Raw genomic sequence first — 71,545 nt, forward strand, 5'->3', positions numbered from 1 at the left:
GTGCAAAGGCCCAGAGGCTGGAAAGAATTTGGAAAGTCAGAACAACTAAACAAAATGAATGAGGGGCTGATGAGGCCAATTAGCTTGGCAGTAAATTCAAGGAATAAAATCATGGGGGTGTGTGTGTGTGTTTGTGGTTCGTTTGTGTTTTTGTTGATATCATTGTTGTTTTGAACCAGAGTCTCACTCTGTTGCCCAGGCTGGAGTGCAGTGGCATGATCTCAGCTCACTGCAACCTTTGCCTCCTGGGTTCAAGTGATTCTCCTACCTCAGACTCCTGAGTAATTGGGATTGCAGACACATGCCACCATGCCCAGCTAATTTTTGTATTTTTGGTAGAGACGGAGTTTCACCCTGTTGGCTGGACTGGTCTCAAACTCCTGACCTCAATTGATCTGCCTGCCTCAGTTTCCCAAAGTGTGAGATTACAGGTGTGAGCCACCGTGCCCAACCAAAACCATGTTGTACATGAAAGAAGAGGACTATAATGTAATACAAACAGTAGATCCCCCCCACCTATGAGGGATATGTTCAGACACCCCCAGTGGATGCCTAAAAACTAGTACCAAATCATATATATACTGTTTTTTCCTGTATATACATACCTGTAATAAAGTGTAATTTATAAATGAGGCCTAGTAAGAGATTAATAACAACTAATAAAAATAGATCAATTATAACAATATACTGTAATAAAAATTATGTGAATGTGCTCTCTCTCAAAACATCTTCTGTTGTACTTTATTTACCCTTGTTGTGATCATGGGAGATGGCACAATGCTTATTGATGCAGTGATCATGGGAGATGGCACAATGCTTATTGATGCAGTGAGGTGATGTAGGCATTGTGATGTAGCGATGGGCTACTGTTGACCTGTATTCCTGAGTTGATGTAATGGTTTCGTGCCACTCATTTCAAGGGATTCCTTGCTTAAGTATTTGCATGGGCTCAGTGCTTTCTGGAGTGACATATGGCTGTTATCACAGATGTTTTTTGCTCATATCTTCCACCCATAAATGTAATGCCTTTTCCATCTTAACTAAGCACTTATCATGCACCGTGGCTGTAGCTTTTGCAGTTTGTGGTGTGACAGCAAAACTAGCATGAATTTCTTCTTCCTCCTCCAAAATTTCACAGATTTGTTCTTACCGTAAATCTTAGCAACATCAGCGTACGATTTTTAAAATTTCCTTCCATATTACTTTCACCTTTTCACTTGAAATGAGGACTTTACAGTTTCCCATTAGCATATCTGAATTGCCAGCATCACTACTCTTGTGTTTTGGGACCACTATTAAGTAAAATAAGGGTTACTTGGACACAAGCACTGAGATACCAGGCAGGTACTGCAGAGAGTGTGGAGACATAGGACAAAGGGATGATTCACATTCGAGGCAGGACAGAGCAGGATAGCATGATGTCTCATTATGGCACTGAGAGGTGCTTGCAATTTAAACCTCATGAATTACTTCTGGAATTTTCAATTTCATATTTTTGGGGCAGGTTTGGCCTCTGGTAACTATAACGGTGGAAAATGAAACCACAGATATGGGGAAACTGCTGTATTATGCTTAAGAAGGCCCTAATGAGAGCACAGGAAAATGGCTAAAACTATATACTCTGAATTTTAAAACTCAGTAGATGGAAAGTGCATGGCAGAGCAAGACATTTAAATGGGAAGGGGGCCTATTTAACATATTTTTAATACACTAATTGATTAATACAGTTGAATAGGGATACAGGAATATCTGAAGCATTTTTGAGAAAATAACTGTTGAGAGAGGAGTCTTTTTCCTGCCAGATGTTAGAACGTTACAAAGCTACTGTAATAAAAATACATAGCATTGCTATGAGAAAGAATAAATACATAAGAGAAATGGAATAGACATTCCAGAAATAGATGTAAGCATATTTGGGAACTTAACATAGGCTTATATAATCTTAGGGAAAGCCTTCTTCGTAAAAACAGGAAACACAGGAACCTAAGGAAAAATGTTCAGATTGAACTGAGTTAATATATACATATTTAATATTATGAACAAAGTTTTTTTTAAAAGCCTGGGAAAACAAACTTGGGAAAAAATATTTAAACACATATCCCTAATGTACAAAAACCAAATAAAGTGACAAATAACAGAAAAATGGTTAAAAAATTAATATATATCGAGCAATTCACAGGAAAAGAAATATCAGTGGCCCCAAACATGAAAACGATTCACCTTTCCCTATAGATAAAAAAAAAAAAAATAGCAATGAGTGAGATACCACTTCTCATCTCTTGGATTGGTAAATATGGAAAGATCAGTGCTACCAAGAATGTGGAGAAATAGATACTTTCATAACTGCTGGTTACAGTCTGAATTATTATAATTTGTATGGGAAGCAATTTGACAATATCTGTTAAAAGTTGTATTTGCAAATCCTTTGACCTACCAGCAGTCACACTATAAAAAGAAAAAAGAAGGCCGGGCACAGTGGCTCACACCTGTAATTCCAGCACTTTGGGAGGTCAAGGTGGGTGGATCACCTGATGTCTGGAGTTTAAGACCAGCCTGGCCAACGTGGCAAAACCTCATTTCTATTAAAAATACAAAAATTAGCTTGCTGTGGTGGTGGGCACCTGTAATCCCAGCTACTCAGGAGGCTGAGGCAGGAGAGTCACTTCAACCTAGCGGGTGGAGGTTGCAGTGAGCTGAGATGATGCCACCATACTCCAGCTTGGGTGACTGTCTAAAAAATAATAAATAAGTAAATAAAAGGCAACCCTATTTCATATGTAATTGAAAACAACCTAAAGTTCTGTTAATAGCTTAAGATGATATTCTATGAAATAGAAGAGAGGAGGGAATAAAATTTAAAACTATATGTATTTGTTGATCTATACCAAGGACAAAATATATAAGGGTATATATTAAATGGTTAACATCGATCACTAGAAGAGAACTTTGAAGTTTTCTTTATGTATTTTTGTATTTATATTTTTAGGAGTATATGGTTTTTAAAGTAGTTTTAAGAAATGAGTTATAACAATTACTGAGAATAAGTTGCTGTTTCAAAGATACCTGAGAACTGAGTACATATAGTGATTGATAGTTTTAGGAATCCACAGTATAAATCATGATCAGTGTACTTTTGGGGAAGGATAATTGAGATGTTGACGTTTGATATCATTTTACAGGCTCGGTTTTTAGAAACCATATGAGCATCGACACTGACACAAATACCAACATTGTTAAAGAAAGAATAACTGCTTTCATTAGATGCCAGAGTCATGTACTGTACGAGCTAAAAGACTGCCTCTTTGGAAAATGCTTCCAGAATTTGGGGAAAGAAGAGATTATTGGCTTTGTAACTTGATGCCCACTACTTTTTTCTCTAAAGGTTGAAAAGTAATTTTGCTTGGAAACACCAACAACCATTAGCCTAGATGTTTTTGTAGAACAGCATTCATCTTTCTAGAGTCTACCTGAAAAGAAAAGATCTGAGTGACCTTCATACACAGCATCCATCAGTCTTCTTTCACCTTTCTTAGGCTTTTTCTCTGGCTTTGCCATTTTATTTTTTATCAAAGTGATAAGTGCATGCAGTTTTTATTTAAACAACTTTATTGAAGTATAATTCACATACTATAAAATTTGCCTGTTTTTAAGGATACAGTTCAATGATATAGTGAATTTACAGAATTATGCAGCTGTCCCTACTGTGCAATTTTAGAACATTTGCATCACCCCCTAAAGATTCCTTGTGCCCATTTGTAGTCACTCCCATTCCCACACCCAACCTCACAAGTCTACTTTTGTCTCAATAGTGTTGCCTTTCTTGGGCCTTTCACATAAATGAAATCACAATATTTAATCTTTTTGCATCTGGCTGTTTTTTTAAAAACATGTTTTGAGACAATACCATGATACCATGTGCTTCATTCCCTTTAATGCTGATTAATATTCTATTAATATGGATATACCATATTTTCTTCATCTGTTCATGGACACTTGAGTTATTTTCAGTTTTTGTTGTTGTTGTTGTTGATATTATGATAGAAATATGAGCATTTGCATGTAAGTCTTTGTGTGGACGTAGTTTTTTGTTTCTCTTGGATAGACACCTAGGAATGGAATCTCTGAATCAGATCATACAAACCATTCTAATGGATATGAACTGTTGGTTTCTTATTTTAATTTATGTTTTCCTAATGTAACTAATGATGTTTGATTAGCATTTTTATGTCCATTTATATATCCTTGGTGATATGTATTCAAATATTTTGCCCATTTTTAAATTGATTGTTTTTTAATTAGATAAGAAGTCATTGTACATTCTAGATACAGATTCTGTATCAGATATATGATTTGCAAATATTTTTTTCTAGTCTGTGGCTCACCATCTCATTGTCTTGTTTGGCAGTGTTTTTTGAAGTGCAAAAGTTTTAAATTTTGGTCAAGTTCAATTTATCAGTTTTTCCTTACCTAGGTTGTTTTGGTGTCACATTTCAGGAATCTGCCTAATCCAAGCTCATTAAGTTTTTATTTGATGTTGTTTTCTAAAATGTATAATTTAAACTTTCACATGTGAAAGGCCATTTTGTAAAATGGTCTTTGATCCATTTTGAGTTAATTTTTATGTGGTGTGAGGTAAAAGTCTTAGTGTATCTCCTTGTGTGTAGATATTTACTTGTCCTTGCACCATTAGTTGAAAATACTATTCTTTTCCTATTAAAATGCCTTTGTGCCTTTGTTTTTATGCCAGTACCACACCATTTTCATGCTGTGGCTTTATTGCATGTTTTTAAATTGAGGAGTGCAAGCCCTCCAGCTCTGTTCTTTTTCAAGAGTGATTTTGCTCTTCTGGGTCTTTTGCATTTGATATAAATTTTGGGATCAGGGCCAGCATCAGCAAAATGGCAGAGTTTCATCTTCAAACACCCATTTCTCCACAGAGTCATCAAAAAACAAATAGGAACTGTCAGAATGAACTTTGTCAGAACTCTGGAAAGCACAGGTTTACGTCAGTCAGGTAAATAGCAAACCAAGAAAAAGGCAAATTAAAAATGGTAGGAAAGCTCTGTGGTGTTTTTACTTGTCCTTGCCCATCCCCTTTCCAGGTCAACAGCAATCTTGAAGAAAGTAACCTGCATTGCCAATGTGGGACCCTAGTCTCTGGTTCTAAAGGGAGCAGAGCAGACCTTATTTGCAAATTATTGTGGTTTTTCTATTTTAACCTCTCTGTGGGTACCTGAAGGGCTGGCACACAGTGCTCATCTGTGTTTTATCTAACTCAGAATTCAACTAGGATGGAAAAGTGGTGAGCATTGCTTAGAAACATTATAATGAGAACAGAAAAACCACAATTGCTTGGAGCAAAAGATGACATGCAGTTGAGGCATATAATAATCTAAAGCCAGGGAGGAAGAACAGTGGAGAGTTTATTTGAGAAATTTGGTCATTCAAAATTATATATTAGGGAATATAGAAAGCCATAAACATGTTCAAGGCAGGACACATGCCCAGAAAAGTCCAGAGAAGATCCTAAGATCTCACCTTTGGCTCATCTCTAGGTTTAGCTCAAGAAGAGAAGGCTGAGGCAGAGTTGGAATCCCTCAGCTCAGAGGTGTGTGTGTGTGTATGTGTGTGTGTGTAATCCTAGGAATTAAGGGTGTGTGCGTGTGCGTGCGTGTAATCCTAGGAATTAAGGGAATCTCTGTCAAAGCACTGGCTGAACACAATCTAAAGGAACAGAGACTTCAGTAACTAATATAAGGTATACAGTTTTTGCAAAAAAAAACAAGATAAGTTTGAAAAAATCAGTAACATAATCTTAGCCTTCAACAATCAAGAACAGCAAGCCCTGGGAAAAAGAAAAACAGATTTACAGAGTTTCCACTTTATAATCAAATGCTCATATTTAGTAACAGCAACAAATTACAAAGAAACAGGAAATTATGGTCTCAGAGGAAGAAAAAAAAAAAAGACTAAAGCCATCCCTGAAAAGATGATACATCAGACTTACTAGACAAGGACTTTAAATCACCTGTCTCAGATATGCTCAAAGAGCTTAAGGAAACCTGAAAAATGTATGAACAAAAGAATATTCATGAAGAGAAATGATAAAAAGGAACCAAATAGAAATTCTGTAGCTGAAAAGTATAGTGACTAAAATGAAAAATTTACAGGGGAATTCAACAGAAGATTTGAGCAAGCAGAAAGAAGAATCAGTGAACTTGAAGACAGGATAACTGAAATTATTCAGTCTGAGGAGCAGAAAGGAAAAGGAAGAAAAGTGAACACAGCCTAAGGGACCTGTGTGTGGGACCACTATCAAGTGGACCAACATACATTATGAGAGTCCCAGAAAGAGACAGACTATTTGAAGAAATAATCAAAAACTTCCAAAGATTGATGAAAGGAATGAATCTACAAATCCAAGAGGCTTAATCCATTCAAAGCTGGATAAACACAAAAGAAATCTATACTGAGACACATAATCAAACTGTCAAAAGACAAAGATGGAGCATCTTGAAAGCATCAAGAGAGAAGTTATTCATCATGTACAAGGGATCCTCAGTAACATTAAAAGCTGATTTCTTACAAAAATTGTACAGGTCAGGACAAAAAATGAGATAATATTTACTTAAAGTACTAAAAAAACTAAGAATATCTGGCAAAATTATTTTTCAAATATGAAGAAGAAATTAAGACATAACTAGATAAACAAAAGTGGAGGAAGAATATTACCCAAAGGCCTTTCCCTTTAAAAAGTGCTACATGTCCAGATGCAGTGGCTCACACCTGTAATTCCAGCATTTTGGGAGGCCAAGGTATGCAGATCACTTGAGGCCAGGAGTTCAAGACCAGCTGGCCAACATGGTGAAACCTCATCTCTACCAAAAATACAAACAAATTAGCCAGGCATGGTGGCAGGCGCTTGTAATCCCAGGTACTAGGGTGGCTGAGGCAGGAGAATCACTTGAACCCGGGAGGCAGAGGTTGCATTGAGCCAGGATTGCACCACTACACTCCAGCCGGGGTGACAGAGTGAGATTCTGTCTCAAAAAGTGAAACAAAATAAACATATTCTTAAAAAAAAAAAAATGGGAGTGGGGCTGGGCACTGTGGCTCATGCCTATAATCCCAGCCCTTCGGGAGGCCGAGGTGGGTGAAGTGCTTGAGACCAGGAGCTGGACACCAGCCTGGCCAACACGGCAAAACCTCATCTGTACTAAAAATTAAAAAATTAGCCAGGCATGGTGGCATGTATCTGTAATTTCAGCTACTCTGGAAGCTGAGGTGGCAGAATCACTTTTACTGGGTAGGCGGAGGTTGCAGTGAGCTAAGATTGTACTCCAGTCTGGGTGACAAAGGAAGAATGTCTCAAAAAACGCTCGAAAAAACAAAAAAAGTGCTACAGGGAGTCTCCCAGTTTGAAATGAAACTAGCCAGTAACTTCAAGCTGAATGAAGAAATAAAGATCTCCAGTAAAGATAAAAGCCAGTATTAATATTTCTGGTTTGCAAGTCCACTTTTTCTTTTCTACAAGATTTAAAAGACAAATGCATAAAAAATAATAAAAATTTATGCTATTGGGTACACTGCATTAAAATGTAATTTGTGGCAATGACAAGGTCAGGAAAGAGCTGCATAGGAGCAAAGATTTTGTACATTATTGAAGCTAAGTTAGTATCAATTAAGATAATACTGTTACAAATTCAGGATGTGAATTGTAATCTTCATGGTAATCATTAAGAAAATACATAAAATATATGCATCAAAGGGAATGATAAGGAAATTAAATAGAACCCTACAAAAAAAATCAGCTAAGGACAAAAGAAGGCAGTAATGAAGGAAATTAGGTATAAGAGATAATCCAACTATATGCTATTCTACAAGCAACTCTCTTTAAAGATACAAATAGGTTGAAAGTGAAGGGGTGGAAAAAGTTATTCCACAAATAGGCTTTACATTTAAAACTGTTACAAGAGACAAGGGAATTATCTATTGATAAAAGGGTCAATTCATCCAGAAGATGTAACACTTATAAACATATTCATACTCAGCAAACAACAGAGCCCCGGCAAAATAAATGAAGCAAACACTGACAAAATGGAATGGAGAAATGATTCCATAATAATAGAAACCTCAATACCCCAGAGAACATGCAATGGGAATGAATATTAACGGCGTGGAATAATGGTAGAAGGAAAATAAAGTTGGATTGGGGTAAATGTATTGATATAAGCCCACTAAACACTGAAGGTTGTGGCTCAGAGAAAGGGCTCTTACTATTTGGCTGGCTCAAAAGATGGCCCACTGTGAGTGAATTGGAAATGCTCAACCTGACCTGCCTTGATATGTAGATAAAGTGAGTCAAAGGCTTAGAGAGATTGGAATGTTAGAGTGGATTTGTCATTTAAGACCTACTCACCCACACTGGATGGGTCCAGAAGACATCTTTCACTGATCCTTTGAAAAATTGTGAGAGGAACCCCACCATCCTTGATGAGCTGGTGATTGTTCTCTGTTGGCCAGAACTTACAGTGGGAACCATAGCCACTCAATGGAAAACCTAAACGCAATGGGGATATTTGGATCCCTAGGTAGCAGAGGCCAAGTAGTGGCCCTCAGCTGCCAAAGGCAAGGTGGGTGTAGTCGCCATAATGGACAGCAGAGTCAAAACAGCATGTGGAATAGTCTGACTCACAAAGACCTACAGTGCTGGCTAGTTATGGTGTGCCTAGAAGTGAAATAGATAGGAAATCTACGAAATTCTTCCTTGATCTCTTTAAGCAGCAAAGTTCTAAGTCAAATGAACAAAAATCTTAACATAAATTATACAAACAGAGTCATGGCCCAATTATCAATTCCAGACTTAAGTCATTTTACAGAACCAGACCTCTTGAATGAAGGAGAGACCAGGTACCCTCAAGAAAGGATCCTGGTACACTACCAATTTATACTCTTCTATTTCTCCCTGCCTTCCCTAAAAGGATCTACGAGCTTTTCCCAAGGTAACTGCATTGTCTAAAAGAAAATAATTACACTTTTGGGGGACTACTGAACACCAGCTCTCAACTAACACTGACTCTGTGTGTTCCTTGCCACTCCATTCAGGCCTGTGGGGAAAGCCTGCAGACCCCTTCCCATGGGTGAAGCCGGAGTTCCTCATTCCCTATGACTTCTGGTAGCATACTCACCGTGCTGACCAGGGCTGAGACTGGAAGCTCCACAGGTAGATTCTGCAACATGCCACCAGCCACACCCCAAGAGCAGGACAAAGAGGCTTCAGCAGCTTCCAGCTTTCCAACTGCAGAGGGATGCTGAGATGGAGCTTGAGAAGCAGCAGCAGCAGCAGCACCATCACTCCCATTCCTTCACACTCCCATCCCTTTAGTCTCTGAAAACCTCAAGTAGGTGTCTGCCAACAGCGGTGCTCAAGACTCAAACCAGCTGCCTTGGTTTCCTGTTTTGGTTCCCTTCCATACAGAGGGATCACTGCCAAACATTGGGATTATCTCTCTGTCCAGAGGTCTTCAGCAGGAAGATGCCAGCTGGCATTGCTGCACTGTGATGGGGGCCCTTTCCTTCTGCACTGTGATGGGGGGCCCTTTCCTTCTGCACTGTGATGGGGGGGCCCTTTCCTTCTGCACTGTGATGGGGGGCCCTTTCCTTCTGCACTGTGATGGGGGGCCCTTTCCTTCTGCACTGTGATGGGGGGGCCCTTTCCTTCTGCACTGTGATGGGGGGCCCTTTCCTTCTGCACTGTGATGGGGGGCCCTTTCCTTCTGCACTGTGATGGGGGGCCCTTTGTGCTGACTTTGCTGCCTCTCTGGGCCTCCCCTCAGTGATGAGACCAAGAGATGGGGGACAGGCCTGGTGCTGCTGCTGCTGCTTCTCCAGTGAAACCCTGGGACACTTTTGTTCTGCCTGGTTTCCTGGGCTGGGCTCAGGAAACCTGCCCAGTTCAATCCTGTGATGGGTTCAAGCTGCCCCTGTGCTGCTTCTGTCAAGCCACGTGTGGACACTCCAAGTTCATAAGCGTGAACAAAAGGCAACAGAACTGACTCCAGTTGAGTGTGTAGGTTTTTGCTAAACTGTTTATTCATCCCTTCTGGCTGTGGTTTGCATAAATGGCACTAGTTACCCCAGGTGTGGGGAATGAGAGTGCATTGCTTGATAGAGTCTGATGAATTGGGAGCGACCATCATTGCAATTGGGGATTGTTTTGCCGGGAAAGAATGTTTTTATTTGGGGGACCAGCAAAATCTCTAGTGTGAAATTTCAAATAGTTGTTTTATCTTTGGTTTGGTTTACCCAAAAAAGACAGGAAAAAAGTTAAAAAAAAAAAAAAGAATTTTGGAGCAAGGCCCTGCCAACATCCTTGGATAGCTTCTCTCTTTTTGACAGACAGCTCTTGGCCTACTACTGGACTTTAGCAGAGACTGAATGCTTGACCATGGACCACCAAATTGCCATGCACCCCTAGCTGCCCGTCACGAACTGATGTTATCTGACCCACCAAGTCGTAAGTTGGGTGTGCATAGCAGCACAACATCCCATTCTCAAATAGAAGTGGTATGTATGTGATTAGGCACTAACAGGTCCTGAAGGCACAAGTAAGTTACGTGAAGTGTCCCCACTCCTTCATCACTGCCTTCTCTTCCTCAGCCCGCACTTGTGGCTTCATGGGGAGTTTTCTATTATCAGCTGACACAGAAAAGGAAGACCGGGCCTAGTTTGCAGACGGTTCCACGTGATACACAGCACCACCTGAAAGTGGACAGCCACAGCACCACAGTCCCTCGCTGGGGCGCCCCTGAAGGACAGTGGTAAAGAGAAATCCTCCCAGTGGGGCATAACTCTGCATAGCAGACTTGGCTACGCACTCTGCTTAGAAGGAGAAATGGCCAGTAGTGCAATTAAATATTAATTCATGGCCTGTAGCCAGTGCTTTGGCTGGATGGCCCAACATGATTGGAAATTTAGTGACAAATTTGGAGAAGAGGGGCCAGGCGTGATGGCTCTTGCCTGTAATCCTAGCACTTTGGGAGGCTGAGGCAGGCAGATCACTGGAGCTCAGGAGTTCAAGACCAGCCTGGGCAACATGGCAAAACCCTGTCTCTATTATATTTTTGGGTTTTTTTTGAGACGGAATCTCACTCTGTCACCCAAGCTGAAGTGCAGTGGTGTAATCTTAGCTCACTGCAAACTCCGCCTCCTGGGTTCAAGCGATTCTCCTGCTTCAGCCTCCCAAGTAGCTAGGAGTACAGGTGCCCGCCACCACACCTGGATAAGTTTTGTATTTTAGTAGAAACAGGGTTTCACCATGTTGGCTAGGTTGGTCTCAAACTCCTGACCTCAAGTGATCCGCCTGCCTCAGCCTCCTAAAGTGCTGGGATTATAGGCATGAGCCACTGCGCCCAGCCCCTCTATTATACTTTTAAAAAAAGAAAAAGAAATTTGGGTAACAGGTATTTGGATAGATATCTCTGAATGGGCAAAAAACACAAAGATATTTGTGTCCCATGTGAAGGTTCATTGAAGGGGACCTCAAGAGAGGATTTTGTTAATTAATTTTTTTTCTGGGTCAAGATAGTATTTGTCGCCAGGCTGGAATGCAATCATCCCACCTCAGCCTCCTGAATAACTTGGACTACGGGTGCATGCCTGGCTTATTTATTTATTTTGTAGAGATGAGGTTTTAACATATTGACCAGACTGATCTCAAACTCCAGGGCTCAAGCAATTCTTCCTACCTCAGGCTCCCAAAGTGCTGGGATTGCAGGCATGTGCCACTGCACCCAGCCAACAGAGAAGGATTTTAATAATAAAATGGATAGGCTGATCCATTCTGTAGATACCAGTCAGATTCTTTCCCCAGCCACCACTATCATTACCCAAGGAGCTCATGAATAAAATAGCCATGGTGGCAAGGATGGAGTTTATACATGGGCTCAGCAACATGAACTTCAACTTGCCAAGGCCAGCCTGGCCCCCAGTACGGCACCATTCCCTGGAGTGATCAGTTAGCTACCTGGGGGCAGGTGGGTTACATGGGATTGCTTCCATCATAGAAGGGGCAGCAGTTTGTCCTTACTAAAACAGACACTTACTCTGGATGTGGATTTGTCTTCCCTGAATGCAGTATTTCTGCAGAAACTCCTATGTGTGGACTTACAGAAAGCCTTTTCCACCATCGTGCTGTTCCACACAGCATTGCGTTCTGATTAAAGAATTCAACATTACAGCCAAAGAAGTGCAGCAAGGGGCTTATGCTCATGCTCACGGAATTTTTGGGTCTCACTGTGTTCCCCACTGTATCCGGAAGCAGCTGGCTTGACAGAGCCATGGAATCGCCTTTTGTGGAATCAGTTGTGGTACCAGCTAGGGGGTGATACCTTGCAGCGCTTTCAGGAAGCTTCTCCAGAAGGCTGGAAATGCTCTGAATCAGTGTCCAATATACGGTGCTCGCTCTCCCACAGCTGGGATTCACAGATCCAGGAATCAAGAGGTAGACATGGGAGTAGTGTGACTATTACCCTTAGTAACCCATTAGCAAAATGTTTGCTTACTGTTCCCAGGACTTTGTGCTCTGCTGGCCCAGAGATCTTAGTTCCAGAGGGAGGAACGCTCCCGCTAGGAGACACAGTGATCCGTTGAACTGGACTTAAGACTGCTGCCCAGCCATTGTGGTCTCCTCGTGCCTCTGAGTCAACAAGCTAAGAAGGAAGTTAGTTGCTGGTTGGGGCGGTTGATTTGCATTACCAAGGGGAAACTGGACCACTCCCCAAAGGAGGACTGTCTGGAGTACAGGTCACTTAGGATGCCTCAGCATTACCACGCCTTGTGATTAAGGTTAGGGTAAAACTACAACAACGCAATCCAGGCAGGACTGCTAACCACCAGATCCTTCAGGAATGGAGGTTTAGGCCGCTCCACCAGGTAAAGAACCATGACTGCTGACTTGTGTGTTGAGGTCAAAAGGAATACAGAATGGATAGTAGCAGGCGGCCATTATAAAAACGGGGATAAGGGCTGTAGTCACCATATGGCCTCTTTTTTTGAGACAGAGTTGCCCAGGCCGGACTGCAGTGGCATGATCTCGGCTCGCTGTAGCCTCTGCCTCTTGGGTTCCAGTGATTCTCCTGCCTCAGCCTCCCAGGTAGCTGGGATTATGGGCACATACCACCATGACTGGCTAATTTTTGTATTTTTAGTAGAGATGCGGTTTCACCATGTTGGCCAGGCTGGTCTCAAACTCCTGACCTCGTGATCTGTCCGCCTTGGTCTCCCAAAGTGCTGGGATTACAGGCGTGAGCCACCGTGCTTGGCTGGAACTCTGCATTCTTGGGAGAAGTTTATGAATTATGTGGTGTTATTTGGGGGTGAGTGAAGAGGGGATGAGTGCTGGGGAACTGGGGGAGGACAGAGGTCCCCAGAAGCAAAATGTAAGGTTCTTGTCTTTGGGATCCTTTCCTCTCCTTAGAGAAGACCTGTTAGCTTTCTGCCTGAGGAGCTGATGCCTAGCTGTCAGGCTTTCTTCTTGCCAAGACAGGGGTGTTAACTCCTGCAGACGAACTTTGAGTTAATACTTTTTACCAGCCCCACATCTCACTACAGCCCCATGCTATACCTGGGTTTCTCCATCCACAGCCCCTTTAGGGTCCCTAGTGCCAGTCTTCTTTCCAATTGGCCGTGACCCCCAGGTTCTTTTTTATTTTTCCCAGCAGTGGTGCAATGATTGTGCAGATGCAGTGATTCTTACCTGAGCCTCCGTATAACCACTGGCCTATGTGTAAGATGGTTTGCCAGCATCAGCAGCAAGACTGGGAGTGGGGCTAAAAACCAAGTTCTCTTAAGGCTAGATCGTGATTCCCTGCTCTAAGCTGACCAACGTAATCTGAAAAGAATTTGCCGCATGTAAATATTTTAGGATTGTAGTCATCTGTATATACACTTCCATTAAAAGTAGTTCTGCTCCCATTAACTTAGTCTAAAAGAGTCACCTAAGAATGCCAGACGTTATTTTGTTCGAATGCCATGGTTATTTTAGGTTAGAAGCATTTCTTTCAAAGCCGCTTCTCTCTTCACAACAGTAGAGCTCTGGCAGTGAATTAAGTGGTCGAGGATTCAGCGAAACTGTGGCTAATTTCTGGTTCCAATCTGGAATAGAAAACAAATTAAGGATTTATTTTAAGACTCCTCACTCGTAATTTTTAACACACTGTCCTTTTAGCAATTGTGCACAATAACAAAATAACTTTCAGGGTTTAAGACAAATGAATGCATTTAAAATGTTGGAAAAGGACTTGGTCAAAAGGTTGCTTTTTAGGTTCAGTCTCTGATTAAGAGGCATATTATTGAATTATGCCTCTTTAAATTGAATATACAGAAAATGTTTTTGGCAGGTATGATAGATATTACAATAAACAGAAAATATGCCTGACATGGTGGCTCAAGCTTGTAATCCCAGCACTTTGGGAGGCCAAGGCAGGTGGATCATTTGAGGTCAGGAGTTCAAGACCAGCTTGGCCAACATGGTGAAACCCCATCTCTACTAAAAATACAAAATTAGCCAGGCATGGTGGCAGGCTCCTTTAATCCCAGTTACTCAGGAGGTTGAGGCAGGAGAATTGCTTGAACCGGGAGGCACAGGTTGCAGTGAGCCAAGGTCGCACCATTGCACTCTAGCCTGGGCAACAAGAATGAAACTTCATCTCAAAAAAAAAGAAAAAGAAATCAATGAAGTTCATCCATTCTTCTTACAATAACACAAACCAGAAACCTAGGAGTCACCCTTGACTACTGTCTGCCCAACCAAATCCAATTAATTATCACTCTCTATCTCTCCCACATCCACTGCCACGCCCCCGCCCAAGCCACCTGGACTCACCTGAAACACTGATATCCTTTCACCTTGCCTAGACTCCTGCTGTCATCCAATCTCCAGACAACAGCCAAAGAACACACTTTAAACCTTATCTTTCTTCAACTGGGAGTCCATTTCACCATCTGCTTTGCTATCAGAAGCAACAGAGTGACAAGTACATTGCCCAAGGCCACACAGCCAGGAAATGGCAGAGGCAGCACTCAAAATCTACAGGCCTTACTTGAGAGTTCCCATATCTTATCCACCCACCATTCTGCCATCCCTAAATTCATACCTATTGGCGTTCCTTTGTATTTTATAACCTCTAATCTATAATCACTAACAGTTTTGCTTATCTAAAAATAAGGATTCCAAGAGGACTTTAATACAATTATTGCTCAAGGAACCAAAGACTAGTGTTTCAATAGCATTGTAACAAAACTTTTTTTTTGAGACGGAGTCTTACTCTGTCACCCAGGCTGGAGTGCAGTGGTGCCATCTTGGCTCACTGCAACCTCTGCCTTTCATGTTCAAGAGATTCTCCTGCCTCAGCCAAGTAGCTGGGATTACAGGTGCCCACCACCAGCACCCCTGGCTAATTTTTGTATTTTTAGTAGAGATGGGGTTTTGCCATGTTGGCCAGGCTAGTCTGGAACTCCTGACCTCAACTGATCTGCCCACCTTGGCCTCCTAAAGTGCTAGGAGGGACCTAATAATATAATAAATTTTTGTTGCAATGTAACAGAGTAATTCTCAGTGGTACACTGATATTGCCATCTCAGAAAGATTAATTTGCCTAAGTATACATAGCTTATGAGAGGTGCGGTCCACATTTAACACAGAACAGACTCCGACATCATCAATCTTTCTAGTCTGTTCTAGTCTACTTCCTCAGTGCCTCAAGAGTATCTGAAGAAATAAACATTTCTGGATATTAAGAATGGACATTTCACTAACCCAAGGGGTATGACTAGAAGTGAAATCCTTGAGGATTTTTCAGATTGAATCAAGTGTGATTCTCTCTGTAGTTAGCAACAACACGACTTCCCAAGTTTTACGCAAAGGAGTCCAGTAGCAACGCCTCAGCCTCCCAAAGTGCTGGGATTACAGGCGTGAGCACCGCACCTGGCCACTGATTTTTATCCTTTCTGCAGTTGAGAATATTGAGAGTCAGAGAGCCTAAGGACCATGCTGTCGGTAAGGACATATGTTTTATCTTGGAAAAATGAGTTATTTGAATTATTTGGCACCAGGGTAAGTAATACAAGGGTAACTTCCTTCTGAGGGTCCATCTCATCTCTAAGTATGCTGTGTTCTGGAAATAGAGTAGTTTATAAGTGTGAGGAATTCCACTCTGCAACTGTTCGTGATCCTTGTAGGACGTACAATGGGGTTGAATCATACACAATTTAACCAGGTGAACTCAACAGTAAATGTGAGAACAGTGGGTGTTATCAACTCTGAAATGTGCTACACAGATCAGGGATGCTGTGGAAAGAACGTGTGAAAGGATTACCATCTGACAAAATGCAATTATCGTTTGTGTGGATTTGTGGTGGGGACTCCTTTGAAAGTCATTGTTGAAAAATAATATGAAGAATTAGTTGATAACCACAGAGGAACTTCAATCACCTTGCTGAGAATTCCAGGTATTTCAAATACTTTGATGATTTAGTATAATCACTCTTCAACCATCAAGAAATTTTGTTTGTTTTTGTTTGTTTTGAGATGGAGTTTCCTTCACCCTGTCGCCCAGGCTGGAATGCAGAAGTGCCATCTCGGCTCACTGCAACCCCCTTCTCCTGGGGTTCAAACACTTCTCCTGCCTCAGCCTCCAGAGTAGCTGGGACTATAGGCATGAGCCACCATGCCTATCTAATTTGCGTGTGCGTGTGTGTGTGTTTCGGTAGAGATGGGGTTTCACCATGTTGGCCAGACTGGTCTCAAACTTCTGACCTCAAGTGATCTACCCACCTCAGCTTCCCAAAGTGCTAGGATTACAGGTGTGAGCCACTGCACCTGGCCAGTCTAAGAGATTTTTCAAGGATAACTTTGATCACGTGTGATTTTTACCTTGTGCACTGATTTTAGAACTTAACTGTATTAGTCTTTTACGGATATTTATTATGGCATATGTTTATTCTTGATCAATAATACTAACAGAAACTAACATTTTTGAAGGTATAGTAATATTACATACAGGCACAATGCTTAAATTCTTTTTTTTTTTTTTTTTTTTGAGGCGGAGTTTCGCTCTTGTTACCCAAGCTGGAGTGCAATGGCGCGATCTCGGCTCACCGCAACCTCTGCCTCCTGGGTTCAGGCAATTCTTCTGCCTCAGCCTCCCGAGTAGCTGAGATTACAGGCACACGCCACCGTGCCCAGCTAATTTTTTGTATTTTTAGTAGAGATGTCGTTTCACCGTATTGACCAGGATGGTCTCGATCTCTTGACCTCGTGATCCACCCGCCTCGGCCTCCCAAAGTGCTGGGATTACAGGCATGAGCCACCGCACCCGGCCAAATTCTTTTTTTTTTTTTTTTTCCAATCTGACAGGGCAGCTTTTTTTTTTTTTGAAGCAGAGTCTCACTCTGTCACCAGGCTGGAGTGCAGTGGGTGTGATAGCCCACTGCATTCTGTACCTCCCGAGTTCAAGTGATTCTCCTGCCTCAGCCTCCCGAGTAGCTGGGATTACAGATGTGTGCCACCACACCCAGCTAATTTTTGTATTTTTAGTAGATATACATTTCACCATATTGGCCTGGATGGTCTGGATCTCCTGACCTCGTGATCCACCTGCCTCGGCCTCCCAAACTGCTGGGATTACAGGCATGAGCCACCACACCCAGCCACTTAAATTCTTTATATGGATATTTCAATTCTATTAGGTAGGTACTATTTTTATCCTTTTTGCAGATGAGAATATTGAGAGTCAGCGAGCCTAAGAACCATGCCGTTGGTAAAGACACATATTTTATCTTGGAGAAAGGAGTTATTTGCATTAGTTGGCACCGGGGTGATACAGGGGTAACTTTCTTCGGAGGGTCCATCTCAGCCTCCCAGGCTATGCATTCTCTGGGAACAGAGCCTTCTCCTGTGTCCACTGTGTCTTGCACATAGTCAGTGCCCAACAAATGCTTCCTAAGGAAATCAGTGAAATTATATGTGCCGAGAAATAATTTTAACTAAGGAAGAATTTCTTAAGCAATAGCCATGATCTATCATGGTCTATGTTTAATCAGACACCTCAGAGAACTGAACATGAAATGCACATCCTTGCTCATCCAGACATATCTTCTGCCCTGACAATCTGATCAAACACTGGCCAGATGGTTAGGATAACAGCCTATACTTTGATAAACAATTTAATATTCTTTCTCTTATTCTGTGAAAAACTCTTCCCCAAGAAATCCCTGTCAAGCCTCTTGCAGACCAGCCCTTTGCCTGCCTATTGTTGTTTCTACAATTATTGTCACCTAAGCATCTCTCAAATGTATCTAAATCTACTGCTGACACCCGCCATCTGTTTCCTAAATCACTGGTTCTCAAACTTGGCTGCACTATGGAGTTACCTGGGGAGTTTTAAAAAACTGCTGATGCCTAGGACTGCCACCGTGCCGCTTTGCATCCAGGTACCCTGATTTAACTGGTATTAGGTATAGCCTATTTGTCCAGATTTTAAACCTCTGAGGAATGGAGCCAAAATTAAGAATCTGTAACCTGGCTGGGTGCGGTGGCTCATGCCTATAACCCTAGCACTTCGGGAGGCTGAGGCGGGTGGTTTGCTTGAGTCCAGAAGTTCGAGACCAGCCTGGGCAACATAGTGAGACCCTGTCTCTACAAAAAAATACAAAAATTAGCTGGGTGTGGTGGCACATGCCTGTAGTCCCAGAGATTGGGGGGCTGAGGTGGGAGGGTCACTCAAGCCTGGGCTGTCAAGGCTGCGGTGAGCCGAGCTTGCACCGCTGCTCTCCAGCCTTGCCAATGAGTGTGAGACCCTGTCTCAAAAAAATAAAAAAATCTTTAACCTAACCACCGCGATTGTCTCCTGACTCTCCACATCCAATCTTTGCCCCATGCTGCCCCCATCCTCCTCCTCCTTTTCTTCTCCACAGTTAGAGTAACATTTTCAAAACGATTTTTAAAAAAATGTTTGATTTCCATAAGTTTTGGGGGGACCAGATGGTGTTTGGTTACGTGGTAAGTTGTTTAGTGGTGATTTGTGAGATTCTGGTGCACCCATCCCGCAATCAGTGTACGCTGAACCCAATTTGTAGTCTTTCATCCCTCACAAAATGAAATTGTGATCTTTACTCCTGCCCTCCTTAAAGCTTTTCAACCGTTTCCCATTAGTCTCAGGCTAGAGGCCAAAACCTGAATGTGGCCTGTGAAGTCTTTCTTACTCTGCCATCTCTTCAGCCACATCCTGCTCCAAGATCCCTCCTGATTTCTGTGCTCCAGCACACTGTTATTTTTGTTAGTCCCTCAAATGTGTCGTGCTCCTTCCTGCCACGGGGCCTTTGCATATGTTGTGCTCTGTGTACCAGTTTGCCTGCTCTTTGCCCAGTTAACTTTTAGCTTATGCTTCAGCTCTCAGCTCATCATTTCCTAAGGGAAACTTTCTCTGACTTATTACAGGCTCTTCACCACCATGAGGTTAAATCCTGCTTCATAGCATTTAAGGCAAGTAGACTTTTATGGTTACTTATTTTTTAGAGTTGGGGTCTTGCTATGTTGCCCAGGCTGGAGTACAGTAGTACAGTCCCAGCTCACTGAAGCCCCAAACTCCTGGGCTCAAGCAGTCCTTCTGACTCAGCCTCCTGAGTAGCTGGGACCACAGGTGTTGCCATGTCCAGTTAATTCTTAAATTTTTTTTGTAGAAATGGGTTCTCACTGTGTCACCCAAGCTGGTCTCAAACTGCTGTCCTCAAGCAATCCTCCCACCTTGGCCTCCCAAAGTGCTGGGATTACAGGCGTGCGCCACCACACGCATTCATTATTATAGGGTAAAGACATCTTGTGTCTCTGTTTGCTTCACGTGCTGGGATTACAGGCGTGCGCCACCACAGCCATTCATGATTGTAGGGTAAAGACATCTTGTGTCTCTGTTTGCTTCACGTGCTGGGATTACAGGCGTGCGCCACCACAGCTATTCATGATTATAGGGTAAAGACATCTTGTGTCTCTGTTTGCTTCACGTGGTATTCCTAAAACGTGGCACATTGACTGGCACTTGAATGGGCTCTCAAATTATTTACTGAAGGAGTAAGTATGGATGAGTGAAAATGTTTGTGGCATCAAATGTATCACCAAGTCCAATTGGTGCCACCCCAAAAATATCTCTGGAATCCATTTATTTTTCCTTATGTTCCCTGCTGGTCCCAGCCACTGTCATCTCTGGTCTAACCTACTAAACTGTTTCTCAATGGTCTGCCTGAGAAACTTTCCCCTCCATTTTCCCTTCCAAACAGTGTCCTCACAGCAGCCGGAGTAATACAAATAATGCCTTGAAAATATAATAAGTTGCCGGGCGCTGTGGCTCAGGCCTGTAATCCTAGCACTTTGGGAGGCCGAGGCAGGTGCATCACGAGGTCAGGTTAGACCATCCTGGCTAACACTGTGAAACCCTGTCTCTACTAAAAATACAAAAAATTAGCCTGGCATGGTGGCACACGCCTGTGGTCCCAGCTGCTCAGGAGGCTGAGGCAGAAGAATCCCTTGAACCCAGGAGGTGGAGGTTGCAGTAAGCCGAGATCACACCACTGCAATCCAGCCTGGGCGACACAGTGAGACTCCATCTCAAAAAGAAGAATAAATAAATAAATAAAATGGAGGATGTCTTTCTTCTGTTAAAAATCCTTCAGTGTCTTACCACTGCTTTTAGAATAAGATCCAGCTGCTTGATCACTGTTACCCCCCACACAACACTGGTCTCCTTTCTGTCCCTCAAATATGCCAAGCCCGTCCCAGCTTCCAGGCTTTTACACTTACCGTTACTTTTGCCTGAAATGCTCTTTATATGACTCACTCTTATTTTTCAGGGCTCAGCTAAAATGGCATAGACATTTTCCCTGACTGCCCTATTTAAAGTGACTTCCTTTAGCTAGCCTCCTCTCCCTGCTTATTCCCATACAGCACTACCACAATCTATGATTTGAAAAAAAAGTGCACTTGGCTATGCTCCAGATCACCCAGCAGAATGTCAGCTTTGTGGAAGGAGGTATCTTGTCTGCCCTGGTCACTGTACTCAGCAGATAGTGTCTGGTTTATAATAGGTGCTCAATAAACAGCTAAATCATAGTTGGATCACCAGCTTCCAGCGTGGACCTCAATGATTCCTGCCCCCTGGTATTCATTCCTTGTGTAATCCTCTACACACCGAAGTGACAATGTGTGACTTTTGTTTTTTGAGACAGAGTCCTGCTCTGTCACCCAGGCTGGAGTGCAGTGACACGATCTCAACTCACTGCAACCTCTGCCTCCTGGGTTCAAGTGATTCTCCTGCCTCAGCCTCCTGAGTAGCTGGGATTATAGGCATTTGCCACCATGTCTGGCTAGTTTTTGTATTTTTAATAGAGACGGAGTTACACTGTGTTGGCCAGGCTGGTTTTGAACTCCTAATCTCAGGTAAACTGTCCACCTCAGCCTCCCAAAGTGCTGGGATTACAGGCATGAGCCACTGTGCCTGGCCAAGAAGTGACAGTGTGTGACTTTTGAGCCTGGGTCATAAAAAGCATTGCGGTTTCCACCGTGGTCTCAGATTGCCCTGTCTAAGGGAAGCTAACTGCCATGTGCTGAGGACACTAAGCAGCCCCATGGAGAGACCCACATGGAAAGGCAATGAGGTCTCCAGCCAACAGTGAGCACCAGCTCAGCAACCATGTGTGCGAGTCCCCTTGGAGGTGGATCCTCCAGCCCAAGTCAAGCCTTCAGGCAAGACTGCAGCCGCCACCATCATCTGACCAAAACCTTAAGAGAGACCCCGAGCCAGAATGTCCAGCTGAGCAGTGCTCAAATTCCTACCCATGGAAACCATGAGAACATTTAAAAAAAACATCATTAATGTTTTTGGTCACTACATTTTGGAATGATTTGTTACTCAGCAATAGATAACAAATAGACGTTCCATCAACAGTTCAATAAATGAAGAATGACTATATAAACATAAATCATTCTAGAATTGGTCCGGCTGCAAGCCTCACTGAACAGGGGACTATCTGAAGCTGTTTCTCCTCTTACGGTGCCCAGGCTGCACAACTTTCTGGTACCATGTTTTTAATTGTGCCCAGATCCCAACTTGACTGTGTCTTCTGCCTCCATCCAGTATTTCTATCAGAGGTATCAACAGTTTTGCAAAAATGAGAGGTTACAGAGTTGTCTTTCCTTTTTTACCTGTGCTTTTTCTGTTAGCACTGTCCTTTTTCTTTTTCTTTTTTTTTTTTTTTTTGAGATGTAGTCTTGCTCTGTAACCCAGGCTGGAGTGCAGTGGCACGATCTTGGCTCACTGCAACCTCTGCCTTCCAAGTTCCAGTTCAGGCAGTTCTCCTGCCTCACCCTCCCAAGTAGCTGGGATTACAGGCACATGCCACCATGCCCAGCTAATTTTTGTATTTTTAGTAGAGACAGAGTTTCATTATGTTGGCTAGGTTGGTCTTGAACTCCTGACCTCATGATCTGCTTGCCTTGGCCTCCCAAAGTCCTGGGATTACAGGTGCGAGCCATCATGCCCGGCCATGCCCTGTCCTTTTCACTCCAAATGCTCTGCCGTGTGCATCTTCTTTCCATTTCCCCTGAAACTTCCCTAGCTCAATTGAAAAGCTTTGGAGGGTAAGATATCTTGGCTTGGGCTGGACAGACGACTTATCAGGTACTTGCTTGAGTAGACTTTTTAAAGTCTCAAAGCCTCAGTTTCCCCTTCTGCTAAATGGAGCTAACAATAATAATACTACCTACTTCACGGGGACTGTTACCACTCATTGCAACGATGAGTGTGTACACGTACGTGTGTGTGAGTAGGTCACTCGGCACGGTTCCAGGCACATGACAGGCATTCTTAAATCCTAACAGCTATCCCAAAAGGTAGACTTTGATTCTTCATGTTACAGAGGAGCAAAAAGGTTCAGAAAAGCCAAGGATGTTACCCAGCACCACGTAGCTAGAACACGCCGGGCCTGCGGTGTTGTGATGCCCGCATCCTGTTCACTCCTTCACGCTGCTCACGCTGCATCACTGCAACAGCGAGCTGCCCCTCTCACCCGCAGTCCATGTCTTGTCCCACCCATTCTGAGCAGAGCTGACAGACTAATACCCTCTAAGGCCGACTGGGTCACTCCCTTGACTATGATCCTACAATGGTTCTGGTTGTCCAAATTCGACTTCCCAAATGCTTTCGGCTGCTCTTCGGTTCCTGGACTCTCTCCTACTGCTCTGCCAATCTGCATGTTAACCTTTCACTCGCCCCTTCTACTCTGCCCAATCAGGCCAGCATTTCCCTCACGGGCGTCCTCTCCACTCCCGTGCATGCCTCACCATCCTACGCGCGGTCCCTAGCTGCAGGGACCCATCTCTGCTGTCCTCGTTTCTTCTCCACTGTGCATACCTGGCCCATCAAGGCCCAACTCCGGTCCCCATTCCTGCACGCTGCCCTCCTGGCTGTTCTAGGCCCCAGTGATCTCGCTTTTTTTTTTTTTTTTTTTTTTTGAGATGGAATCTCCCTCTGTCACCAGGCTGGAGTGCAATAACGCAATCTCTGCTCACAGCACCCTCTGCCTCCTGGGTTCAAGCGATTCTCCTGCCTTAGCATCCCGGGTAGTTGGGATTACAGGCATGTGCCACCACGCCCGGCTAATTTTTTTTTTGAGAAGGAGTTTTGCTCTTGTCGCCTAGGCTGGAGTACAGTGACATAATCTCCGCTCACTGCAACCTCCGCCTCCTGGGTTCAAGGGAGGCTCCGGCCTCAGCCTCCCAGGTAGCTGGAATTACAGGCACGCACTACCACACCCAGCAAATTTTTGTATTTTTAGGAGAAATGGGGTTTTGCCATGTTGGCCAGGCTGGTCTCGAACTTCTAACCTCAGGTGATCCACCTGCCTCGGCCTCCCAAAGGGCTGGGATTTCAGGCGTGAGCCATCGCGCCCAGCCCCTTCTTTCAGCTCCTGCTCCTCTACTTGGTATTTAGTCCTCAAGCCTCATCTTCCAGCTCCCGAAGGACCAAAATCATCAGCTGGACGGACTTTGTATGAACTGGCACAATACATAGTAGATGGTAAATACTTCATTGCTCTACTAAAATTTATTTATCTCCATCAGTTTGGAAAGAATTAGGAACTGTCTTCTAAACTAAGCGAGGGAGAACACCGTTGGCATCTGTCTGTCTGTCTGTCTATGAGACCTCGTAGCAGAGGAGTTGCAAAGGTCCTGTTGAGGGTCACTTTGGAAGCAGAGGCCCACCCGGATTTCCTCACGCAAAGGAAACAGATTTCAGAGTCCCAGTTGGTCTTGCAGGGACAAAGCTCAGCCAGTCCTGTGGGATGGGAACCCCACTGATGTTTTCTGGCCACCTCCTCTTTTTGGTCCCTCCTAAACTCCCAGCAGCTTCTAGTTCTCTAAGCCTCATCCTTCCTCCAGCCCTAACCCCTGTCCCACTAATCCCCGGCTTCCATCACTACAGACCCGCAAGGGTCCCTGGGGCTGCAACCCTACCACTCTGCATTCCCTCCCAGCACCTGCTTTCCCAGTGACCTTGACCTCAGCCCCGGCCTCCTCCCCAGTCCCCCCGCTTCATCAGGCTCCAATCTTCTCTGAGCCCCCAGAACCCGGCTTTGCCCTGCTTGGAGCCTCTCATCCCAAAGCCCTGCTGTCAACCTCTGGTTCCATCGCAGCTTCATCTATTGCCATCCCTATCCCTGGCTCAACCGCCCCAAGACCCACCTCTCCCGCCCATTCCTGCTCTTCCTGTGCTGCGTTTGCTGTTCCCTGGGGCCCCGCCCAGGCCATCTCCTCTGGCATTCCATATTTTAAGTAAAAGAAAGTGAGTCCCTTTAAAGAAAACTATTAAATAAATAGTAGTACAGGGACACTCAGCTGTGACAGAGGCTGTGTAGCTTCAGAGTCAAGCATAGCTTGGGGTGAAATGACCTGGGTCTGAATTCTGCTTCTCCTGCCTCCTAGCTGTGTGACCTGGGCTAGGTAATAAATGTTTCTGACTTGGCTTTTCCTACTGTAAAATTGGGAACATAGTAGCTCTTTATCTCAAGGAGCTACTTTGAGGTCTCAATATGTGCCTACCACTGTGTAACCGCCTCCAAAATGTTGAGGCTTATTCATTTAAAGTCTGTCGGCCAGGCGCAGTGGCTCATGCCTGTAATCCCAGTTCTTTGGGAAGCCAAGGTGGGCAGATCACTTCCGGTCAGGAGTTCAAGACCAGCCTGGCCAACATGGTAAGACCCCCGTCTCTACTAAAAATACAAAAATTAGCCTGGTGTGGTGGTGTGTGCCTGTAGTCCCAGCTACTCGGGAGGTTGAGGCAGGAGAATTGCTTGAACCCAGAAGGTGGAGGTTGCAGTGAGCCCAGATGGCACCACTGCACTCCAGCCTGGGTGAGAGAGTGAGACTCTGTCTTAAAAAAAAAAAAAAATCTGTCAATGAGGTAATTCATCCCAAGAAGTAAAATTCAGAGCACTAATGAAGCAGGGACACAAGCAATGTTTAAGTTGGTGTCTGCATGTCCTCCCCCAGGGTCCTGTACGTCAGGGAGACTCAGTCCCTTTCAGCATTTTTTACATGCTGCAGCATCAAACATTACGAGGGGAACTTGGAATTTCTGAAACATGCCTCCAAGTGTCACATCATTGCCATAAAGTTTGAAATCAGGAATAAGAAAAGTTCCCTAACAGTACATTTAGGCACAATAATGATCTTGTCATGTGACAAGGGGTCAGTGAAGAGGGGTCAACCAGGGGTGGTGGCTCACACCTGTAATCCCAGCACTTTGAGAAGCTGAGGTGGGAAGGATCATTTGGGGCCAGGAGTTCAAGACCAGCCCAGGCAACATAGCAAGACCCTGTCTCTAAAAAAAAAAAAGGGGGTCAGACTTGATGCTGTGTCTTAATAAGGGTATATGCATTTCCATCCCTGAAGTCTCCTCTGCAGGGAGCTGTGTAGGGAGGAACCTTGGGGGGGCCTGTAAATTATTCCTGCACCCAGAAACACACTCGCATATCCATGCCCCCAACTTGACTGGTCCCAAACAGGCTCCCTGAGACAGCGAGCCCATGCGAGATGCTGATCTGTGGCCCAGACAAGGTTAATCTCAGAGAGTTAAGAGCAGTCAGCCTGACTTACCAATCTCATAAAATGGCAGAGAATAGTCTCTTTGGTAAGTGGTTTCTTTATACCATGGTTCGGCAGGCTTTGAATGTCTTCGAAAACAAATATAGCGAACGAGTGTCTGTTGGTCTAATTGCGGCTGATAGTGATATTTTCTCTTGGGTGGAATTGTCAAGTCTATGAGCGGTCTAAATGGAAACAGAAACAGTTTGCTGAAAACCCGATAGAAAAAAGCAATCCATTTTCTCATCAGCTGAAATCCATTCTCTGGACGTGGCCATGGGCTAACAAGAGAGTATTGACAAGACTCCCACAGCTCTGAGAGCAGCCCTGGCAAAGCTTTAGTAGATAGCTCAGGGACTTCTGCTCCTGTTCTTCCCTTTAGCCTCCCTCCTCCTCTCCAGTCACGGGTCCTAGGAGGTGATGTGCATCACACCCTCCACTAGATCCACCCATGTGCAGCCACTTCCCACATTCCAGAGGTCCCGGTGCCTGTTCCCTGTGTAACTGTTCTGTGGATGTTTGGTCGCTTTGAGGAACCAGTGCAGGGCTGATGTGGTGGCTCACGTCTGTAATCTCAGCATTTTTGGAGGCTGAGGAGGGGCAGATTGCTTGAACTCAGGAGTTCAAGGCCAGCCTGGGCAACATGGCAAAACCCTGTCTCTACAAAATAATACAAAAATTAGCTGGGTGTGGTGGCATGCACCTGTGGTCCTAGCTACTAGAGAGGCTTAGGTGGGAGGATCCCTTGAGCCCAGGAGGCAGAGGTTACAGTGAGCAGAGATCAAGCCTGGGTAACAGAGCAAGACCCTGTCTCAAAGACAAAACAAAAAAAGAATCCAGTACATCTGGTTATCTGGTTAGGGTTAGACTAGCCACTGCGCGCCTCTTGGGGTCTGACAGACCTAAAATCAGTTATAACCTTCCTGGACCCCTACTCAAATAGATATCCCCTGGGAAAGAAAAGCAGACAGCCAAAATGTAGTGGCAAAATATCGCTTGTGGCAGCATCCTTTCACTGGCACAGCTCTGGTGATATATACTAAAACCTTGAAAATGTGCACATATTTTGTCCCGGCAATTAGACGTCAACAAAGACTTAGCTCTAAGAATGCGTGTGAAAGTCTTTTTTTTTTTTGAGACGGAGTTTCGCTCTTGTTACCCAGGCTGGAAGTGCAATGGCGCAGTCTCGGCTCACCGCAACCTCCGCCTCCTGGGTTCAGGCAATTCTCCTGCCTCAGCCTCCTGAGTAGCTGGGATTACAGGCACGCGCCACCATGCCCAGCTAATTTTTTGTATTTTTAGTAGAGACGGGGTTTCACCATGTTGACCAGGATGGTCTTGATCTCTTGACCTCGTGATCCACCCGCCTCGGCCTCCCAAAGTGCTGGGATTACAGGCGCCAGCCACCGTGATAATAAAAGAGTGGGGACAGCTTTCCTGTAAAAAAAAAACAGGAAATTATTTAGACAGTGACACAGAAATATGTGAGGACACCATGCCACCATCAAAAGCGATGCCGTACAGCCGGGCGCGGTGGCCCACACCTGTAATCCCAGCGCTTTGGGAGGCTGAGACTGGCGATCACCTGAGGTCAGGGGTTCAAAACCAGCCTGGCCAATATAGTGAAACCCATCTCTACTAAAAATACAAAAGTTAGCCGGGCGTGGTGGTGGACGCCTGTTAATCCCAGCTACTTGAGAGTCTGAGGCAGGAGAATCGCTTGAACCCAGGAGGTGGAGGTTGCGGTGAGCTGACATCATGCCATTGCACTCCAGCCTGGGCGACAGAGCGAGACTCCATCTAAAAAAAAAAAAAAGGATGTTGTAGAATTATAATTTTTGAAATGGAAAAAAGTCCACAATACGTTATTAGGTTTAAACAAAGGTTTCAATTGAATTATGCACTGAATTGAATTAAATTACATTCATTTCAATTGAATTAAATGGATGAATTGTATGGCATGTGAATTATCTCAGTGCAGCTGTTACCAAAAATAAAAAGGTTTTAAAACACCCATCCCATCCTATTTTGGATGATTCTGCATGATTATCTCTGGGGATGATGTTGTGGATAATTTTCAAGCATTTCATTTTTTATTGTGAATGTTTTCTGAATGTTCTCATAAACCGTTATGTTTTTAAACTATAAAATAGATGAGATGAGTTGCTGCTGACATGAAAAATATTAAGTGTTGGCTGAGATTTAGGAACATCTAAATCTAACTGGGGTGAGTAGCCTTATGTGAGTGTATCGCTGTGAACGAATCGCACTTAAAGAGGTGACCAAGGCTGCTTACCCATCAGTTGTGCTTGCCTGATCTGGTGACCTTGATTGTGACGTGGCTTCTTTAAGAAAGAGTGTGTTAGCAAAAATGGAGTGGCTCTGCCTGACGTTCAGAAAAAGCAAGGGCAAAATGCAGCCATGCTCGTGGGGTAGTGAACGGGGAGAGATGCTGGACGACTGGAAGGGTGCTCTGTGTGGATGGGCCTAAAGAATCATCGAGAACACCCACCCACCTCTTCTTGTTCTGATTTCATGCTTAACAGGTATCTGACCTTGTAAAGCAGATGCCTTAAATGATGGGTGAGCGTGCTCCTTTTCCTACAGAAGAATGTCTCCCACTGTCCATCAAACATTAATGGTCTGGGGAATGCATCAGTTTCTTGTGAGTCTGGATTCTGTGTGACCAGAATCCACTACCAGTCTAGTAACTTCTGTGTCACTGATGGCTCTGACTGCTGAACCAGGCCCTGGTGACTATTCCTAGATGGCCTCTGCTGGACTGCCAGCATGCCTCTACCTCTGCGTGTTTCTCCAGCAGCAGAATATTCTCCCTTTTCATGTAATCTATCACTGCTCTTCTGAAGACAAGACTTTCACTCAAACGAAGGACTCTGCTACTGAAGGATGTCAAGTTGGTGGAGGAATGTGTCTGGGGAAGGCAAGCCGTTACACATACCTATCAAGTTACACCATGACTGCAATAGCTGGACTTAGGACTGGTCCTGACAATGTCATTATTTCCTAGTTTTTGTTTTGTTTTGCTTGTCTTCTTTTTTCTTGCTGTTCTTAACTAGAAGCTCGATGAGCTCATAGACTGACATCTGCATTGAGTTTGCCACTTAAGGCTAATCTTGGGCAGGCACAAGTCTCGTCAGAGTCAAGGTTCCCTTTAGCTGAGCCATCCTCCAGTCGGACTGATATTTGGGTGTCGGGCAGAGGTGGCAGTGGTAAGTGGACGAGGGCGATTATCAGAGTTCACACAACATGGGGGTGTTCTGTGGAGTTGGTCCATGAGCAGCTCTGGCAGTGGGGTTCTGTCATTTCCTGTCTATCCTCTGGCAGAAAACATAGCCCTAATAGTTTAATACAGTATGGATTTGAGTTAGAACAAAGAGTTTTGAACTGGGAACCAGAAAATGAAAATAGATGCAAGCCCAACTTTTTTTTTTGAGACAGTCTCACTATGTTGCCCAGGCTGGAGTGTAATGGCACGATCTCGGCTTACTGCAACCTCCACCTCCTAGGTTCAAGCAACTCTCCTGCCTCAGCCTTCTGAGAAGCTGGGATTACAGGTTCACCCCACCATGGCTGGATAATTTTTGTATTTTTAGTAGAGACGGGGTTTCACCATGTTGGCCAGGCTGGTCTGGAACTCCTGACCACATGATCTGCCCACCTCAGCCTCCCAAAGCGCTGGGATTACAGGCGTGAGTCACCGCACCCAGCCCTTCAAGCCCAACTTTTATACCAACTAACTGGGTGACCTCAGGTCAGACATGTCACTTCCCTGAGCTACATTTCATTCATCTAATTAAACCAGAATGGCCCTTAAAGCTACTTCTTGTTTGATCATCGATTACATTTAGACTCTGCTGTTTGAAGCCACGCAGGCCACGGCCGCCTTCTCCTTGCATGGAGTATAACTGGGACTGACTATGTCATAGACAATTTAGAGAAACGTGCAATATGTACTAGATGTGGAATCCAGTGACAGCAATCGTATGTTGAGTGCTTACAATGTCCTGCAATATTACACCAGTTATTTTATTTAATAGATAAGGCGACTGATACTTGGAGAAGAAATGAAAATGGCCCAAAGCCAAACACTTCTTAACTTATCCTACTTGCTGCTTCTAACCCCTGTGGTTTCCAGCCTTTTCTAACTAGAAAATGAGGTCAAAGCGCCTGTGGTTTTCGTTTTTTGTTTTTCTTTTTGTTAAAGTCACACCTAGAAAGGCAGAAACCATTTAGGCTAAATTCATAATTTGACTGAGAAAGAAACTGGGAAACTTGTCCCCAGTTCCTGGCACTGAGTGCCTAAAATTTAAGTTACTTGACTAAGTTAAAACGTTCTTGGTGTTTCTTAAATGTCTTTGAAGAGTTAATGAAATGCTGTATTTATTGCTGCTTGTAGAAGTAATATATGCTCATTAGAGAAACTCTAGAAAATAGAAATATTTTAAAATAAAGCATAAGCTGGTTGGGGTGGCTAATGCCTGTAATCCCAGCACTTTGGGAGGCCCAGGTGGACAGATCACTTGAGGCCAGGAGTTAGAGACCAGCCTGGCCAACATGATGAAACCCTGTCTCTACTAAAAACACAAAAATAATAGCTGGGTGTGATGGCGTGCGTCTGTAGTCTCAGCTACTTGCGAGGCTGAGGCAGGAGAATTGCTCGAACTGGGAGATGAAGGTGGCAGCAAGCCAAGATCATGCCCCTGCATCCAGCCTGGGTGATAGCGTGAGACCTTGTCTCAAAAAAATAAAAAATAAAATATAAAATAAGAATAATATCACTACTTAGTAAAAAAAACACATTAACAGTTTGGTTTATTTCCTTTCAAACCTCTTCTATCCATTAAGTAATACTTGTTTTTGCTATTATCAATATTATGAGGAGTTGTGTGTCTTCCACCCACCTCTCTTTATCATTGTAACTTGAGCGACATTTTTGGAAACTGAGATTGCAGAGAGTGTCTCACCTGGGAGCTTTCTTTGCACTATCATCAAAATGCAGTCTTGCCAGCTGCCCAGGGTAATAGCCTTGCAGGTCTCTTCCTTGGTGAGCAATGAATATACTAGAGCAGAAAGTGAGAAGAAAGCCATTCTGACCATTAGTTCATTCCAGGAGAATGTCAGCTGTGGATAATACAAAACATATTTGGTCTTTGTCCCCAGTTCCTGGCACTGAGCCCCTAAAACCCATGGAATTTCTTGATAAGAGTCTTTTTTCAAGTTTATGGTCCTTGCAGGCCCCCCTCCTCCCACCACAACCTCCCGCATCTGTAATAAAATGTTATTTGTGTTCAGGATTCATAAGGAAATATTGAACATATCAGGTATCAGGTTCAAAATATGAGGGATAAAAGAAACAGGTGGATATATAAAACCAGTGGGTGGGCAAGCATGTTTCTGGAATAAAATAAAATGAAATGAAAAGAAAACAATAAAAAATAAATTAAGTAAATAAAACCAGTGGGGCAAATGTTGGTAACAGTTGAAATGTGGGAATGGGGCTGGGCACAGTGGCTCACACCTGTAATCACAGCACCTTGGGAGGCCGAGGTGGGTGGACCACTTGGGGTCAGGAGTTCGAGACCAACCTGGCCAACATGGTGAAACCCCGTCTCTATTAAATATACAAAAAATTAGCTGGACGGGGTGGCACGTGCCTTAATCCTTGAACTCCAGAGGCAGAGGTTGCAGTGAGCCAAGATTGTGCCATTGCATTCTAGCCTGGGCAACAATGCAAGACTCTGTCTCAAAAAAAAAAAAGAGAGAAACATGAGAATCAGTAAATGGAGGACTCTGGAAAAAATATATGATAATAATAATAATAAAAGAAATGTGGGAATTGGTAGTGGAGACTCATTATACTTTTTTTTTCTACTTTTGATGTTTACAAAATTTCATTTTTTAAAAAACTGTAACAACTAAGTCTGTAAAGACGAAACGTGAAGCAGCACAGCGATCGCAAGGCACCGGGCGCCTGTAGGCCTGGGAGGGAGACTCAGCCCTGTCTAGAGGCTGAAGGCTGAGGATTTTTGGGAGCGCCAGTGTGAGCTAACACGTGGAGACTGGGCGACAGTACTTCTGTGGGGTGAACGTGAGAGAGGGCGGTACAAGTGAAATACGAAGGGGCTGGGAGAGACCGGGCTGGAGGGGAATGGTGCTCAGATTTTATGCTTTCAAATACATCTCACTTTATTTTACTTATTCATTTTGAGACGGAGTCTCATTCTGTTGCCCAGACTGGAGTGTAGTGGCCCAATCTCGGCTCACTGCAACCTCTGCCTCCTGAGTTGAAGCGATTTTCCTGCCTCAGCCTCCCAAGTAGCTGGGATTACAGGTGCCTGCCACCACGCCTGGCTAATTTTTGTATTTTTAGTAGAGATGGGGTTTTCCCATGTTGGCCAGGATGGTCTCTAACTCCTGGCCTCAAGTGATCTGCCTGCCTTGGCCTCCCAAAGTGCTAGGATTACAGGCGTGAGCCGCTGCTCCCAGCAAGAAATACATCTCATTTTATAGTACATTGCTTTTCCTTTTATATTATAGTTACAAAACTGTAATGAGATAGGTTGGTGCAAATGTAATTGTGGTTTTTGCCATTACTTTCAATGGATGTTACTTTCAATGGCAAAAACTGCAATTACTTTTGTACCAACCTAATATTCTTTAACTTTTATATAGTTGGTTTATATCGTTTACAGATTTTATTTCAGAAGAATAGCAGAGATATTACAAAGTATCTGTTATTTAAAAAGGGGCATTATATCTGAAAGTTTGAGACCTACTGATGGAGGGGATAGGGACTCTGTGAGGTCTGGTGTTTTGTTTGCTTTTGAAGATGGAGTCTCACTCTGTTGCCCAGGCTGTAGTGAAGTGGTGTGATCATAGCTCACTGCAGCCTCTAACTCCTGGGCTCAAGAGATCCTCCTGTCTCAGCCCCTTAGTGGCTGGCAGATAATACAGGCATCTACATATATGCCAGGCATATGACTTATGTATGTTGCCCAGTCTACTTTGTGAGATTTTTTAACAAGATTCATGACACGATGTAGAAAGATCTTCTCTGATGGCAATGTGGAAAACAATTTTTTTTTTTTTTAAGACAGGGTCTCACTATGTTGCCTAGGCTGGTCTGGAACTCCTGGGCTTAAGTGATCCTCCTGCGTTGACCTCCCAAAGTGCTGGGATTGCAGGTGAGAGCCACCTCACCTAGCCAGAAAACAAATTTGAAGACCATGTGACTAAAATCAGAAAGACTGTTTAGGAAGTGATTGAAGCGCTTTATGTGGGACATGACAAAGCTCTGATATGATGGAAATGTGGAAGAAGAGGATGGGGCTGGTTGGGGATGTTTTAGGAGACAGGATGGAGGGTGAAAGAGAGGGAAGAGTCCAAGACAAAGCTGCATCTTCAGGCATGGGAAAGAATCCTGCCTGTCCCCAAGAGAGGGGACACAGCAAGTCTCCATCGTTGGGAAGATGACTTTATTGAGTTTGTGATGCCTGGACATGTGGGGTCTTTTTGGACCTCCCACAGATTCTGAGCAGTCAGTAGATGCCATAAAATTTCAGTCAGGGGCCAGGCACAGTGGCTCATGCCTGTAATCCCAGCACTTTGGGAAGCTGAGGTGGGCAGATCACGAGATCAGGAGATTGAAACCATCCTGGCTAACACATTGAAATCTTGTCTCTACTAAAAATACAAAAAATTAGCTGGGCGTGGTGGCACGTGCCTGTAATCCCAGCTACTCAGGAGGCTGAAGCAGGAGAATCGCTTGAACCCAGGAGACGTAAGTTGCAGTGAGCTGAGATCACACCACTGCACTCCAGCCTAGTGACAGAGTGAGACTCTGTCTCAAAAAAAAAAACCAAAAAACAAAAAAATCAGAGTCAGTAGAAAGCAGCACGTAGTTTTGGAGAAAGCATCTCGCTAACTATGTGTTAGATGATGGATAAAAACTGAAACTATGCCTTCGGTTCAACTCAACCACCCTTTATCGAATGCACACAAAATGCCCTGCGCTATGCTAGGCTCTGCAGAGACAAAGCTGACTAAGAAGCAGTACCTGTTCTCAAAAAGCTTGTCACATGCTGAAATATAAAGGGTCTACGGGACACAGAAGACGAAGGAGTATGCAGGATTTGGACGAGCAAAGGGGATGGGGGAGAGATTCCAGGGAAAGGAAATTATAGAGGCCAAGACTTGGGACAGAGTTGGGATCTGAGCGAAGTGTATACATTGGGATCAGAGCGGGCCTGTCTAGTGTGAAGAGCGAGCGCTGAGCCGGGCGACTTCTGTTTCTGTCTGTGCAAAGAGGACCTCCGGGTGGCCTGATTTGCAGAAAACCCACAGGCTGTCTGGGCTTGCCCAGTGGCTGGGGTAACATGACTGAGCCCTGGATGGTAAATAACAACAGGGGATTAAGTCATAAGAAGAGAGAGAAATTGGCACCATAAAGGGAACAAATGACATTTCTGGATGCAGGGGTGTGGGACACATCACTTTCTTGGGCACTTAGTCATTTTCTGAAGCACCACCTTGGAATATTACCAAAGGTGGCCCTGGGGCCACTTTACACTTTAAGAATCCACTGTAGTTGCTAAAGGACTGGTTTCTTTCTTTCTTTCTTTCTTTCTTTTTTTTTTGGAGACGAAGTCTTGCTCCTATGCCCCAGGCTGGAGTGCGATGGTGCGATCTCAGTTCACTACAACCTCTGCCTCCCGGGTTCAAGCGATTCTCCTGCCTTAGCCTCCAAGTAGCTGGGATTACAGGTGCGCCACCACGCCCAGCTAAATTTTGTATTTTTAGTACAGACAGGGTTTCATCATGTTGGCCAGGCTGGTCTCGAACTCCTGACCTTTGTGATCCACGTGGCTCTGCCTCCCAAAGTGTTGGGATTACAGACGTGAGCCACTGCACCTGGCTTGGGGACACTGGTTTCTATAGTTGCTAGGCTGTCGGGGGTGGGCTGGGTTTTGACCATGGCATGCATACAAAGGCTGCTGAATACAGATGAGTAAATTCAGCACTGCTCCTTAGAAGCAGTCAGTAAAAGCCGATTTGAGGATAAAGAATCCGTACACCAGCCCCAAGTAATTAATACTCCCTGACTTGGCCCTTTGGAAGTGTCTCTTGGCAGGTTTTGGGAGGAGTGAAGAGAAAAATGGGAAGGTGTGTGTTAGGAAATGTGTGTGGAGGGAGGTCTGACTGGGTGGAGAAGAGAGTTTTTGCCTCCAAAGGGGAAATGGCTAGCCAGGCCAGAGGCTGTGCATCTCCTAGCCTCAGAATGATTGTGAAAGCACGTGGCTGTGGAGCCCCGCCCCAGGGTTCTGCTCAGAGTGATTCTGTTGACCTGGCTGTAGAAAGCCCTTTCCTTCTCACTGGGCGGGTACAGGCCCTGTGCATTATTTCCAGTCCCTGATGGCTTGGCTCTTTGAGGTGAGGTGTTCAGTTCACATGAGAGAAAGCCTGTCCCCTGGGAGGGTGACTATAACTGGAGCAGGCTCTGGTTTATCCCCAGTCAAAATTCAACATGCATAGGAGAGGCCAGGGGTGTCCATCCCTCCACAGCCTGGTCCCACAGCCCCAGGTACCTTATGTTCCTATGACTGCACTCTTCTGGGTGATGGCCCTACTGGGCCTCGTGCTCTACAGAGTATTTTCACAGAAATGATCTCACTTCATCCTCACAGTCACCTTGCAAGGTAAACATGATTAACTCTCTGCTGTATAAGAATAGGCCAAGTCTCAGACAGGTTAAGTGGACTTTTAAAATAGTAAAGTCCATTTAAACGAGTACTTGCCAGAGCTGTGACTCAAATCCAGTTTTCTAAGCTCCATGTCGCATTCTGCTACCCATAATATGTGTGATATATTTTTTTTTTTTTAGACAGAGTCTTGCTCTGCTGCTCAGGCTGGAGTGCAGCGGTGGGATCTCGGTTCACTGCAGCCTCTGCCTCCTGGGCTCAAGTGATCCTCCTGCCTTAGCTTCCTGAGTAGCTGGGATTACAGGTACATGTCACCATGCCCAGCTAATTTTTGTATTTTTAGTAGAGATAGAGTTTCACCATGTTGGCCAGGCTGGTCTTGAACTCCTGACCTCAATTGATCCACCCACCTTGGCCTCCCAAAGTGCTGGGATTACAGGCGTGAGCCCCCACACCCAGCCTTAAAAGAAAATTCTTAAGGTGTATTCAAAAAGGACACATCATCCGTTCACTCCTTCTGTAGTTTCTGGAAGTAAAAGGACTTCTCTTTTTTGACCAAACATGGCTAAAATAGCTCAATATTAAAATAAACATGAGGCCGGGTGTTGTAGCTCACACCTGTAATCCCAGCACTTTGAAGACCAGTGAGAGGACTGCTTGAGGCCAGGAGTTCCAGACAGACTGGGCAACATAGCGAGACCTGGTCTCTACAAAAAATTTAAAAATGAGCAGGCAGCTTGTAGTCCCAGCTCCTCAGGAGACTACGGCAGCAGGAAGATCAGTTAAATCCAGCAGTTTGAAGTTGGACCATGCTACAATCCCATCACCTCACTCCAGCCTGGGCAACACAGTGAGACCTTGTCTCTAATAAATAAGTAGGAATAAAATAAAATAAACATGAGGCTTGCTCAAAGCCACGAAGCCAATGGGGCTACAAGAGGCTGACCCCGAAATCACAGTGTGAAGTTGCCGTCGTGAGTTTTTAGCTTCTCTACTTCTGCAGACTCCATAGCAGGTGGTGAAGGGAGAGTGGAAGTAGGATTTCCAGATGGTCATCTGATATCACATTTAGCACAACAAAACATATCTAAGGCTTGTTATTCTTGTGCTATCGGTGACCTTGAAGAAAGAGTGAAACTGCTCCTTAGTTTCCATCTGTGCTGTCAGCTCCCATTGGGAAGAAGTACAGGAGCAATTTGTTTCGCCCCAAGCAGAGTAAATGGTCCAATCCAAAATGTGGGCTTGGGTCCCTCAGACTTCTTACTAAAGCCCTTCCCAAGCAAAAACCAATATCCTTTTGATCTTTTAGGAATTTGGAGTTGCCTGTTTGCTTGGATCCTGCAATGAGTGTGAGGTTTCTTTTTCTTACAACTTTTCCAAAACCCAATGTAGACGCTAAAGCAATCCTATGTTGGATGCTAATTCACCATGTTGGTTTCTGATTAATCCCTTGTATTAGCCCGTTTTCATACTGCTATAAAGAAGTACTCGACACTGGGTAATTTATAAAGAAGTACTTGACACTGGGTAATTTATAAAGAAAAAGAGGTTTAATGGACTCACAGTTCCACATGGCTGGGGAGGCCTCACAATCACAGCAGTAGGCAAAGGAGGAACAAAGGCATGTTTTACATGGCGGCAGGCAAGAGAGCTTGTTCAGGGGAACTCCCACTTATGAAACCATCACATCTCGTGAGACTTATTCACTGTCACAAGAACAGCATGGGAAACCACCCCGCCCCATGATTCAGTTTCCTCCCACCAGATCCCTCCCATGACATGTGGGGATTATGGGAGCTACAATTCAAGATGAGATTTAGGTGGAAACACAGCCAAACCGTATCACCCCAGGCCTCTAAGATTTCCAGTTTCTCTATAGTTTCTGGTGTCAGAGCAGGTACTTACTGTTAAGTTCTGCACTTCAGCCAAACAGCATTGGTGTTATAGTACTTCAATTGTCCCACACATTGCTTCTGTATCACCCTTTACCTAGGGTATCATCTAAGCCCTGGCTCTCGGGCGTGATGGCACAGACATCCACAATCTCATCTCAGTGCCACCTGAGACACTACGTAGCTTCTGGTCCTAAGTCCCTGTTAAATATTTCTTTGTAAGAAGCTGGATTTGTCAGCCTCTTTCTTCGGCCTCTCAGCTTCCTCTGACTTTTGCCAGTAGGTTTGCATAAACATGCTCAACAGGGAACACCCAAAGAACTTCCCTAGACCTCCCTGGCAGTGACCTCTCAACCACTGAGCAGCAGGATGTGCGGTTCTAACTCCCCAGGGACCTGGCTGCCTGGCCACAGCCTTGAGGCTGTGCATCTGGAAGAATAATACCTTGGTGGGATGGCTCGGCGACGCTCAGTAAATTCTCGTAGTCGGATGGCAGTCATGATGGATGGGAATCTGAAAAAAAAATGGATAAAGGATCATATTGCCAGTTTTCACATAGTTCCACGGGTGAGCACTCTAGTACCACAAAGCCCATCTTGAAAGAAATCAGTAAAAAAGTTGACATAGTAGAAAAACTGTGGCTATGGACTATTTAGGGAGGAAATACAAGGTTAGCAAAGGAGCAAAAAGAAATGGCAAGCGTAAGGCAAATACACACAGATGTGCTTTTCTTTTCTTTTTAGAGAAGGAGTTTCGCTCTGTCACCCAGAATACAGTGGCAAAATCTTTGCTTATTGTAACCTCTGCCTCCTGGGCCCAAGCAATTCTCCTGCCTCAGCCTCCTGAGTAGCTGGGATTACAGGTGCACGGCACCCCACCCAGCAAGTTTTTGTATTTTTAGTAGAGATGGGGTTTCACCATGTTGGCCAGGCTGGTCTCGAACTCCTGACCTTGTGATCCACCTGCCTTGGCCTCCCAAAGTGCTGGGATTACAAGCCTGAGCCACCACATCTGGCCAGATATGCTTTTCTTTAAAAAGCAAAGGTAAAAAAAGGTTAATATAAATAAATAAGAAAATAAAAAGCAGAGGTCCTGTGCTGATGTTAGTTGGGTATAGTCTCCTGTCTCACTTCATTGTTTTTGTTTTTGTTTTAATCAGTTATGACCCAAGATCCTGTCTCATTTCCTTTTTTTTTTTTTGAGACGGAGTTTCGCTCTTGTTACCCAGGCTAGAGTGCAATGGCGCCATCTCGGCTCACCACAACCTCCACCTCCTGGGTTCAAGCAGTTCTCCTGCCTCAGCCTCCTGAGTAGCTGGGATTACAGGCATGTGCCACCATACCCAGCTAATTTTTTGTATTTTTAGTAGAGACGGGGTTTCACCATGTTGACCAGGATGGTCTCGATCTCTTGACCTCGTGATCCACCCGCCTCGGCCTCCCAAAGTACTGGGATTACAGGCATGAGCCACTGCACCTGGCCGATCCTGTCTCATTTCTTAGTGGGCCTTCCTACCTCACAAACTTGCAAGCAAAGCACTACATTTCCCAGAGTCCCTCACAACTAGAATTTTGGCTAGGAATGAGAGTCCCTCAATCAGCTGTACTTGTTAGGAATTGGAAGGTGGACACAGGGGAGAGGCTGCCGCCTTGATCTTCTCTACTGGCAGAGCAAGGTTGTGGAGATAGGGTGTTTTTCTGCAGCAGCTGCTGCAGTCAAGAAGTCAAGAAGCAATTGCCGTGAAGGCAGTGGCTGAACTCTGTCCCAGGGTTCAAATTCCTGCTTCCTGGGTGGCAGAGGCAGTGGCGTTGGGAGTAGGTTCTTGAACTCAATACTCCTGGAAGCGGCTTCCTGATCTGGACTGACATCGCTTTCCCAGTGATGGGTCAGTTTTGGGGAGATGTTCTAGATGCCTCCTGGGGCCCCACCCAGAGGCTGTTCCTCCAGCCCTTCTGAAGATGTTTTTAAAGACCTTCATTCTCTATGTTAACATTCTTTCTGTTTCCCATACTGACGGTAGACTAAACATACATGTTTCTAGTCTAAAATTTCTTTTCACATCTGTTTTTTTTTTTTTTTTTGAGACAGGATCTTGTTTTGTCACCCAGGCTGGAGTGCAGTGGCACAATCTTGGCTCACTGCAACCTCTGCCTCCCAGGTTCAAACAATTCTCCTGCTTCAGCCTCCTGAGTAGCTGAGACTATAGGCGCCTGCCACCATGCCCAGCTAATTTTTGGTAGAGTTGGGGTTTCACCATGTTGGCCAGGCTGGCTTCAAACTCCTGACCTCAGGTGATCCACCCACCCTGGCCTCCCAAAGTGCTGGGATTGCAAGCCTGAACCACCGCACCTGGCCCACATCTGATTATTTGCTGGAGAATGAGGCTTGCTACAAGCAAACTGCTACATTTAAATAATCCCATGAAGTGGTGAGACACCATCTCTACGAAAAATACAAAAAAAAAGAAGATTCACATGAAAAAGAGTAAACAATGGGAAGGGAAATTGAGTGGCTGGGGGACAAAGGCATGCTTTTTACCATTTACCTTAGGAATGTTGCGCTCTGCATATCTATTATGTATGCATAAAGACAGCTGGGCCTGTGGTTTGCACAAACATGGCTGGGGTATAGGGGGAGAACACTGGACTGAAACCCTTGTGGCCCGAGGCACGTCATTTTCCCACTCTGCGAGTTGATTACGGTAGCCCTCTGGAGGGTTAAATGGGGCAATGATGTGTGTGGGAGTGTTCTGTGCTCTTGAAAGCATCTCTGAGAAGGGAGAAATATGAGTTCCTATTGACAATCATGGATTACATATTAGGTAACATGCATTAACTCCCATTAGCTTCCCAGCAACCCTTCAGAGTCTATCTGCTTCCAAGAAAATTAAAGTACTGAGAAGTCAAGTAACTTGTACGAGGTTACCAAGGAACCAGGGTGGGAGCCGTCTGGCTGCAGAAAGACTTATTTTAACTCTTATTCTCTATCAAAACAATCACAGGGCACCCAGACCATCAGCCAAAACAAAACTAGGATTATTCAGTAACCAGGAGACAGAAAGGACTGGAAAAAAAAATGTGTCACGGCTCCTTCTTTTCCCTTTCATAGTCAACGGTTAACTCATTGCCTGCCGGCTGGCTAGCTGCTTTATTTCACCTGAGTGTGTTTTTCAAAGCAACTTGAAAGCTGATCACTGACTGTCTGATCTATTCAGCAAAGATTTATTAACCAACCACCTTTACCTGACGCTGCCAGGCACTCTAGAAAATGCGTTTAGCAAAAGATGCGTGATTTCGCTGTCATGTTGCTTAACAGTCTGGTGGAGGAGATAAAGTCAGATATTAATCATAGAGCCATACAAATATAAAATTAAAGCGCAGTTACTCCTAAAACAATCCTTTAGCACCAAGTTACCTCCCAGGCAGCTGGGTGGCTGGGCCCTTTCCTCTTTTAGAGGTCTAAAACATAGGCTCAAAGAGCAGATAAGTCACATTTGCTTCAGAAAACCTGCACATTTTCCCTGATATGAAACATCTGAAAAGCTTTTCTCCAGGAGAAGGACTTTCTGAAGACTTCATTGAAAAACGCTTTTTAAAATTGTCATCTGTTTTTATGGTAGGAAAGAATTTTAAACAGTGTTATTAAGTTAGGCCTGTAATCCCAACACTTTGGGAGGCCGAGGCGGGCGGCTCACTTGAGGTTAGGAGTTCAAGACTAATTTTCAGGCAGGAAAATCGCTTGAACCTGGAGGCAGAGGCTTCAGCAAGCCAAGATGATGCCACTGCACTCCAGCCTGGGCGACAGAGCGAGACTCCATCTCAAAAAAAAAATGTGTTAAACCAAAGTTTGGGTACTCCCAGTCCAATGTCCAGTGGAACTAGTAACAATTTCTTAGTAAATTTAATCAATGCATAGGCCCCAATTAAATGAAAACTACCAAGCTATTAATTAATCTGTCCAGAGAAGGGGCAGAGGAAGGCTATGAGTCAGGGTCCCAAGACTGACGTGATGTATCTCGTAAGACTTGGAAAATTCAGTGAGTCAATGGGAACGTGTGGAATAGTCAGGAAATGGCATTTTAACTGGTGAGTAAATTGTATCAGGTGATTTTCTGGATGCCTTTTATGAGGCCCCTTTCCTTGGAAGTGTTGCATCGGTGTTCATGAAATTAGAGGAAGTTCAACTCCTGGGGAAAGCCGTGCCCTAGTGATGGGAGGGTGCAGAGAAGGCATGAGTGAAGAGGTTCTCAGGACTGACGTGGCCCACCCTGGCCAGGTGCGTGACTACCGTTCTGGCTGCCTTCGAGCACGTGTGTGGTGAGAGGCTGCTTCGAAGTGGCTCGAGGTAACTGAGTGACTTTCACAGGCCACTGTTGCTTCTGTTTTCTCAGGCAGCCGGTTTTCCCAGTTCAGGAAGGTTGGTTCTCCTCTCCCCGGATTCTCACCAATTCTGTAGTGAATTCTGCCTGAATACTCTTTCCTTTCTCCTTCTCTAGTCTAAATTAAGCCCATTCTTCAGAGCCTTGTTCAAGTCCTGCAGAAGTTCTCTACAAGGCCTCTCTCCAGAGTTTTAAATGGCCCATTTCCCTCCTCTGAATTCCCAGAGCCCCTGGTAAATTCTACTCTGCATTTTGGTTTATTGGCTGCTGAATTAATTTATTCATTCTATTATTTAAGAAAAATTAGCTAACTCTCTGCCAGGCTTTGGATAAGGCTCTAGAAATTCTTCAAACAACAAGACATCTGGGTTTTTTTTGTTGTTGTTTCTTGTTTTCTTAAATAGACACAAGGTCTCGCTATGTTGCCCAGGCTAGTCTCAAACTCCTGAGCTCAAGCAAGTCTCCCGCCTCGGCTTCCCAAAGTGTTGGGATTACCGGCGTGAGCCACCGCGCTTGGCCAAGACAGCAGTCTATACAGCGTTTTGTCTCTCCAGGTAAAATGTGAGCTCCTAGATGCTGGGGACCACTTTGTTTTGGTGGCCACTATCTTCGCTCTCTTTGTCCTTCTTCTGTCTCATTCTCTTGCAAAGGGTTTCCTATCCAAGGAGTGCCTGATGCAGGCTTCAGAATGAAAGAATAAATGAAAGAATCAGTCGCTCAGCTAACTCAATAACCTGTTAATCTAGTTAACAGTTTTTAAAACTTAGGTCTTCTTGTATCACAGAGAACCAGATATCTTAAGAAATATAGGTGCACCCATTTCTAAGGAAAAAAAAAGACATTGAGTTAAAGGTATTACAAGAATTCACAGTGAAGAGGGATGAGTGTTCACTTTCTAAAAGAAATGTTTGCTTTATCAATAGCCTTGCCATAACGTTTCTTTATGGTGTGAGTTCCTGTCTGTAAAATACTTGAAATGTAGTCAACCATTTAGTAATGCAGCCACTAAGTGAGGAGAGAGAGAGGTGCAGGCAGCAGCAACCACACCGCTCTTACCTGCCTTGGCTGCAGTGGGCAGAGACCTCCTTGTGCTTAAAAGCACCCCTCTGAGGACGGCGGTGATTACGGCTGCCTCCTGCTGCAGAGCCACACTGCAGCCTGGCAGAGGCTGATCCCTTTACATCATTCACAGGGTATTGTGATGCACATTGGCTTACAGAGCTAGGGAGAGTAGAGATCCTTTGGTCGCTAGGGAGAGTCCAGCTGCATGTGAAAGAAAGGGCAAAAATGAGCGTGAAAAGGAAAATCCTGGAGGCAAATAATCCCGGCTGTCTAATCCCCGGAGCTTTCTTTCTGTAAAGATTGTCCCAAGCACAACGTAAGGTGAAAATCTGGTGTCACACTGAGGAGTCCTGCCCTCTACAAGCTAGAACTGAGGAAGCGGTTTGGCACCAAGGGAAAGATGAGGCCAGCTCTGCCTGGTCCAAGACTAGATTAGGCTCCAAGCTGCTCCTCTGAAGGTATCAAAGGAAAATTTTGATTATTTAAAAATATGGTTCAAGGGCCGGGCGCGGTGGCTCAAGCCTGTAATCCCAGCACTTTGGGAGGCCGAGGCGGGTGGATCACGAGGTCAAGAGATCGAGACCATCCTGGTCAACATGGTGAAACCCCGTCTCTACTAAAAATTACAAAAAATTAGCTGGGCATGGTGGCGCGTGCCTGTAATCCCAGCTACTCAGGAGGCTGAGGCAGGAGAATTGCCTGAACCCAGTGGGCGGAGGTTGCGGTGAGCCGAGATTGCGCCATTGCACTCCAGCCTGGGTAACAAGAGCGAAACTCCGTCTCAAAAAAAAAAAAAAAAAAATATGGTTCAAACCAATCCATGGAGTATCACAGTAGCACCACTATACAGAACAGCAGGTCAAACCCCAGAAGAAGGAAGTGGCAAAAATATTTATTCTGACCAACCTCTGTCAAAACCAAGCCAAAACAAAACGCTGGCATTATGTACCGTGGGTTGCCCTGGAAACAGGGATACTTCTCAGTTAGATACGCTTTGCGAGTTAGAAAGTAAAACATTTCCATAAGGTTCCAGATGGCACATAGGAGAGACCAGGGGCTAGGCTGGGTTCCCGCTGGGAGCATAACCTACATGGGAGAGGCATAAAATAATGTAATAACAGAATCTTGGTGACACAGCATTTTGTTGAAAGCAGATAAGCTAGGGAAAACTTAAATGTATAAGAACAGAAGCAACAAACTGGACCCACACTAATAGAAATGATAAATTGGTTCTCATTTGTTGAGCAAGCACCTTCCCACACGCTGTTTCAGCTATTAGACATCTACCATCTAGAATCTCCACCACCTCCATGGAAGGAGACTCTCTATCGAAAACGAAGTGTTTCCATTTGAAATGAAGGCTGAGAGAAGCTAAGAAACTGGCCTAACAGTCATACACCCACGTTGTAATGAATCTACAAATTGAATCCAGTTTTTTGATGTCAAAGGCGTTTTAAGAATAATAGGCTGTGTTCTCCATTGAGGAGAAAAATGAACAAAAAAGTTCCCATGTTCTATGTAAGATATACCTGGTAATAGAAAAAAAGTACAAAGGAGAACGTTTAAAAATGAACACAGGCTGTGCGCAAGGGTCGTGCCAGTAATCCCAGCACTTTGGGAGACAGAGGTGGGTGGATCACTTGAGGTCGGGAATTCGAGACCAGCCTGACCGACATGGCTAAACCCCATCTCTACTAAAAATACAAAAACATTAGTCAGGCGTTGTGGTGTGCACCTGTAATCACAGCTACTCAGGAGGCTGGTGCAGGCGAATTGCTTGAACCCGGGAGGCAGAGGCTGCAGTGAGCCACCTCACACCATTGAGCGCCAGCCTAGGAGAAAGAACAAGACTCTGTCTCAAAAAAAAAAATAATAATAATAATTTTTAAAAATAGGAACGCAAATCTCACTAGTCAGATTATAAGCAAAATGCTTGTTCTTCGGTACTGCAAGGAAAAATGAAGATTCAGACAAAAAGTTTTCTCAGTAAGACAATTTTACTTTCTGCAGAAAGGGTTCTCTCTGTCAGCAATCTTGCTATGAAAGCACGATGAGCAAAGGAAAGGTGGCATATTTATTCTTTTTTTTTTTTGAGACGGAGTTTCGCTCTTGTTGCCCAGGCTGGAGTGCAATGGCACGATCTCGGCTCACCGCAACCTCCGCATCCTGGGTCCAGGCAATTCTCCTGCCTCAGCCTCCCGAGTAGCTGGGATTACAGGCACGCGCCACTGTGCCCAGCTAATTTTTTGTATTTTTAGTAGAGACGGGGTTTCACCATGTTGACCAGGATGGCCTCGATCTGTTGACCTCGTGATCCACCCGCCTCGGCCTCCCATGGGGCCCTCACTGCTGTGTCTGATCTCCATTGGTTGGAGCCAGACTTGCCAATCTAAACTGAACCTGATTGACTAACAACTTAAAACTTTTCTAAATAGGTAAAGGCAATGGAGAACAAAGGAAAAGAGGAAGTTGCTTGCGAAAGGACCTAGAAAAGTAATAACGTTCTTAAATAAGGAAGGGGCATAGGCTGCGAGCTGGGCCATGCCTGTGAGCACGTCTAGCACAAATATCTTGGTTAGAGAACAAGGACATAGACTGGACTATGTGCCTATGAGCACGTCTAGCACAAATATCTTGGTTAGAGAACAAGGACATAGACTGGACTATGTGCCTGTGAGCACGTCTAGCACAAATATCTTGGTTAGAGAACAAGGACATAGAATGGACTTACTCTTTTATATCTGACAGCTACACAGGACAGGGCTTAACAAAGAGTTATTAGCAAAAAGCGAGAAGGTGTTGAAGAAAGTCAGTCTTTAAAAGTCACTATTATTTCTAACATTTATTATTATTTAACAAGAAGGGACATGTTGAAGAGGAACCTTTTACTTTCCACAAGTCAGAAACTATTATTGTCCACAATTGGTGAATATCAGTTTAGATGTCATTCTAGAGAGATAAACGGATGGAGGTTAAGAGTGAGACAGCTTTATAGACAAATAATTTTAGAAAACTGGGATCATATTATGCATGCCATGTATATAAAATGTAAAAATATAATTTAAGTGCATTTCGAAACATTTAACTGAAGAGTCAAACCAAAATTATGTTAAGTCTACACAGTAGAAGAGATTCTGTGGACTCTCATCAGAGCTGCCTCTGAACAACAGGTGCTGCTTTTGCATAAAGATGTTCATTGATATAAATTTTGCCAAGCCTGTGCCATGCTTGGTGACATCTAACACATAGGCCTCCGTTCCCCTCGGCTTTAAAGTGTCCTCCACATCTCCCCCCGCGTTTTGTATATGGCAAGGTGGTGCTTCCTTAGATGAGTGGTATTGGGACTGTCCTGCAAAACGTGAACACATCACTATCGGTCCGTCTTTCCGCCATGTCGTATTGTCCTTTGACTCTCTCAAAAGGCAAAATGTTGCCAGTCCATGCTGGCCGCCGTCCAGGGAAGCCGCATCATCTTTTCTTATAATATATCCAACTCTTACCTTCATGTTTGGAAGCACATTTGTTAAATAACTGTTCCCCCGGATCCACCGTTAGTTCACTCTTTGGAAGTCATCTTCTGTCCACTTAGTCTCATATTTCCTTCTTGATGACGTCAGAGAGCTCGGTGACCTTCCTCATTGCATAGAACCTTTAAATAGTCTCTTTAAAATAATGCATGTTCTGGCACGGTGGCTCACGCCTGTAATCGCAACACTTTGGGAGGCTGAAGCGGCTGGACCACCTGAGGTCAGGAGTTCAAGACCAGCCTGACCCAATATAGTGAAATCCTGTCTCTACTAAAAATACAAAAATTATCTGGGCATGATGGTGCACGCCTATAATTCCAGCTACTTGGGAGGCCGAGGCAGGAGAATCATGTGAACCTGAGAGGTAGAGGTTTCAGTGAGCCGAGATCAATATAAATAAATAAATATAAAATAAAATAAAACATGTTCTCACAATTCAGAAAATACGAAAAAATGCAGGAACATGAAAATAATATGAAATTCTTCAATCCAGAGACACTATTATTAACATGAGTTCATTCAATAGATCACTGTTATGATTGGAGTGTGGTGCCTTGTATAATTCACTTCTCAGGAGGAAGCCCTGGCTAGTTAGCCGGAATTCATTCCAGGACACAGCAGCGGTGCTTGGTGTCCCTCACCCACTTTCCACCTTCCCACGTGGAGCCAACCCTACATGGCAGATTCCCTGCCCTTCCTCCCATCCCCTTGCCAGCGCCTCCACCGCTCCAGTCTAAAGGTGTCTTTTAAACAGATGAGCCCTCTAGTCATAAAATGTACAGGGATCCCTGCAGTGGAAATTGTGGTGCCCTGCCTCGACTACCCTTCAGGACCAAGCTGTGCCCATACCTGCCGAGACTGTGGGTTGCCTCTTGATAACTCACAACTAAATTGCTCTTCAAGAATTGGCTGGACCGGGCGTGGTGGCTCACGCCTCGGTGGCTCACCCGAGGTGGGTGGATCACGAGGTCAAGAGATCGAGACCATCCTGGTCAACAAGGTGAAACCCCGGCTCTTCTAAAAATACAAAAAATTAGCTGGGCACGGTGGCGCATGCCTGTAATCCCAGCACTTTGGGAGGCCGAGGCGGGTGGATCACGAGGTCAAGAGATCGAGACCATCCTGGTCAACATGGTGAAACCCCCGTCTCTACTAAAAATACAAAAAAATTAGCTGGGCATGGTGGCGCGTGCCTGTAATCCCAGCTACTCGGGAGGCTGAGGCAGGAGAATTGCTTGAACCCAGGAGGCGAAGGTTGCGGTGAGCCGAGACCGCTCCATTGCACTCTGGCCTGGGTAACAAGAGCGAAACTCCGTCTCAAAAAAAAAAAAAAAAAAAGAATTGGCCTTAGGCAAAAACAAAACAGGTGTCCGAGGTGTATGCTCCCACCTGCAGGCAGCCATATCCAGTGACTCTTCAACATGAGGACGACAAGGAGCAGCCCCCTTGCCTGGGTTTGGGACAACTGCGAAGGGTCATCTCAGCTTCAAACTCCCTGTGGAATCAACTGGCTGAGGCACAGCCCTTGCTGCATCTGAGGCCGTTTTTACCTCTACTCAATCCTGCTCCTTTTGTTCCATTGTGGAGATATTTCTTGTGCCTATTCCCCAGACCATCTCCACACCAATCTTCCTCTCAGAGAGTTTCCCGGTGAACCTGATGGGAAAGAGTTGGTCTGGGAGTGGGCCCAGGAAGCAGACTCGAAGATGAATTTTGAGATTCTGTCCCTGCCAACAGGGTACCAGTAAAATCCTCCTTACCGGTGGGAGGTGGAGTAGGGCTAGCCCCTGCCGTTCTGTAGGTAAGCAAGTGTTAAAACCTTTCCTTACGGTACAAAAGGACAGAGCGGGAGTAGGAGGAAAGCAACTGGCAGGTGCAGTTTCTCAGGCATTTGAGAGGGTGGGGGAAGTCCTTATGAGAGTGACGGAACTGGATGGCTCTTGATGAGTACAATCCACGCTTTGCAGTAAGACGGCAAACATCATCATTAATTCAGGCCCAGTGTGAAAGCAGGGCTCCCTCTTTGCAGCATGCACAGACTCTCATTTCCTGCAGCAGGGGGCAGAAAAAAATGAGAAGTAGACTAAGGATTGACATGTAAGAGTAGTGGGGCCCCCGACAAGAACCCAGCAAATCTGCTCTGCCAACATCATGGCTGCGTTTGGAAAGATTGCTGACCTAAGATTTGCATGAGGACAGAGAGCTCAAAGCACCTGACAGCTTGCACACCCAGCTTCATCCCTGTTCAGGGTCATTGTTCCTCCCTGGCTTGACAGCTTGAAGACAATGCAGAGCCCATCTCGCCACCTGTCTAGAATTTACCCCCATTTCCTCTGCTGGCCACCAGACGATAATTAGATGGAGTGACAACGTAACCTGCAGAGGAAGTGCCTGGCCCTCTAGGAGAGGAAAGAAATGATGAGTCAGAGGAAAATCATCTGAATTTCAGTCATAAGGAAAGATTAGATAAGTTCAAACATTCTACAGCATAACTGGCCTGAACTCTTTAAAAATCATAAAGTCAAAAAAGATACCAGAAGGCGGAGAAACTCTTCTAGATAAAAGCAATCCGTCGTCTTGGCCTGGGTCCTGGCCCAGACTGGGAAGTGCCTACAGCAGGACCAGTGCACTTTCTGGATGCCGTCTGGAGGACCAAGGTTCTATTCCCCGGCTGAAAGTTTTTGACTTCTCAGTATGAGGACGACAGTTTGCCTGCTCACAGATCATAGTTCACCACGTGCCAAGAATTTGCATTACCCAAGATTACACACCCTTCCCGGGGTAGCCCAGGTCCAAAGATTGGGAGACATGGGGACAAAAGTCCAGCCTCCTTGCTTGAATTTGGGACATCTCTTGGGTTCCATTCTAGCTTCAGAGCTTTCTGTGGCATTGGCTGACCGTCTGATGTGAGTGACTCACGGTTCAGCTTCTCCCTTTGCCAAGTCCTGCCTCCTTCACTCCCTTGCACGTGTTGCTACACCAGCACACCCCAACAGACTGCTTCCCAGTAGCCTGCCATGAAAATGTCCATCTCAGAGTGTGGACCCCAGGAAACCCTGCCTAAGAGACCGACCCAAGGCCAGAGGACCTCCCGCTTCAAAAGAACTGCAACCCTGGCATTTTCCATCTGTCCCCAGTCAAATATTGCAGTGCTTACACTTGAGTATGTACATCATGTGCTTTGGGAGTAGGGGAGGGAATGAAGAAGATAGTGGCTAAGGAGCATTCCAGCAGCCATTCCATTCCATGATGCCATTAGACCCACAGCCACGTGCACCTGCAGTCCGGGACTTTGAGACCAGACTAGGCAACATACTGAGACCCTGTCTCAAAAACATTTTCTTAATTAAAAAAAGCCAAATTTTGGGCAACCATCTAACATAATATTCTCAATGAATTTAAAAAGGTCTCTTTATCAGACACGCAAGACATAGTGTTTAAGGAGAACCTGCCAGGTACTCATTCCGGTAGCGGCCAGCCGGGAGGGAGGAAGTTCTAGGAGACGTGGAGACACATAGAGACCCAAAGTGCAGCTGTGCACCTTGGCTATAAAACAGGGCAGTGAAACCCACCTCCTGAGGCTCATTTGCATCAGGATTACAAGACAGAACGTCTGAGGCAGCACCTCATTTGTTTGCAAATGTTAGTTATAATTATATAGGACAGCCATAAACCTCAAAAACTCTGTAGACCAGGGGGTCTCACTCTGACTCATTGACATAAACTGTCCTTTGGGACAATAATGTATTGAATGTTTGCCTCAAACATGCTTTTCACTTCCCCCCAGATTTTTTTTTATTGTAAATTGATCGTTTATAATTGTACAGTCCAACAGTTTATTTAGAAAATGTCAAACTTACAGAAAAGTTGAAAGAATACAATAAGCATTCATGCACCTTCAACTTACCTGCACCAGTTTTTAATAGTTTCACCACATTATATTATTTTTTCTGAACCATTTGAAAGTAGGCATCATGACAGTTCATTCTAAATATTGCAGCATGCATTTCCTAAGAATAGGAACATTTTCTGTTAGCCCCAGAGGGCTGTCTCACCTGAGAACAGTAACACTCATTTTATAACACCGTCATATACAGTCCAAATTTGAATCTTCGTAAATGACCCAAAAATGTTTTTCAGAGTTTATCTTTTCTTCCTCTGTGATTCAGTGACCCAGGGCTGAATCACATTCTCTGCGGTTGTTACGGCTCCGGCCTCATCTGTCTGTTCCTCCTCATTCTTTGCTTTGTGTTTCATGGTAGTAACTTTGCTTTAACGAGTCTGTCCAGTTGTAGAATATCTCACAGTCCATTTTTTTTCTCATTTGCTTATGATTAGGTTGTAAGGAAACACTGCTGATATAAGTACCTCACAGGGGAATTTGTGACATATTGTATCCTTTTTAAGACCTTACTAAGGTCTTGATTTTGGTTTTAGGTTACAAAAATAATCACTATTAACTTGATAAAAAATGAATTTCTTGGAAGGCTGTTTATTAGAGTGGACTGTAGAACTGAAGGAAGGAGGAGAACCGCCATGCCTCAGGAGGCAGGCCCAGGTCAGGTCTTGGGGTCCCGGAAGCAGGGGTTCAGGGTCCCTTGGGCACTGCCATTGATGTGACGGACACAATGACACCCTGTCTGTCCGGGTCAGGATCACATAGCATAGACACAGCCTCTGGGGAAATGAGATCAGGCAGCCGCTGCCTGCTTTCTATTTAAGAGAGGAGGACATTGACCATCATATGAGGCTTATACAAAAAGGTTTTACTTGGTTTATTATTTGATTTGCCCAGCAGATCAAGAGACAGGAAAGTCTGAAGAATCCCCCAAGCAACAGAGTGTCTCCGAAGTCATAAGATCATTTCATGCGTCTTGTTAGCCTGACTTCCCCAGTCCTCACCCTCTGCCCCCAATTAATTAAATCACCGACATGCCAGTCACCCAAGTCATAAATTTGGGAATCGCCTAAGAATCCTGCTCCCTCTGCCCTCACTTCTGGTAGCTCACTAAGTACTTTCACTTCTGCTTCCCAATAGGGTCACCGTGCTGTTCTCAACCCACCTGCTAGCTCAGTTCCTCATCACCTCTTGCTTGGATCTGTGCTAAAGACTGTGAGCTCAGCCTGCAGGTCACCTCCCCACTGAGCATCGTCCATTTCTTCTTGGCTAATACAATCAAAATTTTGTTCAGGTCGTAATGGGCCCAGCTCAAGGGAATGATTATGGTTGATCTCACCCAAGCTTGGAGATCCCATTTCCGTGTGTGTGTGTGTGTGTGTGTGTGTGTTTGTGTGTGTGTGTTTGAGACAAGGTCTATCTGTGTTGCTCACGCTGGTCTCAAACTCCTGGGCTCAAGTAATCTTCCCACTTCAACCTCCTGAGTAGCTGGTACTACAGGTGCACACCACCACACCCAGCTCCCATCACAGGTCAAAGCACCTTTGTGACTTAGTTCTAACCGACAAGATGTAAGGAAACATTTGTTGGGGATTTGCTAAAGAATATTTTCCTTGCTGAAAAAGAACTATCTTTTCCCACCCTCCCCTTCCATTCTCTGCAATGGAAAACACGATGTGCGGAGCCCAGCAGCCGCTACGCGATCGATGCCGGCCGTGCCGCCACCCACGCTGTTTCCTTGCTGTAGAACACACCTCTTCTCCTGTCTGCCTGGCTGATTTCTGTTCATTCCTCATCTAGGGAGTGTCCCCTACCCACCTGACCGTGTAATCCCTCTCCCGCTCCACTGATCTTTAGGTACTGTCCACCTGTGTGCCAGCCCAGTTACACCTTAAGGTTGGCACATGTCTCCTCTTCTTTGTGAGAAACAGCGTAAGTTGGTTAAGGGCAAGAAGTCTGGCCACAGAGCCCTGGTTTCATTATTTTATTTTACTGAGACAGGGTCTCGCTCGTCACCCAGGCTAGAGGGCAGTGGCACAACCATGGATCACTGCAGCCTTAACCTCCTGGGCTCAAGCAATCCTCGTGCCTCAGCCTCGAGAGTAGCTGGTACTCCTGTGGCTGGGACTATAGGCATGTGCCACCACACCCAGCTAATTTAAAACATTTTTTAAATTTTTTGTAGAGATTGAGTCTCACTATGCTGCCCAGGCTGAGCCTGGGTTTTAAATTCTCATGCCACTGCTTTACTGGTTCCACTGGTCATTCCTTTCAGAGCCTTGATTTTCTCTTTTGAAAAATGGCAATAGATCATTATTATCTAGATGGTAGTGTTATGGGGAATCAATGATCAATGCACGTTAGCTTAGCACAGTGCCTGGTACGCGATAACCTCTCATCATGCATTAATGATCTTTTATTCTTTTTTGTTTTGAAACAGAGTCTCACTCTGTCGCCCAGGCTGGCATGATATCAGCTCACTGCAACCTCCGCCTCCTGAGTTCAAGCGATTCTCCTACCTCAGCCTCCTGAGTAGCTGGGATTACAGGTGCTCACCACCACGCCTGGCTAATTTTTGTACTTTTAATAGAGATGGGTTTCACCATGTTGGCCAGGCCAGTCTTGAACTCCTGATCTTGTGATCCACATGCCTCAGCCTCCCAAGGTGCTGAGATTACAGGCTTAAGCTGTCACGCCTGGCCATGCATACAGTGGTCTTATTATTATTACCGTTTCTGGCACCAACATATAATCAGTCACTTACTAGATGGCTGAGCTCTGATTTGCCTTGGAGATCTTGACTCCAAGTCCAGTGCTCTTTTTTACTGAACTGAAGTTTGTGGCTTTAAAGAGGCACAGGCCTCCTTGTTAGCTGAGGCCCAAGTGGGCTGCTGGTGTTGAATGTGTGGTAACAAATGCACAGGTGCCACCATTCATTTACGCTCAGGTGTCGCTTAGGATCTAGAAACAATTGTCTCAAACCCACAGCGTCACTACATGAACAGGTCCAAAGCCTACTGGGGAGGGAGCAGGGCTATGGTGATATTCTCATTTACTTTTTACTTTAAACTCCACTTTTTTTTTTTTTTGAGACACAGTCTCACTTTGTCTCCAGGCTGGAATGCAGTGGTGTGGTCTTGACTCACTGCAACCTCTGCCTCCCAGGTTTAACCGGTTCTCGCCTCAGCCTCCTGAGTAGCTGGGATTACAGGTGCGCACCACCGTGCTCAGCTAATTTTTGTATCTTTAGTAGGGGCGAGGTTTCACCATGTTGGCCAGGCTGGTCTGATCTCCTGACCTCATGATTCAGCAGCCTCAGCCTCCCAAAGTGTTGGGATTCCGGGGGTGAGCCACCATGCCCAGCTTGTTTTGTTTTTTAAGGAGGCAGGGTCTCGATCTATCACTAGGTTAGAGGGCAGTGGTGTGATCAGGGCTCACTGCAACCTTGAACTCATGGACTCAAGCAATCCTCCTGCCTCAGTCTTCTGAGCAGCTGGGACCACAGGTGCACACCACTGTGACTGGCTAAGTTAAAAAAACTTTTTGTAAAGATGAGGTTTTGCCAATTGCCCAGACAGGTCTTGAACTGCTGGCCTCAAGCAATTCTCTTAAAGTGATGTGATTACAGGTGTGAGCCGCTGTGTTTTTTTAAAACCAATTTCTGGGTGTGATAGAGACTGCTAGTTGTCTCTCATATTTATTCTGTCCTTACAGCACCCTCACTTTTTAGCTGAGCTCAGAGGTGACTCAACTAAAGACTATATTTCTCAGCCTTCCTTTCATGTGTTCAAGAAAAAAAATAAGAGAGTACAGATGGCGCAGTGAGTGGGAAAGTTCTACCCTTGAGCGAGAAACCTGATCTAGCACAGATTCTAGATTCTGGGGATTTGGTTCAAGGGAGGAAAAATGCAGCTGGTTTCTAAAGCCAGGAGACAGAACCGTTTCTGTCTCATGTCAGAAAATCGCAGTGTCTCAATGTTGCATTGGCTGGCAACATTGAGGTTTGCTGGTTAGGTAAGCACTGGGCTGGCTGGAAGCCTTACAGTATATATGAGGGACCTGCTTTGGGACTGTGGCATTGGCAGCCTCTGCTTGAGTTAAGATTATGGTGCTCAGTGAATCTGTATTAGTGGCAGCCGGCTGGGTGGCCAGGTCCTGGTATGTCACAGTTAAGTGTGGCTATGTGTCTAATTCTGGCCAAGGGAAAGCAACGGGGAGCGTCGTGTGCCATTTTTAAAAGGTGTGGCCCTCTCCTTCCTGTTTGGTGGGAATGCAGACAAGATGCTGGGTTCAAGCAGCCCTGGGTCCCTGCGACAGAAGCGGAATGAAGGATGGTAGAATGATACATTTGAGGAAGGCTGGCTCCCTGACGCGTGCAGAGCCACCAAACCAACTCTCGACTGCTTTCCTCAGGACTTGGTTTAGATGAAACAGCAGTGAGCTTCTATCTTGTTGAATCCCATCTTTTTATTTTTTTGAAGACCAAGTCTTGCTGTGTGGCCCAGGCTGGAGTACAGTGGCAGGATCTCAGCTCACTGCAACCTCCACCTCCCATGTTCAAGGGATCTGGGCTCACCGCAACCTCCGCCTCCTGGGTTTAAGCAGTTCTCTCAGCCTCCCAAGTAGCTAGGATTACAGGCGTGTGCCACCATGCCAGCTAATTTTTGTATTTTTAGTAGAGCCTGGGTTTCACCACGTGAGCCAGGCTGATCTCGAACTCCTGACCTCAGGTGATCTGCGTGCCTCAGCCTCCCAAAGTACTAGGATTACAGGTGTGAGCCACCATGCCCGGCCTTGAAGCTCATCTCTGCAGAGCCAGTCCCACATATGTGTTGAGCAGGACAAGATCCACCAATCTGGAAAGGAACCTTGTTTTTAAAGAGGAATTTTCTACCCAGTCACCTCCCTCCCTTCATTCATTCCCTTGTTGAAAAAATGTTAGCTATTGTATACCAACAGTTCCTTTACCTTTACACTTAGGAAAAACGGGAGTTATAGCACAAAAACAGCACAACAAAAACAACAGCAACAGCAACAACAACAAAACCCAGGGGTACTGAAAAGAGCCAGATGCCATTGTCACGAACATCCCAGTTCCTGAGCCTTATGTGGCCTCTGGGAAGCAAAGATTAACTGATTACATGGTTGTCACAACAATCAGCTTACAGTCATGTTTCAGTGCCAATCATAAGCATGGTAGAAAATGAGCTATGTACTGTTTATCTACTGCTTTACTATGGAAACTTGTTTTATTTCTCTTCCCCCCTCCTCCTTTCTTTCTTTCTTTTTTTTTTTTCAGCACCAAATAGGATGGCAGGCAAGTGCAATGATTTCTCCTAGCCTCCTAGGATGCCTTAAAACTTAGGTGCAGATTTTCTTACAATGATTTGGACTCTGGTGTCTTGATGTGGTATCATCAATAAGTAGCAGGATCCTGAAGAGAAACACCTGAAATGGGAAGCTGGACCATAGGCCACGATCAGAATTAAGTTCATGGAAAATAAAGAAATGTTAAAAAAAAGTTATTTAGGTAAGTTTTGGAATAAGATTTGTGCTTGCTACATAACGTCCATTTGTTGAGCACCCTTATTGCAAGCCTGACGTGTTGCTAAAGCACCTTGTAAGGTTATTTTTCTTTTCTTTTTGAGACAGGGTCTGACTTTGTCCCCCAAGCTGGTGTGCTGTGGTACAATACACCCTCAAGCAATCCTCCCACCTCAGCTTCCCAATTGGCTGGGGTTACAGATGCATGCCACCATGACTAATTCTTTTTTTTTGTAGAGACAGGGTCTCCCTGTGTTGCTGAGGCTGGTCTTGAACTCCTGGACTGGAGCAATCCTCCCACCAGGGCCTCCCAAATTGCTGGGATTACAGGTGTGAGCCACCATGCCCAACAGATTATTTTTTAAAATTCTCACAGTGTTATGAGGTAGGTACTACGAAATCTAATTTGCAAGGAAAGCAACTGAGGCCTGGACACACTGAGTGTCTGGCCTGTAGTTACACAGGCAGTAAAGGCAAAGGTAGGCTCTGAACCCAGATCTGTGTGACTCCAAAGTCCCCGCCTCTGTGGAGCGTGCTTGGGACTGTGGGTCAGAAGACCTGAGTTGGGATCCTGGCTTTGCAGGCCTTAGCTCCCGACTCTGGGTATGTTGAGTCTCCCTAGGCTTCAGTATCCCCAACTGACAGCATCACGTCCTCCTGCGCCCATCAGCAGCAGGAGATCATCACCCCATAATGCAGGCATTCTGCTTCTGTTTTTTCCTGTCTTGTGGGCTCCTTGGTGACTGATTCATCTGGGAGAAAACTCTGGGAGGATCTTATTGGGCGACAGAACAGGCAACGTTGGGGAGGCTCTTGCGGGGAGAGAGAGAGGAGACTTAAGGAGAATCATAAACACTGCCCGCCTCTCACCTGCATTGCTGCCCCATCCTGTCTCCATTGGACCACAGCCATTTGTCCCTGGACTGGGTGACTCAGCACTTGCAGGAGAGAACCGACTGAGGCTGAAGTTGCCAGAGGAAACCAAACAATTCTTATTTACCAAACTGTCAAAATCCTATCATTGCAATTAAGGAGATAGGCAATTAACTGTGTCTTAATTACAGCAGCTGCCACTTCTTCTGAATGCCGTAATTTACAGAGAGAATGGGAGGAGACTTTACATTAATGTGTGTCTTTAAACAACGAAAAACATTGATGAGCCTGAAGAAAATTGTCAGCCTGGTGGCAGGGCCCCTCCTGGGAAGAGCCATTGTTACGAAATGTGCTTACAGACGCCACGATTTTCCTCTGCCTTTGTTGCCTAATGGCTGAATTCCTAACAAACCAGAATGACACTCTCACATCCTATTTTATACACAATACAATTTACTGATTCCAATAGCAACACCATCTGTGAAAACCTCTGCAAGTGTCGTCTCAGTCTGTCTTGTTGGTTTAAAAAAAAAAGAAAAAGCTTCAGTTTTAAAAGAAAGGGCTTTATTTTTGAGACAGAGTCTCGCTCTGTCGCCCAGGCTGGAGTGCAGTAGTGTGATCTGGGTTCACTGCAACCCAGTGAAAGTTCCCTCCGCCTCCTGGGTTCAAGCAATTTTCCTGCCCCAGGCTCCCGAGTAGCTGGGATTATAGGCATGTGACACCACACCTGGCTGATTTTTGAATTTTTCATAAGACAAGTTTTGCCGTGTTGGCCAGGCTGGTCTCGAACCCTTGACCTCAGGTGATCTGCCTGCCTGGGCCTCCCAAAATGCTAGGATTACAGCCATGAATCACCACGCTTGGCCCTGAAGTAAATAATTTTAAAATATTAAGTACAGACTCATGGACAGAGAAACAAGGTTTTCCTTTTTTTTTTTTTTAAATGGTGTCTCACTATGTTGCCCAGGCTGGAACAAAGCTTTTAAATTCAGGATTTTAAAGGGTAGTCAGATTTACCTCTGAACAACCAACATTTGTTTTAGACAAATGGGGAAACTGACGGTCAGAGAAATGAAGACACTTGCTCAGGGTCACGGATCACGCTGCTATGTGGCCAAGTTGCTTTCAGGCCCAGAGTTTGCTTTTTCCCCAAGGCTGGTTGGCCACGGGGGATGCAAGGTTGCCCACAGTGAGGGATCCCAAACAGGGGAGAAGACAGCTGTGGCAAATCCAGGAGAAGCAGCCCTTAGAAGCCACCACATGCCAGGTGAGGTGGCTGGCAGGGGAGCGCCCAGACTCAGCTGCAGGTTGGAGCAGTGCGTCAGTCCCTGGGAGGCCCTGAGTGGAGCAGCAGTCACATAATACTTTCAAGTGAGACTGACCAGGCCTCAAACTGCTGCTCCTCCACTCCTCAGCCAGGTGACCTTGGGAAACGTCCTTGTCATCTATGAGCTTCAATAGCATCAATGCTCTTCATTTATGCTGGGGACCAGATCAGCCTTGCACAACTGCCATGAGGATATAAAAGGAGAAGATGTGGCCCAGGGTCTGGAATTGTGGCTGGGATGCTGAAGTCTCCTGGTAAATGTTTGTGCATCCTTCTTCCCCAAAGGAGGCTAGAGAGGGCCTCCAATGTAGGAGGCATTGGGGGTGCTGGGCAGTTACCAGAAAAAGGGCAAATCCAGAAGCTGACACTAAGAACCAGAGCATGCACTGAGGGAGGGAGGCTCAGTCTTAGGAATGAGCTAGATGCTTGGTTATCATGGCCAGGGACCAGACCAAGGCTGGACAACAGATATCACAGGCTTTGTGTTGAGTTCCCGAGAGCTGGGTTCAAGGCTGTCACATCCTCCTTCCAGATCTGAACCGCAGACCCTGACCCAGCGACGGGTGAACAAATCCGTCGGACACAGACATCCAGAGAAAGTGCGGGCTAGGCGTCCGGGCCGCTCACAGACACCGACATCCAGAGAAAGTGCGGGCTAGGGGTCCGGGCTGATCACAGACACAGACATCCAGAGAAAGTGCGGGCTAGGGGTCCGGGCCGATCACAGACACAGACATCCAGAGAAAGTGCGGGCTAGGGGTCCGGGCCGATCACAGACACAGACATCCAGAGAAAGTGCGGGCTAGGGGTCCGGGCCGATCACAGACACAGACATCCAGAGAAAGTGCGGGCTAGGGGTCCGGGCCGCTCACAGACACAGACATCCAGAGAAAGTGCGGGCTAGGCGTCCGGGCCGCTCACAGACACAGACATCCAGAGAAAGTGCGGGCTAGGGGTCCGGGCCGTTCACAGACACAGACATCCAGAGAAAGTGCGGGCTAGGGGTCCGGGCCGCTCACAGACACAGACATCCAGAGCAAGTGCGGGCTAGGGGTCCGGGCCGTTCACAGACACAGACATCCAGAGAAAGTGCGGGCTAGGGGTCCGGGCCGCTCACAGACACAGACATCCAGAGCAAGTGCGGGCTAGGGGTCCGGGCTGTTCACAGACACAGACATCCAGAGAAAGTGCGGGCTAGGGGTCCGGGCCGCTCACAGACACAGACATCCAGAGCAAGTGCGGGCTAGGGGTCCGGGCCGTTCACAGACACAGACATCCAGAGAAAGTGCGGGCTAGGGGTCCGGGCCGCTCACAGACACAGACATCCAGAGAAAGTGCGGGCTAGGGGTCCGGGCCGCTCAGACACTGACATCCAGAGAAAGTGCGGGCTAGGGGTCCGGGCCGCTCACAGACACAGACATCCAGAGAAAGTGCGGGCTAGGGGTCCGGGCCGCTCAGACACTGACATCCAGAGAAAGTGCGGGCTAGGCGTCCGGGCCGCTCACAGACACAGACATCCAGAGAAAGTGCAGGCTAGGGGTCCGGGCCGTTCACAGACACAGACATCCAGAGAAAGTGCAGGCTAGGGGTCCGGGCCGTTCACAGACACAGACATCCAGAGAAAGTGCGGGCTAGGGGTCCGGGCCGCTCACAGACACAGACATCCAGAGCAAGTGCGGGCTAGGGGTCCGGGCTGTTCACAGACACAGACATCCAGAGAAAGTGCGGGCTAGGGGTCCGGGCCGCTCACAGACACAGACATCCAGAGCAAGTGCGGGCTAGGGGTCCGGGCCGTTCACAGACACAGACATCCAGAGAAAGTGCGGGCTAGGGGTCCGGGCCGCTCACAGACACAGACATCCAGAGAAAGTGCGGGCTAGGGGTCCGGGCCGCTCAGACACTGACATCCAGAGAAAGTGCGGGCTAGGGGTCCGGGCCGCTCACAGACACAGACATCCAGAGAAAGTGCGGGCTAGGGGTCCGGGCCGCTCAGACACTGAGGACGTGCTGTAAAGAGTCAGCAGCCCTGGCTCTCTCGGCTGGCACTGCAGGCCTTTGTTCAGAATAGATTTAATGGCAAAGGCTTTCAGTACATACACCTGTGGATGATTAACATGGCCGCCCTCCCTGGAGAGAGCAGTCCTACAGGTGACTGAAGGCCAGGTTCCAAGGCCTAAGCAAACTAACTTACCTAGATCAGTTTCTCTGCTTCCCCTAGTTACCTACCTTAAGCTTTCAGGCACCGGATAAGAGAATCTGGATGCCTTCAGCCAAATCCTATTCTGAGGCTTTTGTAAGAACTTCCGGGCTTCCAAGAAGAGTTGTGTCCATTTTACAATTTTTCCCACCACCCTGACTGGACTTCTCCATCCTCTGGCTTTGGATCAGAATGAATCCTAGGACCTGTGCATGAGACTAAGTGGCTGAGCTGAGACTAAATGGGTGGGCTCTAACACCCAGAATGTTGAGGTGGCCCCAGGCCCAGGCTTCCTCTTGGCAGGCCCTATCTGCTCAGTGCTTGGATGTACTGTTCTGGCAGCCTGCAGAGAAATGAAAACTGCCTTGACCGGGGGGCTAAGTGAGGGCATGGTGCTGTGCCCACAGACACCTCCCCTTAGGCCGGTTCATCTGGGAGGCAGCCTGCAGAGAAATGAAAACTGCCTTGACCGGGGGGCTAAGTGAGGGCATGGTGCTGTGCCCACAGACACCTCCCCTTAGGCCGGTTCATCTGGGAGGCAGCCTGCAGAGAAATGAAAACTGCCTTGACCGGGGGGCTAAGTGAGGGCATGGTGCTGTGCCCACAGACACCTCCCCTTAGGCCGGTTCATCTGGGAGGCAGCGTCTCTTCTCTTGTCTGAGTGAACTTTGATTTCTCTTCTGGAGACTCAGAGTTTTCAACACAATTCATTAGTTTAGAGATACAATTGTATCAAAGTGGCTGGGCACAGTGGCTCATACTTTAATCCTAGCGCTTTGGGAGACTCGTGGGAGGATTGACTTCAGCCAGGAGTTCGAGGGCAACAAAAATAAACAAACTAGCTGGGCATCGTGGCACATCCCTGTAGTCCCAGCTACTCCGGAAGCTACGGTGGGAGGATCCCCTGAGCCCAGGAGTTGGAGGCTGTAGTGACCTATGATGGCACCACTGCACTCCAGCCTGGATGACAGAGTGAGACCAAAATGAAAACAAAAACCAGAAAAAAAAAAGTCACATGGAAGTAAAGTGCATGCCTGCAATTACCTTCACAAGAGGGTTGAATGTAACCTGAGAGTTGCCTGGTAACCACTGCAGAACAGACAGGGCCAGCCCCAGCAAGGGAGCCTCCCTCCTGACCTCCCGGCCCTTCTCTTCACCCCTCTGAGCCAAGTCAGCGTCCAGGAAGGAAGCAGTCCTTTGTCATCTGGATCCTGGTGGAATCTCCCAGGGGAGCCAGAACGTCAGCATCTCCGTTTGTGACCAACATAATTGTTAGAGGCACCTCTTATCTAGTGACCAGCAGCAGAAGTGCCGTCCAGAGACTGTGATCAGACCTCTGTCTCAGAGAGTCACTGATCGTTTCCCAGAAAGGAAGCTCAGAGATGAAACAGCATGAAGTGATAATGGCACAGATGGTGGTGGTGGGGGGGGCAGAGATCTGGGCTTGCAGGTTGGGCGGGGTTGTGGGGTGATCCTATCCCCACTGTCTTAAAATTATTGATTTTCTGGTTCATCATTTGCAGAAGTCAGACTCCACATCCTATTAACTCCTATGTACCCAGACTTAACACAGAAGCAGCAGATGTAAAGAGGCTACGGGCAAGTGGAATTAACACTGGGCAGAGTTTTGAGTGTGGAGATTCCTTAGAGAACGGAGAGTGGAACTACCATGTGATCCAGGAATCCGACTTCTGGGCGTCCACCCAGAAGAAAGGAAGTCAGCATGCAGGAAAGGGACTTGCACATGCATGTTTGTAGCATCACAGTTAACTGCAAAAATGTGGCACCAACCCAAATGCCCATCAATCAATGAGTGGATAAAGAAACTGATACATACATATGATGGAATACTACTCGGCCATAAAAAGGAATGAATTAATGGCATTTGCAGTGACCTGGATGAGATTGGAGATGATTATTCTTTTTGGTTTTGTTTTGTTTTGTTTTTATTTTTAACCCTCCAATCAGATGTCTTGTTCTTCCATGGAGATGATTGTTCTAAGTGAAGTAACTCAGAAATGGAAAACCAAACATCGTACATCGTACGTTCTCACAGATACATGGGAGCTAAGCTATGAGGGTGCAAAGCCATAAAGATGATACAGTGAACTCTGGGGACTTGGGAAGAAGGGTGGGAGGGGTGAGGGACAAAAGACTACAGGTAGGGTACAGTGTATACTGCTCGGGTGGTGGGTGCACCAAAATCTCACAAATCATCACTGAAGAACTTAGTCACGTAAGCAAACACGACCGGTTCCCCAATAACCTATGGAAAAACCACTGAACAGAGCCTTGGGTCCCTGCCTGTCATTCTTGCATTCAGTCATACGAAGCCACTAGGATCAAAGAATCACGGAAAATCGGGCTGGACAAACCTTGGAGACTATCGGGAGGCGGAGGCAGGAGAATTGCTTGAACCCAGGAGGCGGAGGTTGCAGTGAATTACGATCTCACCACTGAACACCAGCCTGGGTGACAGAGCAAGACTCCATCTCAAAATAAATAAATAATAAATAAAATAAGATTAAAATTTTAAAAACTACTTAGATACATTTCCTTTTCTTTAATTCTAGTCTGCCTTTCCTGCACTGTTCTATCTTTTGCTTTAAAAAAGTCCCCAGGTCCATTATTCATAATAATGTAATTGAAAGTTTTCATTTAGCAGTAGAGCTCCACTCACAGAATCCATTCCAGGTGGCACGTGAGGGACGCCTTCGACGTCTGAAGACACAAGGCCTCAAAGGCAGAGGATAGCCCACCGGCGGAGATGTGTGTTCACCTGGCATCAACGTCTTTTCCTGCTATTTTCTCCTAAGATTCCACATTGTCTCTTTGGCAAAGAAACATCCTGCCCTTTTTCTCTTTCTTTCTTTCTTTCTTTCTTTCTTTCTTTCTTTCTTTCTTTCTTTCTTTCTTTCTTTCTTTTTCTTCCTTCCTTCCTTCCTCTCTTTCTTTCTCTTTCTTTCCTTCCTTCCTTCCTCTCTTTCTTTCTCCTTCCTTCCTTCCTTCCTTCCTTCCTTCCTTCCTTCCTTCCTTCTTTCTTCCTTTCTTCCTTTTTTGAGACGAAGTCTCACTCTGGCTCTGTTACCCAGGCTGGAGTGCTGTGGCACGATCTCCGCTCACTGCAACCTCCAGCTCCTGGCTTGAAGCAATTCTCCTGCCTCAGCCTCCAGAGTATCTGGGATTACAGGCACGCGCCACCACACCCAGCTAATTTTTGTATTTTTAGTAGACACGAGGTTTCACCATGTTGGCCAGGATGATCTCGATCTCTTGACCTCGTGATCTGCCCGCCTCGGCCTCCCAAAGTCCTGGGATTACAGGTGTGAGCCACCACGCCCGGCCTAGAAAACCTACCCTTTTCGTAGACTAGGACACTTCAGCTGACAGCGCCATCTCTCTGCCTTGGAGCCTGGCACTCCCAGCTGACCACCGGGCCTCCCAGGGCTGGTGTAGTGGAAGGCGTGTTGGTGTCTGGGAGAGGTAATCCTAAGGAACAGGCGTGGCCCTCATCAGCCCAGTGGAATAGGGGTTGCAAAGGATTTCAAGCGTTTTAAATATTTGCAGAGAGTTAATCCATTCCTTATTGGTGAAGCTAAAAGTATTTTTTAAAGTACCTTTTAGTTACCACGTGGAATTTCGGAAACTGCTGTGGGAATGACGTGCTCATAGTTGCTCCTTACAAGAAGTGGTGGACGCCTGGAGGTGGCTGTTTCCGCTAACTGGGCAGCTGCTTAGTCCCCCTTATCCATGAGGACGCGTTCCGGCAACCCCCGGGATCCTCAAACCATGGACAGCACCGAACCCTATATCCGCTGTTTTTTTTTAGGATGTCTAACATAATTTTTTTTTTTTTTTTTTTTTTGGGAAAAAGAGAAAAAGAAGGGGAAAAAAAGAAAAAGAGGGAAAAAGGAATATTACTTCATTCCTAAAATGGGTTTCAATAATGGCTGATCAATATTTTGAGTGTTTAATGCATATTTTATGTGTTTAAAATGGAGACCTCTATTGTGTTTATTTGTTCTGGCTCTGAGTTCAAGTCCTGGATATCGTTATCAATTTTTTGTCTCGTTGAATCTAAATCTCATTATGTGTCTTATGTATCTGGGTGTTAAGATCTCTTATTGTTACATTAATCCTTTTACCCTTGCATCCTTGTAGCTTTGAGATCTATTTTATTAAGTGTGAGAATTGCAACTCCTGCTTTTTATTTATTTATTTTTGTTCTCCATTTAGTTGGTGAGTTTTTTTCCATCCCCTTGTTTTGAGTCTTTGTATATCTTTAGATATATCGTTAGATTTTGTGGATAATGTATATTTTGTGTGTTTAAAATGGCGAGCTCTATTGAGTTTATTTGTTCTGGATCTTAGTTCCAGTCCCGGATATCGTTATCAATTTTCTGTCTCGTTGAATCTAAATCTCATTATGGGTCTTATGTATCTGGGTGTTAAGATCTCTTATTATTACATTAATCCTTTTACCCTTGCTTGTATCCTTGTAGCTTTGAAATCTATTTTGTCAAATATGAAAATTGCAACTCCTGCTTTTTATTTATTTATTTTTGCTCTCCATTTGGTTGGTACATTTTTTTTTCCAACCCTTTGAGTCTATGTATATCTTTGGATATAGCATTAGATTTTGTCTGTATCTTTTGATTGGAAGATTTGGTCGATTTAAATTTAGGGTTGCTGCCATTTGATATTAACTGGCTATTTTTTCTTTTCGTTGATGAAAATTCTTCTTTATGTTAATGCTCTTTACTTTTTGGTGTATTTTTAGAAAGGGTCATACTGGTTGTTCCTTTCTGTGTATAATGCTTCTTTTAGAAGTTCTTGTAAAGCAGGCCTGGTGGTAATAAAATCTCTGAGTACTTGCTTGTTCCTAAAAGATTTTATTTTTCCGTTAATGTAAAGCTTAAATTGGCAGGATATGAAATTCTGGGCTGAAAGTTCTGTTGATTAAGTATATTGAATATTGGCCCCCACTCTCTTCTAGCTTGTAGGGTTTCCTTAGGGAATCTCTGGTCTGACTTCCCTCTTGAGTCCGCAACAAGCGGCTCTGACTTCCAGTAGCTCCAAACTCCGGTCAATAGGGGAAGCAGTCCCGTTGGCTCTGCATGAAGAGCTGCTGCGCCAAGACGCCGGCAAAACCACTGCGGTGGCCACAAGAGTCGCGCTGGCGACCCGTGGGGCTCCTCCACTGGGAATCGGCTGATCGGTGAGTGACGAAAATTCGTCTCTGGGAGCTACAATCCCGAGGTGTTAGTGGTTGGCCATCTTGGGTCCTTCCTCCAATTTTATTTTTTATTTTTTTTAATTGCATTTTAAGTTTTGGGGTACATGTGCAGAACATGCAAGATAGTTGTATAGGTACACACATGGCAGTGTGATTTGCTGCCTTCCTCCCCTTCACCCACATCTGGCATTTCTCCCCATGCTATCCCTCCTCAGCTCCCCCCACCGCTGTCCCTCCCCTATTCCCCCCAATAGACCCCAGTGTGTAGTACTCCCCTCCCTGTGTCCATGTGTTCTCATTGTTCATCACCCGCCTATGAGTGAGAACATGCAGTATTTCATTTTCTGTTCTTGTGTCAGTTTGCTGAGAATGATGTTCTCCAGATTCATCCATGTGCCTACAAAAAACACGAACTCATCATTTTTGATGGCTGCATAATATTTCATGGTGTATATGTGCCACATTTTCCCAGTCCAGTCTATCATCGATGGGCATTTGGGTTGGTTCCAGGTCTTTGCTATTGTAAACAGTGCTGCAATGAATATTCGTGTGCATGTGTCCTTATAGTAGAACGATTTATAATCCTTTGGATATATACCCAGTAATGGGATTGCTGGGTCAAATGGAATTTCTATTTCTAGGTCCTTGAGGAATCACCACACTGTCTTCCACAATGGTTGAACTAATTTACACTCCCACCAACAGTGTAAAAGTGTTCCTTTTTCTCCACATCCTCTCCAGCATCTGTTGTCTCCAGATTTTTTAATGATCGCCATTCTAACTGGCGTGAGATGGTATCTCAATGTGGTTTTGATTTGCATCTCTCTAATGACCAGTGATGATGAGCATTTTTTCATATGTTTGTTGGCCTCATGTATGTCTTCTTTTGTAAAGTGTCTGTTCATATCCTTTGCTTGCTTTTGAATGGGCTTGTTTGTTTTTTTCTTGTAACTCCAGATGGATTAAAGACTTAAACATAAGACCTGGCACCATAAAAACCCTAGAAGAAAATCTAGGCAAAACCATTCAGGACATAGGAGTAGGCAAGGACTTCATGACCAAAATACCAAAAGCATTGGCAACAAAAGCCAAAATAGACAAATGGGACCTAATCAAACTTTACAGCTTCTGCATGGCAAAAGAAACAGTCATTAGAGTGAATCGGCAACCAACAGAATGGGAAAAAATTTTTGCAGTTTACCCATCTGACAAAGGGCTGATATCCAGAATTTACAAATAACTAATACACTATGTTTTTATTTGTATTTATTTATTTCTTTTTATATCCTGCCCCCAATGTGACAGTAATGTTTTTACCTATACATACACACATATGATAAAGTTTAATTTATAAATGAAGCACAGTAAGAGATTAATAGCAATAACTGGCCTGGCTGGGTGGCTCACGCCTGTAATCTCAGTACTTTGGGAGGACAAGACGGGTGGATCGCTTAAGCTTAGGAGTTTGAGACCAGCCTGGGCACATGGCGAAAACCTGTCTCTGCAAAAAATACAAAATTTAGTCAGGCATGGCAGCATGCGCCTGTGGTCCCAGCTACGTAGGAGACAGAGATGAAAGGATTGCTTGAGCCCAGGAGACAGAGGTTGCCGTGAGCCAAGACTGTGCCGGTGCACTCTAGCCTGGGTGACAGAGTGAGACCCTATGAAAACCGAAAGCAATAACTAAAGATAGAAGAACAATTATAACAATATGTCAGCATCACTACTTTTGCACTTTGGGCCACTATGAAATAAATAAGGGTTGCTTTAACACAAGCACTGTAATACCTTAACAGCTGATCTGATAAGCCATAGCTGAGACAGCTGCTAGGTGGCAAAAGGGCAGGGAGTGCGTGGAAATGCTGGATATAGCAAAGATTCATGCACTGGGTGAGCAGTGCATGAATGGAATGGCATGAGATGTCCTCACGCTACTCAGAATGGCCTGCAATATAAAAACTTATGAATTGTTTATTTCTGGAATTTTTCATTTAATATTTCCAGGCTGTGGTTGACCGCATGTAACTGAAATTGCAGAAAGTGAAACCTGGGAGAAGAGAGCCCATCAGAAAATGCCAGTGTGGTCCTCCAGCCGCTGGCTGCCCGTCCATCCACTGCTGCTCCCCACAGGCACCGCATTCCAAAGACTATTCATAGTTCCCTGAACACACTGGGAAGTTTGTTTCTGTGTCTTTTTTGCTCCCATTTGCTATGACATTTATCTCGTTTACCGCTTGTTAAATTCTACTCATTTGCTTGCTTAAATCATCATTCAGTATTTAGAGAATAAAAATATGAGCAAAATGTGGACTGTGTCCTCAAGGAGTTCAGAATCGGAAAAGAGACAGACACATACACAGTGCTCTCTGCCTGGCTAACTTTCATTCTCCTCAGCAGTCCCAGATTCCTGTGCTCTGGCAAGTTGTCAATAACCAGTGAAGTTTGGTTCAGGTGCCATTATTTTCATAGTAACTCCCTGATTTTCTCATCTTTCTCCATTAGTTGTAAGTTTTTTTGAGTGAGGACACTTTTTTATTCACGTGTCAGGACTTAGGAAGGTGGTTGTTTCGTGAATAAATAAATGAATGGATGGATACGCTAGGCTAGAGGCTAGCGCAGGATGCTGGGAAAGCAGAGGCAAACCCTATCCGGACCTAAAAGCCAGGGAGAGTTCCCCAGGGAATGAGGAGTTCATAAGCTGAGTTCAGAACACTAACCGGATGTAAGAATACTCTGTCAGTTCTGCTTCCAGGTATAAACACTAACACCTACTGGATGACTCTGTGCAGGAAACGATGACAAAATCTGAACATAACGCAAAAGGTGACTACGTGAGGGCACCGGAGAGCAAACAGAGGCAAACAGATTCTGCTGAGAGTTGTCCTGGAGCAGAGGACGCGGAGACCAGGAGCTTCGTGGCTTCAGCCTGGGTTGACAGCTGGCCTGGGGAACCAAATGGGTGATGCCAGAAAACACTGAATGCTGAGTAGAATGGGGTGGGAGCCGAAGAGGGACTTTCCTGAAGCAGTGTATTCATATCTCTGACTCACTCCTGAAGTAGGAACAAATGGGACAGGCTCAGGGCAGCTCAGTTACAAACCAAAGGTCTGAACCAACCAGAGCTGCTACTTAAAACAAAGTTTGCCATTAACCCAGCCAAGAATATTGCCCGCCAGAACCAAGGAAGTAACTCTCATGAGGGGGAGAAACAAAACACAGAACCTCTACAACTTAACATTCATAATGTCTAAGATATAATCCAGAATTCCTGGACATACAAACAACCAAGGAAAGTGAACCAATTTTCAGAAGAAAAGAAAATCAATCAAGTCTGATCCTGAGATGGAAAAATATTAGCATAAATAGACAAGGATTTTGAGACTCTATTATAACTACTATAAGTGGAAAAAAACATGTTTTTAATGAATGAAAATTTTAGCAGAGAAGAAATCTCAGCAGAGATACAGAAACAATAAAGAACCAAATGGAACTTCTAGACCAAAAAATAAAATGTCTGAAACGTACGTGTGCTAAATGAACGTAACATCTAAATGAACTTGACAAAGAGTAAGTGAGCATAAAGACAGATGAAATTGTCTCAGAGGTAAAACAGAGAAAGAAGAAGATAAAAAATAAATAGTCCTCAGGGATCCGTTAGAGAATGTCAAACAATCCAGCATGGATAGAATTGAAATAACAGAGAGAGAGGGGGAAAAAAGAATGTCTTTTGGAGTTTTAAATGTATACAGCTATAATACATGTAATAACTATAACATAAAGAATAGAGGGAAAATACAGATTTAAAAGTTGTAAGATTTTTATGCTTTACAGAAAATAGTACATATTAACTGTAAGAGAGCTATGAAAGGTGAAGTGTGTGTGTGTGTGTGTGTGTGTGTGTGTGTGTGTACCTGTATACATATAGTAATCCTTAGGGCAACCACTAAAAAAGAAAAAAAAAGAAAAAACTTTTTTTGCTAAAAATTCATGCAGACAACGAAAACATAACCAACATTTTTTGAGATATTTCCTCCAAAAGAAGGCAGAAATGTAGAAACAGAGGAATAAAGTACAGATGAGATACGTAAAGAACAATAACAAAAAAGTAGACGCAACCCAAGCACATCAATAGTTCATTAAATATGAGTAGACTTAACCCTCCAGTAGAAGGCAGAGATTTTCAGAATGAAAGTGAGAGGAAGAAACAAACCTTTTCTTTTTAACGTCTCCTTGCACGACACAGATCCTGTCTGTGACCTCTGCTCAGCAATCCTCACCACCGACCCATTTTCTAGCAGATTCTCCGGCGGATACCAGCTGAGTGTCCTATAATTCAATTCAATTCAGGCACTATCTACCTGGAGATAGCATCAGACCCCACAGGTTGAAGGCTGTCTCACAAGATTGAGTCCACTTCAAATGCCAACTGCAGATAATAAGTTGTCACCTACACAGTCATTCCTTGGCATCTGCAGGGATTGGTTCCAGAATTGTCTGGAGCTACCAAAATCTGCACATATTCCCGCCCCTCATATAAAATGGTATAGTATTTGCATATAACTTATGCACATCCTACTGACCTCATCCCGACTAATTATGTCTGCAACAACCTGGCTTTCAAATAAGAATACTGGGGAATACTGGGGATGAGATGAACATATATGTTGTTTTTAGGGCCAGAGTGAGAAGGACATAATTTAACCTTTAACAACCAGTATGGTCCCAGGCTCTGTGGCTCACGCCTGTAATCCCAGCACGATGGGAGGCTGAGGTGGTTGCTGGTGGATTACCTGAGGTCAGGAGTTCAAGACCAGCCTGGCAAACAGGGTGACACCCCGTCTCTACTAAAAATACAAAATCTGGCTGGGTGTGATAGCGGACGCCTTTAATCCCAACTACTTGGGAGGCTGAGGCAGGAGAATCACCTGAACCCGGGAGGTGGAGGTTGCAGTGAGCCGAGACTGTGTCACTGTACTCCAGCCTGGGTGACAGAGCGAGACCATCTCAAAGAGCAACAACAACAACTACGACCGATATTTAAGGCATACAGTGTGGCTGACACGTAGGGCCTGCAGTTTGGAGGGTACAGGAAATGGAGACCAGAAAGAGACCTTGGCAAGCTTTTTAGTAAAATACTAATAATGGCAAACATCGGTTGAGCAGTTGTTTAATCCCAGGTACGGTTCCGAGAACCTCATGACTAGATTATTGAATCCTCATCATTTTACGGATGTGGGATGGAGACACAGGGAGCACACTTTGCTCAACTCTGAAACTTCCTGAAATTCCTCCGAAAGGAATTTACTTTTTAAAAAATGACAGTAAACAAGGAAACTATGTCACAGGAAAAGAAGTCACATTTTCCATGGTGGAAGAAGGCTGCTTGAATCAGGTTTCTGGAAACCAAATCCGTGTGACTCCACAGTCACCCGCCTGAACTGTTTTTCCTCTCCTAAAAGTCGGCTGGTCAGGAAGCTCTGAGTCAGAATTGAGTCACAGCTGTGGCGTGTTCTCCAACCAGAAAGCGAACTTTGTTTTTAAAACCACTAAAGAAATGTTTGAATCAAGTACATGTGCTGCTCTAGCCATCATCTCTGATTCGTGTTTTTTGAATGGTTCGCTTGCAAATGTTACTCTGCTGCAGGGTTCGAACCGTGGACGTTCTCCACACTTGAAGGTGGTCTTGTCCTGTCTTTCCCCG

At 45.1% G+C, this 71,545-nt stretch overlaps 1 protein-coding gene and 1 long non-coding RNA gene across 5 annotated transcripts; one reads left to right on the plus strand and one right to left on the minus strand.

Moving 5' to 3' along the window:
* Positions 1-11,477: 11,477 nt before the first annotated feature.
* Positions 11,478-43,340, minus strand: SPMIP3 (sperm microtubule inner protein 3). Of its 4 annotated transcripts, none has more exons than XM_017966694.5 (5): positions 43,237-43,340; positions 38,247-38,315; positions 31,177-31,272; positions 26,204-26,376; positions 13,322-14,154 (listed from the first exon to the last, which is right to left on the minus strand). In XM_017966694.5, exons 2-5 carry the CDS (start codon positions 38,300-38,302, stop codon positions 14,036-14,038), a joined length of 444 nt encoding a protein of 147 aa, XP_017822183.1. In that variant the 5' UTR covers positions 38,303-38,315; positions 43,237-43,340; the 3' UTR covers positions 13,322-14,035. The 4 variants fall into 4 exon arrangements, with proteins under 4 accessions (XP_035136700.1, XP_017822183.1, XP_078213326.1 ...); XM_078357200.1 differs by lacking the exon at positions 43,237-43,340 and adding an exon at positions 41,045-41,113 and having other exon boundaries at positions 13,584-14,154; XM_035280806.3 differs by having other exon boundaries at positions 13,585-14,154; positions 43,241-43,340.
* Positions 43,341-43,423: 83 nt separating this feature from the next.
* LOC128930246 (uncharacterized) lies at positions 43,424-57,597 on the plus strand. Its single transcript, XR_008478027.2, has 3 exons — positions 43,424-43,700; positions 53,108-53,215; positions 55,967-57,597. It is a non-coding gene; the product is annotated as an uncharacterized LOC128930246 (long non-coding RNA).
* Positions 57,598-71,545: the final 13,948 nt, after the last annotated feature.

The sequence above is a fragment of the Callithrix jacchus genome, chromosome 19 (assembly GCF_049354715.1).
Source record: "Callithrix jacchus isolate 240 chromosome 19, calJac240_pri, whole genome shotgun sequence".
Lineage (NCBI taxonomy): Eukaryota > Metazoa > Chordata > Mammalia > Primates > Cebidae > Callithrix > Callithrix jacchus.

Coding starts and splice junctions, on each gene's coding strand:
- SPMIP3 (XM_017966694.5), bottom strand. CDS start 38,302: ATGACTGCCATCCGACTACGAGAATTTACTGAGCGTCGCCGAGCCATC. Junction 26,377..31,176: donor AGTGCAAAGAAAGCTCCCAG/GTGAGACACTCT, acceptor GTTTCCATTTAG/ACCGCTCATAGACTTGACAA. Junction 14,155..26,203: donor TCTGCCATTTTATGAGATTG/GTAAGTCAGGCT, acceptor TTTCTATTCCAG/ATTGGAACCAGAAATTAGCC.